We start from the raw sequence: 72089 nt of genomic DNA, 5'->3' as shown, positions 1-72089 counted from the left end.
GAAAAATACATGTGGTTCACTATGGTGTTTCAGAATACATGAGAAAATATTCTTTGTCTTTAAATTTGCATCTATTTTGAATTATGAGTGTGAGTGTACTTAAAATCAAGATTTGATCTCTTATTTCTACCTTAACTCCTTTTATCAGATGGTATACTTCAGAGGAGAATCTAAGAGGTGCCCTTCAAAAGTCTGGCACCTCTCAGATGTCACCTTATACAGTTTTGCTATTATACCCAGAGCAATGTTTCTCTTTCATTTAATTTGCATTTGGCCCTCTATCAGGCATTGATTTTCACTTCTGTTCCCAGTACAGCAGTAAGACTTGGAATGTCTTAAGTTGTGTCTGATATTTCATTTGGGAGTTCTATTCTTTCAGTGCTACTAAAATCCATTTTTCAGAGGACTAGAGTTAATTCGTCAGAGTAAGTCTCAGATCTCGAATGCTTTAATTTAGAGATGGAAAGTACTGTGATAGATAACGTAGCTTATGAAACGGGAAAGGGGTCACCCAATATTATTGATTAATAAAACGTCATCATCCTACTTCACAGAAATCTTCAAAAATTATATTTACATAAAACTGTAGAAAGTTATATCATAAAGGGACAAAGATTAAATTCTGAAAAGTTATTTTTCCTTTTAAGAATAGTTTTCTTGGGCTTCCCTGGTGGTGCAGAGGTTGAGAGTCCGCCTGCCGATGCAGGGGACACGGGTTCGTGCCCCGGTCCGGGAAGATCCCACGTGCCGCAGAACGGCTGGGCCCGTGAGCCATGGCCACTAAGCCTGCGCGTCCGGAGCCTGTGCTCCGCAGCGGGAGAGGCCACAACGGTGAGAGGCCCGCGTACCGAAAAAAAAAAAAAAGAATAGTTTTCTTAATTTGTAAGAGTTAATAGAAAGTCTAATACATTGAGTATTAGTCCATGAGACAATGAGTATTAGTCCATGTTTAATCTGTACAGAACTACACATATTATGAGTATTAGTCCATGTTTAATCTGTGCAGAGCTACACATATTATGAAAGCACACCTAATAAGTTTCCATAAGAATGTCCGTGGTATCCACACACAATGTATCCCATAGGAGATTGAGAAATGCTACAGCATATATCTCCATAACTTCTGCAAAAAGATGTATATGCTCATTTCTAAGGCAAAAACAAGGGACTACTCATTTTATGAGTCAGACTTTAAAGCAAGTCTTTTTCATTTCTATTATAGATCATTTAATTTATTCTGATTTATGTATACAGATGTCCACTTAAAAATGTATATTTCATAAAGACTCAGACTAGATTTATAAGAAAAAATTTAGAAGCAAAAATAGGTATTAGGAAGGACTATTACTCTACTCTTGAAGGCTGCTGAAAATAAGACAATAAAATAGGATTAGAAATAGAGTATTTTTAAATAGATGTTTTAGAATGGTGTTTCTATATGTACTTCTAAAATCACAATGCTACTCTCCTCCCACCTGCTTGCTAGAAACGTTTTAAAAGATTTATAAAACACAAGTAAACTTTAAAAAAACCTGAATAAAATGACATACAGTTCTGATTCCCATTAGAGTCCCTAATGATGCTCATTACAACTCAAACTACATTTTAATGCTGAAATATAATGCCTCTATTCATCATCAGAATGGAATACGGATGCTGACAATTGACGAAACTTAATAATAGAAGAGTTCACAAAATTCAAAACTCTCTGTATATATTTTCAGCTTGAAATGAAATGTGTGATGGATGTTGATCAGCTCCAAGAAAAGAGAAATGACACTTCTGAAAGAGGAAATAAAGATAAAGTGTTCTAAAAAAGTTAAGCGACATCACTCACTTTATCAAATAGGCATAAGACAGAGCGAAAACCTTTCCAACAAAATTAAAAAGGAATATGAGGAATTTCTTATTAGATTACTTTTCACTTTAAAGAGGTCATTATAAACCCGGTTTTAATAGTCTTAAATTCTCATTTTCTATCTCTTTTAGAAGGCGGCTTTGTTTATAATTTTGCGTCTCTGTGTTTCCATGTGTGTGGTTCTTTTCTTTTTTGAGAAAAAAGAGCTAATTTGTTTTTTTATAGGATGTTGAGTTTTGAGACAGGATGAAGACATGTGGGTCAGTATTAGCCTCAAGCCCAGAGAAATCAAAAGGTTAGTAAAGATCAGCTATTCCATAGGGATAATTTATTTGTATTCTCTGTTCTAACAATTGAAGAATTGTTTTGAGATCCTATAACTCGGGAGAAAGATATCACATTTTGATTCACAATTAAGAAGTGAAAATATTAAAGTTTTGCTGCTAAGTTATAATTGATAAATGTTCTTTAGAGACAATTTTGTAAATATAGAAGCTATTAAAAACAAAATAAATATCACTGGTGATCTCATGTGCAGTGATAATCCTTGCTGAGTTCTAGAAGGTCTTCCCACCTCCTTTTGGTTTGTGTTGGGCTGATCTTTCTAGTCTGTCCTGTAGTGTGTTTTCCTCAACATTACAGTGTGAGCATATTTTTTGTTAATATGCAAATTTCACAAAAGCCTTGTAAGTTATTTGATAAGATCCTACTGAAACTAATATTAACATTCAAAATATAAAAATCCAACCCTAAATTTGTTTTTGTCAGAGCAATGTGACTGATATGTCACAGAGTCTATAGGAACTTTGGTCTTCGGAGTTTTACCAAATGCCCTTGTGAAAATATCTTGGCTTTATCCTTTATTGTGGGGCAATTTCTTCATTATCCTCTCTATTTATTTTCCTGTGCAAATTTGACTGCATAAGTTTTTTATGGGATAATTTTGATTAAATTAAAAAATTTGATTAAAAACTCTTTCTCTAGGGAATTATTCATTTCATCTAAGTTTTCAAAACTATTTGTATAGGCCTGCAAAGTAGCCTCTTGTGATTTTTAAAAAATGTTCTCTGTTTAAATGGTCATTTTCCCTTTACCATCTATTTATTCTGTCTCTCTGTCTCTGTCTCTGTCCCTCTTTCTCTCTTTTCGTGATCAAATTAAATAGTGATTTGGTAAAAAAAAAGGAATAAAAAAGGATTCTAAAATACAGATTTGTTCTTTTTCCTTTCTCTAACTTATTAATTTCTGCTTTTTTATTATTTCCTTTCTTGTACATTCTTTCCATGTACTTTGCTGTTCTATTTCTTGTTTTTGGAGCTCAGAATTTAACTCACTTATTTTCATTCTTTCATTTTTAATAACAAAAATGCACAGAACTATAAATACTCCTCTGTTCATTGTTTAAAATCCCATAAATTCCATTGTTTCCATAGAATTCATTAATCTAATATTTCAGTCGTATTTTTTCTTTCATCCAAGAATTTTTAATAGAATCCATTTCCATTTTTGACTTCTTTTTTTCCAATTATTATTTTTTCACAGTTTCTCTGTATTTTGTAATTCTTCCAGTGACATATGAAAGTTATCAAAGACTAAGACCCTTCATATCTAATAATGTATGAGACCAACACCAGTATCATGGGAAGTCCAAATAGCTTGGCTCTTGAAGTAATTTTGAATGATTCCAATGATAAAATGCTTGACTTGCTTTGGAAGGGGGTTGCTATTTTTCTTTCCATTAAAAATGTTTTCTATATAAGCTGACTATTTGGGTTTAATATCTATTTTCTGTTTCTATTGTTCTTATATATGAAGTATTTATGAATTCCTAATATTCTGAAAACTCCAGAAGTAGTTCTCTATTTATATATTTTATTTGTATTTCATACTATATATTTATACTATATAATTTATATTTTAAGAACTTTCTCGCTGTCTGACCTAGGGATTTCAACTGCTGCCTTTCTCCTTTTAATCTGTCACCATGCATGTTACCTCTTGGAATTCCATCCCTGAAGAGTATCTTCTGTTTTACTCCAGACACTAGGGCACACACTATTTTAATCTCAATGATTTTACGGGTACTAAATTTGGGGAAACTTAAGTTATAAAATAACAAATCTTGATGTATAATCAAGCTTGAAGAAATGTTATAAATATCTTTTTTCCCTTTTTCCATATCTATATTACTTCAGTTTTTCCATGTTTTTATTAAAAGTCATTCTGAACCTAGGTGTTGGCTCACACTCATACCTGCCTCATTTCATGCAGTGAAAGGGGATTTTTTTTTTTTGGAGTATAATTGCTTTACAATGGTGTGTTAGTTTCTGCTTTATAACAAAGTGAATCAGCTATATATATACATATATCCCCATATCTCTTCCCTCTTGCGTCTCCTTCCCTCCCACCCTTCCTATCCTACCCCTGTAGGTGGTCACAAAGCACCGAGCTGATCTCCCTGTGCTATGTGGCTGCTTCCTACTAGCTATCTATTTTATATTTGGTAGTGTATATAGGTCCATGCCACTCTCTCACTTTGTCCCAGCTTACCCTTCCCCCTCCCCGTGTCCTCAAGTCCATTCTCTAGTAGGTCTGCGTCTTTATTCCCATCCTGCCCCTAGGTTCTACGTGACCTTTTTTTTTTTTTTTAGATTCCATATATATATGTTTTGAACTAATTCAGAAAGAGAAAAACAAATACCATATGCTAACACATATATATGGAAAGGGGATTTGATACTATTAAATAGGTAGACTCAAACCTACAGAGTGTAAAATAAGATCTGATTTTAAAATTCTATATTTGTTGACTACTTTCTTTGTTTTTTACTTTGGTCTATGAAGATACTATAGTTCTAAATATCCATTCTATATGATTTTCTTATGCAATAAATTCACTTACAATGCAAAGTAGTATAATATAGTAGTTGGAGGTACAAAACACTTCAGTTAAAGTGATGACTTTAAATTAGTTTAAAAATATTGATTAAATTTTACTCAGCTATAGAAACATATCATTATAGTTTTCTTAGACTAAGTATGATATATGATATTGTAATAAAAGATTTTTCCACCATTTTCCAAGTTACAAAAAGTAATTTAGATCACTGGAAAATACATAGGAGACATTTCAACATATAAATTACTATTAATAAATATTAGAGGCAGCGTTTTTTTAAAAAAAATAATGTTACCTGTAAATTAACGTAGCAGAGCTTGAAGTAACAGCCAAGAAGGTAAATGATCCTGTTAATCTCAGTAGGAAAATATGAAATATAAATTGCTTATGAGAAAATAGAACATTGTAATTTTTCTTCTGTATGTTCTTTTGTTTCCTAGGCACGAAAATGCTACCCTCTTAAAAAAAACTGCTAGGTAAAAGAATTGGGGAAATTATATATAACTATATACAATAAAACTATATATAAAAACTAAGTTAGCATTTTGCATTAGAATCACCATTATTTAAGAAAAATCCATTAAAATTCACAACCCATTAAAGTTTACTTCAAGGTAACATGTTTTTTCCAGAACAGATTGTTTTTCCAATTTTATCCATATTCTTGGTAAATTTATTTCAATAAACATGCTTCTACTTCTTTATCGTCTTTGCCTAATTACCTTCAGCTTTTAAGAGAGATCTGTAATATAGAGCTTGATAATATACTCCAGATGTCTTCCATCTGACGATATTATTCTGAATGTATAACAGACTTAACAGTTCTCTGTTACCTCTCAAAGAGAAGTTTCATAAAGTGATGTACTACTCCCTCTGGTATTATACAATAGCCATAGATTGTAAGGAACTGAAAAATATTCATAATAATATGTTATCTGCATACAAACAAATATGTTTTATATTTGTACCTATTTATTTATTTCTATGGTCATGTAAAACTCTTCTCTGTAAAAAATAACATGAAAATAAAATAATCATGTTCAGATAGTAGATAGAACATTATGCAGATCATAAACATGTTAAATTAGTTACACAAGGAGGCTGTTAGACTCAGGTGGCTCTAATGCTGTGGCAGCCCACATGAACAAACCAAAATCTATGATTGCTTCAAAGTTATGAAATTGAAACCTAAGGACAACCAATCACAAGCAGCCAGCTGGGCTTTAAGTTATAGCCAATCAATAATTTCCTTACTTTGCTTCAGCCTTTTCTCTATAAAATTCTCTCCTTGAGCTCCTGTTGGTAGAGCATTCCTAGCCACTTCAGTATGGTGATTAGAATAGATTTTTCTCAAACTCTTAAAATTTTCAATATGCCTCAGTTTATGTTTAAAAACTTCAATCCGTATATTCCCTAAACCTACTGCTAGTGGTTACATACTGCATCCTTGGCTGACTATAACTTTGATATCCAAATCACCAACTTCTAAGCACGTCAGTAGTTTGTCATCATTTTGATAGATCTTCAATTTTTGGGACTCATCCCTTCAATATTAATTTTATCTTAATTACCTTATTTCATTATGTGATATTTTCAGTAAATCATCATCACCTTCATCTTGCCAATCTTTGTGTTATGTACAGAGAATACAAAATGAAAAAGGCTCTTCTTAATCTAGTTGAGGTTGAAAAGTTCTACAGCAATGAATAAACCAGATGTGTTTGGGGAGCAGCAAAACAATGAATTTAAAAGTTGGGATCATATCTTTCCACTTCTAAAATCCCTGAAAAGCTAATGAAAGCATTCAAATCCTTACCATATCCTGGGCCACAAAGCACTATATGATTATCTCATTGTCTACCACCTCCATTGCTATCTCTCCTTCGGCCACACTGGTTTCCTTGTTCTTTCTTAAACACCCAAGCATAAACCCATATCAAGGTGTTTGCATTTGCTGTTTCCTCTAGGAGAGATTTTCTTCTTCCACATAACCCTTGGCCAGCTCCCAAACTTCAGTCAGGATTCTGCTTAAAATTTGCCCTTCCTCACAGAGAACTCCTTCCAGATCACCCTGTCTAAAACAGCACTCCTCTTCACTCTTCATCCTTTTATTCTACTTATTTTTATTCAGAGCATTTATTATTAATTGACATTATTTTACAGTGTTGTTTTTTTTTTTTTTTTTTTTTTTTTTTTGCGGTACGCGGGCCTCTCACTGTCGTGGCCTCTCCCATTGCGGAGCACAGGCTCCGGACGCGCAGGCTCAGCGGCCATGGCTCACAGGCCCAGCCGCTCTGCGGCATGTGGGATCTTCCCGGACTGGGGCACGAACCCGCGTCCCCTGCATCGGCAGGCGGACTCTCAACCACTGTGCCACCAGGGAAGCCCTATAGTGTTTTTTAATAGTCAGCCCTGTGAGAATGTAAGCTCCAAGAAGCCAAGGATTTTGTCAGTTTTCTCATTGTGTCCCCAGGGCCTAAAACTTTTCTTCGCAAAATGTCAGTATTCAATACATTTTCTGAATAAACAAATGAGTTATTCATTACTTATTTATTTTATTGACCTTCTTGGTATCAAATATAATAAAATAATTTGAAAAAATAGTTGGGTATCTTCAGAGTAAGTCAGAAGATCAAATTGGATTGAAGAGTAAACATATAGAAATGAGCTTCTTACATTGATGATTGGGGGCACGATATAGGTTTTCTATGGAAGTGGAAAATTACAAAATTTATTTTGTAAAAATTTTACTTTGATGTATAGTAATTAAGCACTTATGCCATAAGAACAACTCAGGCTTAAAATTTTCAACTTTCATTGAAGTAAAGATAAGCAAATTTAACGGTCAAACTATAGAGGCTAAATCATTCACAAAAATGCATGGAAGTCTCCGCATTATTTCTACACAATGTATACCCATATCATTTTCAGGTAATAAACCTCATTCTTGGTATTATACATTTTCAATGGTTTATTATTAAATCAGAGAATGAGGGGAAAATGTCCACCATCTTCTAAAGTAGTATCTTTATCAACTAAACAAAGATATTTGCAATTTTACCTGAGATCCTTTTGGTAAACACCTCATGTACTTCATTATATTTCTAAGTAGGGACGCTGCTTGGCCTCAAAGTTTTTAGAAACTAAAGAAATAAAAGCCAAGTCAATAGAAAATATATGAAGCATATTTTTGTCAAATTGAGCTTACATTTTTAATAACACATTTTAAATCACATTTGGTATCTAGCAATTTTAGTGAAGCTCTATATTCTTATGCAGATTATGTAAAAATGCTACTTGCATAACATTTTGAGAAGGAGATTTAGAAAGTGTTATCTTCTAAAGATCATTTAAATATAAGACTATGGAGCAATTATCCCTGGATGTTTAAAACATCAGATGGTGGAAAAATCACCTCATCTTGTTCAATGAGAGCAATCTGGAGGCATGCAGTGTGTATTATAATTGTTTTATTATATTTAGTTGAGGAGAAAAGGCTTGTCAGAATTTGATTACCTGCCCAAGCCTATATAAGTGGTTACCAAGAGAAAAAATACACCTTGGCAAATGCTGCCTATTAGTCAAGGAAGTGCTTACATTCAGTTTGTGTACGATGTTTGAAGACAATTTAAATTTAGAATTTTGGTGATTCTTGACATACTTTTTAAGATTCAAAGATTACATGAAAGAAGACTCAAAAGAAATTCATGTTGCCTGTACTAAACAGCTGAGCATCAGAAAGAAAGGGAAAAAACATAATTTTTATTCTCAAGCTGCTATATCTTTGAAATAACTTACAAACACCAAATGGAAATCACTTTTGCAATATTTTACTTTTTGCAGACCAATCAATTACATCAAAATAGCAAAAAAGGAAGAAAAAGGAGAAAAGAAAGGATGGAAGGAAGGAAGGAATGAAGAAACCCTACTTTCTGAAAATGTGTCCTTTTTTTAAAAAAATAGATCTTTATTGGAGTATAATTACTTCACAATACTGTGTTAATATATTCATAATTCAGCTTTGGATTCTGCTCCCTGTATTAGCCTCTCTAATAAAAGAATCTAGAATGATGGTGGAATGTATTCCCAGGGGTTAGAAAAGGTCGCTGCAACATTTATTCATTCAGCAAATACTTGGATGCGTACCTAGTGCCTGACATCTTTCTAAGGCCTGTAGAGACAGCAGAAAACGCTTACACAGCTTACATTCTAAAGGGATCAGGTACTTCATCCTACTCTCTCCTCTTATTTTTCCAACTTCATAACTTCTCTTATTTCCATTTGATCCTGTTGTTTCTTTTTATACCATTGTTCCTAACTGAGAAACCAATTCAGACTTAATATCTTTGTTTTGTCATCAGCAATCTTGATGAAAATAATCACTAGATTGACATCTTTTTAAGCTTCTGCCTGATAAGAAAAAGTTCAGAAGTGCATTTCATTATTCTAAATGGTGTTATATTTTCTTATCCTTTTTTGAGATCTGGAAAAAATACATGTGTTCATTAAATTCTGAGGCTCTTAACACTTTCAGCAGCCTTACATTCTCCATACTATTTAAACAGGAGGTTTAAGAACAGCAATCTAGGGCTTTCCTGGTGGCGCAGTGGTTGAGAGTCTGCCTGCTAATGCAGGGGACATGGGTTCGAGCCCTGGTCTGGGAAGATCTTACATGCTGCGGAGCAACTAGGCCCGTGAGGAACAGCTACTGAGCCTGCGCGTCAGGAGCCTGTGCTCCATAACAAGAGAGGCCACGACAGTGAGAGGCCCGCGCACCACGATGAAGAGTGGCCCCCACTTGCCACAACTAGAGAAAGCCCTTGCACAGAAACAAAGACCCAACACAGCCAAAAATAAAATTAAAAAATAAAATAAAATAAATTAGAAGAAGGCTCAACATTAAAAAAAAATAAAAAGAACAGCAATCTACTTGGAAGGGGAGGCTAGAGAATTTGCCTTTAACTGCATTTGCCTCCTATCAAGTGAATATGCATGGACATACAGTACTAGACCAATTTTATATAAATGTAATGTTTATTACAGAATTTACAGGCAAGCATAAAACTAGTATAATTTGCTGATGGATTACTGAGAGAAAGAAAGGAGAGGATGATTCCAAATTAAGGGGGTGGATGTCTAAAAGGCTGGAGTTGCCATTAACTGTGTTGGGGAAGATAGCATCAACACTGGAGAGAAGGAGCGAGAGATTAAGATTTTTGGCTTGGATTTTAACCATGTTAAGTTTGACTTACCTATTTAGAACTCAAAATAGAATTCTCTAGCAGGTAATTATATATACAAATCTGAAATTAATGGGAGATACCCAGGTTTTCGATAACAAGTAAGGCTTCATCAACACATAGGTGACATTTTTTTTTTTTTGCGGTACGCGGGCCTCTCATTGTTGTGGCCTCTCCCATTGCAGAGCACAGGCTCCGGACGTGCAGGCTCAGCGGCCATGGCTCACGGGCCCAGCCTCTCCGCGGCATGTGGGATCTTCCCGGACCGGGGCACGAACCTGTGTCCCCCGCATCGGCAGGTGGACTCTCAACCACTGCGCCACCAGGGAAGCCTCATAGGTGACATTTAAAGTTATGAAAGAGGATCACTGCATAGAGAACGTGATAGCAATGGTAGTCAGACCACTCAACTGTTTACAGGGTGGGGAATGGAAGAGAAACTAGCATACAGAGAATGAGACCAAGTGCTTACTGTGATAGGAGGAAAACCAGGAGGTTGTGACATTCTAAAACACCAAGTGAAGAACTGTTTAAAGGAGGAAAGTGTGGTTCACTGTGTCAAATACTGCTAAGTCAAGTAAGATGAAAACTGATCACTGGAGTTTGAAATGTGGAGTTTTTAGATAACCTTGCCAAGAATATTTATGTATGTCTATGGATAAAAGCTTGATTTAAGTGAGTTTAAAAAGAAGAAAAAGAAAATTAAAACCAGCAAGTATTAGACAACTCACTGTAGAATGTTGCACTAAATGGGGGTTGGGGAAAAACAGGGCAGCCATTTACACACAATCTGATTTTTCTCTGAAAATGAAGATCAATAAGAGTTGTTTGCCAGGCATAATATTCTTTAATAATTTAAAATATGTGTAGGATTAATATGTTGCATTTTTTACTACTGAACTCTCTATACCTTTTAATACAAATTTTTTTTTTCTAAAACAAATATGACTATTTCATTTGGGGCTTAAGTGCAACATTCAGAGGCAGGTAGACTCTTGTCTCAAAAAAAATCACTACGTGTTATAACCTCAGGCTAACCAAGAATGTGAATCTTGGAAAAAATATACTTAACCTTTCTATGCTTCATTTTTCTCATTTACAAAAAACTGCTGACAAAATTACTTGCTCAAAACTAATATGTAAATACTGGTTATTTGGTACCTGTACAATCTTTTAAGAATTCTTAATGATACAAAAACACCTATTTTTTCTCACCTGCTACTTTTTATTTCCTGTGAGTCTTTTTAATGCTTATTTTGAATGAAGAGTTTCCTATTCAAAACTTTTAAAAATCAATTACATAACTGGGATTTCAATTTCTAAGTCAACCCTGCAATTGTAAAGGAGTTGAATTTGGAAATAAGCTTGACATTCAAACCTCACAGTATTAGTTCCATTGCTGCTTACCACAGGGATATAATCCTCACAAAAATACTATTTGATCCCAGAAGGGGAAAAAAAAGATAATGGATTGCCCCTCCACACGAAACAGTAAAACAGAGTTCTGGGTTGCTGCCATTCAAATGAATGGGAATCGGCAGCAATTCTAACACCTATCCAGTTTCAATTTTGTAACATCTGCAGGCATCATTCTGGAAATGGTAAACATTTTAATGGTCAGACCCTGTCCACTTATGCATTACCATTTCCAGCATTATTCCCTATTTCTAACTGGAAAGAGAAACTAAAAGGTTACAGATTGCTGTGAATGAAATGAACAGCGAGGGCGATGCCATTTGCATTCATTTCTGAAGCAGCATACCGCTACTTTCCCATTCCTTTGTTGCCCTTCGGAGATCTCCCTTATTGTTTTGGAAAATTCAAGAGCCAGACACTACATTTTGACCACGTAGCTGGAACTCCAAGCATCAGCACATGAATTGATTTAAGAGCATCAAACAACTTTATAATTAAAGTCCATCTCTTCCTTTTAAATACAAATCCATTCTGATTGAATGAAGATGGAAGCAGTACAGTCTCTGAAAATTGAATTTTTATAAATAGAAAAACTTTTGAGTGTCCAGTGCACACCCACTAAAATTCAGAAACTAAATAGCACATTATTTACTTTATATAAATTTGAAATTTGATTAACCAAAACCCTTGCATTTTGTTTGGATCCCGTGTATTAAAAAGCTAAGTTGATTTTAGTCGGTAACCACCACTAGAAGTATCATATTTGGAAGGTAATTCAATGCATGAATATGATAATATAGCCTAGAAGTATATGCAATTATTGTGTCTGTTTTTGTAAAAGGGCTAAGAAAGGAGCTTTTTTATTTTTACTATTTCCAAATATACATTCAAACATATATCAAATTTTATGCTGGATTGTACAGGTCTAGGCACTTTGCTGATAGATCTCCCCTCATCTGGCTGACCAATTAAAGGCTAACCAAAGTCAAATATGAGACTTCTTATTGTAATGTCAGATTAGTAAGTTATGTAGTTCAAAGTGTTCACTGAAGGAAATTCCTTTACAATTTTAGAAAAAGATTACTCTGAGGGCTACCTATATTCTAACAAGTAATCATTTAAGGAAGGAATAAACATATGTATAGAGTCTTACTTGGGAGTTTATTTATAACTACAATGAAGACATAAAATATGACTTTTAGTGACACATTTCCTTTTTTCTGCCTTTTGTCTTCTCAAGGAAATATGTGTTTCCTGTCAAAAATAAATTTGTCCGAAGGAAATATTAGAAAACTAATAGCAGCTAACATATGAATCAGTTCTGGAATCTCTATAATTTGCAAGTCTAAAGACCTAAAGAAATAATTTTGTATTATACTTTTTATCATGATTAGTAAATTTGTTAACTGTAATTTAGTATTCCTGTTTATTTGTTAACATATTTATGGAATCCAAAATTGGGGTACCCAGGTATAAGCAGAGGCTGTTCAACATAAAAGTAAAATACTGTGCCTCAAATATGTTGAATCTTTACTTGCATTTTGAAGTGCTGCAATATAGTAAACTTTAGCATTAAAGAAAACTCAGAGCTGCTCCTACTGAAATTTTTAATTTTGGTAATTAACACAGTTCAGACCAGAATTTTTTCTTTTGCATAAGATGAGCTTGCTCAACGTTCTGCTTCCAAACATCACACACTCTGACTGATGAAAAACTTATTTTTTTAATGAGCTTTTCCTTTGGGTTTATTTGAGGTCATCGCAGGTATTTAACTTGAACAGGAAAAGTTGAAAATTGTAGAGAGGAAAGGAATTTTCTCTACCTTTCTGCAAAAAACAACAAAAAAGACAAAAAAACAAAACAAAAAACCTCTCATGAAGCACTGAACTGTCAAGTTCAGATTACAGGAAACATTTTTATTTTTATAAAACACTGGGAATTAACAACCAAATAAGTCAGAAAAAGGAAAAGCAGCAGTAGCCTCTTTCTGGCAGTTTTCAGCTATTTGAGGGTTTGATTGGTGGAATGCAATAGTGTAATTTATTCAGTATATGTGTGTATAAAGTATGAAGCAAGATCAATAGATCCTGTCCCAAACAAATATATGGTAAGGCTTCCATCTTAGCTAAAGATAAGTTATCCCTTCAATTCACATCTGACTTAGGGTATATACAAAAATATGTATGTTTCACTCAATCCATGCTTTATCTTAGAATATGTCAACATTTGGTGTCCAAACTAGATGTTTTTTCATTTTATAAAATTAAAAATATTCCACTTCTCCAAAGCTGAGTTTAAATTGTTTTTAAATGATCCAGCCCATACAAACCTAATTTCACTTGAAAGATTTTATTGTTCCTGCAAATACTAAGAAATGCCATCCCTCTCCACCTAACATATCCCTAGGTATTCAGAATTTTGCTCAAAATTTGACAGACTAAGTAGTTAAATAAAATAATTCCTAGGCAAATCAATAGTTCCCAAGCCTGTTATATGATTTTCTGCAAAACATATTTTGCAGGCATACCTCTTTTCATTGTGCTGTGCTTTATTGTACTTCGCAGACATTACATTCTTTACAAATTGAAGGTTTGTGGCAACCCTGAGTTGTCAGATGATGGTGAGCAATATTTAACAATAATGTTTTTTTAAATTAAGGTATGTACATTGCTTTTCTGGACATAATGCTATTGCACACTTAATAGATTACAGTATAGTGTAAACATACTTTTATATGTGCTGAGAAACCAAAAAAAATCATGTGATTCACATTATTGTGATATTGACTTAATTGCAGTGGTCTGGAGCTGAACCTGCTGTATCTCTGAGGTATGCCTGTATTTTACTTACATATAATGAAGTAAAATGATTTTCAAGATCAACAAAATGATGTTAATGATGTTATAAGTTGCTCCCTTAACTGAGAAGCTCATAAATGAAGTATGGAACAAAAGAAAATCCCAATTGTTTCTCAAGTTTTATAGAGCAATAATTATTTTCCTTGGCCGACTGTGAGAATCACCTGGTACTGATGACCAGCATGAACCCTAGAACAACTAAATAAAAATCTCTGGATATGTAGCCTGAGAATTAAAATATTTTAAAGGTTCCCAGGTAATTCTAATGTCCAGCCAGATTGGAAAACCAGTACCTCCAAGGAAAAGGAATGGCACAGATTTGTTTTGTGTTTCCTGTCACTTGTATGAAGGCGTGGTGTAATAGCCAATCATAGAAAAACTTGAATAATCAGTCAAGAAAATGAATTTGGACTTGTAAGTACTATATGTCCCATAGTATAGAATTTCCAAATAATTTAATTATCTAAAAATGGAAACAAAACATATATAAACCAAATTATCATGTCCTCAGAAAAGCCAAAGGCAGAATTCAACATTAATATATGTATGTATGTAGGTCTATATATGTTTGTGAGTACATGTATCTATATCTACATAGATATTGATATATGGAATATATAAAGATATAGATATGTAGATAAATAATGAGACATATAGAACATATATGAAATATTTTTGGAAATATACTGAAACATTAGGTTTTTATTTCTACATTTTTTCTTTCTACAATTGCATGTGGAAGGTTTATAATAAACCTTGGAAACTGGCCTGCACATTTGATATTCCTCTAATCTGGGACATTCAGTCAGGTCTGGACCAATATTTAGGTCTTTAAAGTTCCACTGCAACGTTAAAAATATAGATCATGCTTTATAATACGGTATAATATGTTCCATATCACATATCCCTCCAAATCAAATTTTCCTATAATATTTTTTGTAGTGATGGGTAATGTATTTGGATAGAGCTGTCAAAATACAGAAGACTGGGTGGTTTAAAACACAGAAATTAATTTTCTCACAGTTCTAGAGGCTAGAAGTTCAAGGTCAAGGAGTCTGCAAATTTGGTTGCTTCTGAGGCCTCTCTGGCCACCTTCTTGCTGTGTCCCCACATGGTTGCTCCTCTGTCTTTGCGTTATGTGTGTCCTAGTCTCCTCTTATAAAGACACCAGCCCATTTGGAATACTACATTCTTCCCCAGTGACCTCATTTGAACGTACTGTTTAAAGATTCCCAGTCTAAATACAGTCACATTCTGAGAAACTAAGGGTTAAGATACAGTATATGAATTCTGAGAAGACACAATTCAGTCCATGAGAGATAGATAAAGGAACATAGATAATCAGATAGATAACCAGATAGGTCAGTGGCCAAAAATATTCAGGAAAAAAAGTAATTGATATGTAAGACAATAGTTGCCCAATATTTTTAAAAATAATTTCATAAGTAAAGTGAAGATGTGGAAAAGCCCAAATCAGTTCAGAGACCAATGAAAAAATCATTTAGCTGTAGAGGAAAGTAATTGTAAAGAAATAATGGAGCATGTACCTTTAAAGGATGATTGAAATAAGATAATGGCACTCAGGGATAATATCAGTAGGGTGGATTTTACTTTGTACAAATAATTATAGAATATGACCATGTGATGGGGTTCTGGATGTGCTACCCCAAAATACAGCACCTTGGTATATTGAATTTCTTAAGTTGAAGGAGTTTGAGAAAATGGCAGAAGCAGGAAGATCACTCTGACTTCCCCCCACCTCACCCTTCTTCCCTGAAAACAGGAGATAAACCTCCCAGATGAAAGGAAATATACCTTCCCTGTTACCACGAAGGTAGGAGGCATCCTATCACCAGAGAAAGGGAATTTAGAGCCAAGACAGCTATAAACAAACTTAGTTTAACCCATATCTTTGTAATTGGTTCTTTCCCATTTATTTTCCTTAGCCCAAATTCCTTTGTCTTGTCAATTCTTCACAAATTTACTTAATTATTTTTTTTCTGTCTAAAAGGTACAAAATTTCCATCTCTGGTCACTTCGTAGAGTCTCATATTTTGTGGGACTCCTGTACATAAATTTGTTTTTTAATTGTGTAAATTAAGGTGGGGGAGCTCAGCCAAGAACCTAGAAGGGTAGAGAAAAAATTATTCTTCCTCCCCTATACATGTCTTGTCAGCATCAGGAAGAGAACTACTGGAGATTTCAGAATAAGAGGGTGGCATGCTCAATTTTGACGAGATTTTGTATAAGCCTTTGCTGGCTCTGTGCATGAGTAGAGATCAATTGGATGCTGTAAAAATGATAAGAACCCTAACCGCATAATTATCACTTAAAATCTTAGTATCATAAAATTGTAATTTAGGAAAGAATTTTGAAATTTATCTATTTCATCTAAAACAGGAATACCTGTTTAAAGTCTATAAAAGGTAGAGTGGCTCCACTGTTTTCAAAAGTTGCATTACATAATGTAAGACCAGCCACTATGATTTTTTTGTTGGTTTTGTTTTTAGGTATACTCATTATGTTTTAAGAAAATAATTCCTTACAGTGAGCTAAATTGACTTTCTTATATTTTTTATCTATTAGTCCTAATTCTACTACTTCCATGACTTTAATGATATGTTCCAATATCAAGGCAATTATTAGTAAAATTCAACAACTAAAATGGGGCATTTAGGGGGGGTGGAGAGGGTAGAATCAATTAATTTTGTTAGATGCACCAAATTTTAGATCCTGCCATTTGTTTGTCATTAGGTACATTTTGTCTCTGAGCTGCTTTCTGATCACTTTTTTTTTCCTATGCAATATTGATGCCACTTGTCTTGTCCAAGATCACCTGTACGTTCCATTTGGTTTAGTCAGATGCTTTGGGCACTGCTGTTTTCTATATTTGCCTGGATATCTAGCTTCTTTGAACCAGTTTCATTCAAGGCTAAACTGCAGTTTCTGCTTATTCCCATATAATCTTCATAAACTTGGATTCTAGTTACTCCTTCAATTTCACCAACTAGAATCAAAAAAGTTGTAACATCTAAAGCTTATTAGAAATTCAGAATCTCAGGTCCCACCTAAGACCTACAGAGTCAGTTTTCATTTTAACAAGACATGCAGGTGATTTGTGTGCACATTAAAGTTTGAGGAGCTCTCATCTTTGGAGGTCAGCACCCCCTTGAGGCATCTCTCCAAACCCTGTTGGTTAACCCCTCGGTACCTACTTGGTTACAATACATCTGTAACCACACACCAAAGACATCACACCCATTGTAAATTCCCAGTTCTCAAATATCTGAAAAAATGATCATGTCTCCTTTAATTATTTTCTTCTCTGGTCAAGCTTCTTTGGTTCCTTCAGCCATTTCTCTCACATAAGTGTTTCCAGACATCTTCAAACCTCAGTCATCTAGAACATCTATCAGATGATTTCTAACCTGTCAGTATCTACTGCAAACGCAGGTTTCTTTTCTGCCTATTGCACAGAGGAAAACAGTGAGAGGTAAATGAAAATGGGATTCAGGCATGACCAATTACGCATTACCAGTGCCCTCATGTCTCAATAAAGTTGAGAAATCAATTCAATTTTTAGCTTTCTCCAAGAAGTGTTGCCCAACATGATACAGAATGATGAATGCTGACCTCTTAAAATCACTAAGGTATAAAGTGTAACAAAAATTATTAATAGAGCCATGTGATTAAGTAGGTCTCTATCAATGAATCACAGTGACGGGATTATCCTAGACTTTACCTGCAGGAGTGAAAAATGAGGTCGTTAGTGAAAACCAAATGCAAATATCGTCAGATTCTGGAACATTTCTCTTTATACATTAAAAAAGACATTTCCAATTTGCAGAGATGTACATATTTCAATTTTAAAATATATCTGTATGGCAAAAAATTCTTTTTCCTTAAAAATAGTCCAGCATTTGAAATCCTGAAATTTAGTTTTTAAGCATTTGAAACATATATGGCTCTTTTGTAAAACAAGTGAAAATATCCTAAAATAAAACTTTAAAGTAAGAGGTATATTAATATGAAATTTTACAATTAATTTTTTTGTATCTGTATTATAATTGATTCATTGTAACAGGCCAACAAAACTAAAAGATTCTAGATTCCAAGTATGACTTTTTTCAAATGTTGATACTTTTAAATGGAAAGGCTTTGGATATTAAAAATTGAATTTACATTTTAAAGATATTTAGATATCTATGTGTCACACAGACACACACACACACACATCTTGAAAACCAAATAGGATAACTGAGTTGTTTGCTTCTAATGTATGATTCGACTTCATCACTAGCAAAGTATAGAGAAATGACAATACTAAATACTTGTCTAGTGGGTAAAATGATGTAATGTGTTAGAACCAGAAAGGTAGGCTATGGAAAGTCTTTAGTGTACTTTATTTTATAATCAATTTTGAGTCATAAGAAGTTACTGAGAAGAGAAATGATGTGACCTAGGTTTTGAAAAGTTAACTGTGAAGGAAAAAGTAGAGGTTTCTTTTGTAGGTTTGGGTTTCAGACTCAGGAAGACTTGTCAAGAGAGAGCTGTAATTATCCGGAAGAAAAATTTATTGTTCTTTATAGTTCCCTGGTTATAAATTTTTCTAGATAATGATTAGATTCTTCTCCAAAGTCATGTTATTCCTATCCTGTTGCTTTTTAAGGTACATTCATTAACTAAGTCAGGTTAGAGATAATGATCGGGTAAGAAATTATGAGATGTTGCTCTGCATTCTTAAAATTCTGTTTATGAACATGTTATTGTTGTTGTTTTGTTGGTTACTTGAACCAGTTGCATCAGAACTGATTTTTTCTTTCACTTGAGCATAAATCTGAGTAATTTTTTTAAAGTTTTTGATTCATAGGAACAAGAGGAAAATGTGATCTATGACTTTTATGTGGGTTTAATTAGTCTCACGTATTAAAAAATAAAATGAAATATTTAAATTTTTAAATATTTTGTTAATCCAAATAAATTACAAGGTCTTTGTTTTTAAGTTTGGTCTTGTAGTGAATTCAAGGGATTTGGGGGCTGATCAAGGTAAAAGGTAAGGCAAGAGGTGGCAACAGCATGTAATGGGCTTTATTTCAGTGCCACTTTGAAAGGTTGCTCATGAAAGGCAATCCTTAACAGCCTGTGACCTTCCAGAGGCAACAGTTTGGGCCACCAACAGGAAGGGGAAGAAGACAGGGAAACTCTGGGTTAAGGGGTGTCCAGAGTCACAGAGGGAACTTACACGTCCTGATGATGTTGCTTAACAGCACAAGGGAAACAAGGGAAATTTTCTGAGTCATAGAATTCTGAAGGCAGCAGTGGCATGGGGTCTTTCATGGTCCCAAGGTTTATCTTATCTATGGCTAGCAGATCTTGGGTGTAGTTAGTGGAGTATGCAAAGCAGGAAGGGTTTAAATGTCTAAACATCTGCTTACTTTAGCTATATTTAAAGCAATTGGATGTGTAAAATTTGAGTTTGGGAATTGAGCTAATGGTCCCAGCCTGCCTTGAAGAAATGAACAATATAAGGCCAATATACAGTCTTTAACCCACTTATATAACAGGCATATAGAGTGTTGGTAAAGATTTAGTATTACCTTTTTCAAGTGTAAGAAACTAGCTTAGTTTACTAAACTAAGTAGAAAAATTACCTACTAGGAAAACATCGTTTCTTGACAATAATATATTCATTTTGTGACAAATTTTTAAAAGCACATTCAAGTCCTGTACCCTTTGTTGAGCTTCACTGCAGTCTTACAAGTTAACTTTTTTCTTTTTATTTCCTTTTAACCTCACAGAGTTGAAAAGGTCTGCGTACAGTAAATACAAAATTCATAAACACATATGAATGATTTAGTAAAATTATTTTGGGAAGATTATTTTCCCATTATTTCTTCATATGTAAAATAAAGTAGGTAGATACTTAGTCTCTAAGGACCCTTCCAAAGTTAGGTACTATGATTAATATTTTAATATTTTCTTCACTAATATAAGAATCCTGCTACATTTACCTTATTAATTTGTTTAATAAACATTTTTATTCATAGATAATAAAATATTAAGTTTCAAGTTAGTTCAAGCTGGTTTAATCAAAGGAAATAATAGAAACATTTCTATAAAATGACAGGTAAAAACTGGATGCACATTGTACACTAAAGTGTGGACACTGCTACAGTTTGGAAAATGATACAGAGATAAGATCACTAATTGTATTGAGTATCTTCTGCTTGCCAAGCATTTTTCTACATTATTATCTTACAATAACCTTCTTCAGCAGATAGCACCTATGTAATTGCTGGGATGAGGAAACAAAATCTCTAATTAATCAACAATTTACTCAAGGTGATTTAGTTTATAAATGGCATGGTCTGGATTCAAGTATCTCTTCTTTAAAACCTCTTAATTTGATACTTTATTATGGATTCTCAATTCCAGATATTCAATTAATAAGATTTGTTACTTCATCATAAGTTTAAATATTCTTAACATTAAATGTTAACTAGTTTCTATTTAAATATAACCTCTAATGCTTTCTAAATGCTGCATAGACCCAAAACACATATATAATTTTATTCTACCTACTTTTGAAGCCACACATTATAATAGAAGAAATGTGATTCAGGGATTTATTACATTAAAGATTAAGTGAAGAGACTAATTTGCAAATTTCAAATAATAAAATAAAGACTATTTTCAAATATATTTCAGAATATTCAAGTCTAATTAAAAAAGTAAATGATAATTATTTTAATTTTAATTAGAAAAATAAACAAATGATATTATCCTTGTGCATATTTTTTATATCTTTTAATTATGAAACACAAGAAAAAGTAACATGTACACATGCAGACCAATGTATATGTATACAGACCTAGTCTCATATCTGTGATATTACTTTGTGGCTATTATAAAATTGTCCCATACTTTAGGTAACTAAAATTATGTGGCTGAAGTCAAAATAAAATTAGCATTACTTCTAATTTTGCATTGTGTTATGTTTAAGAAAGTTGAAAAACTTTCCTTATCTTGACAAGGAATTAGAAATTTATTCTACTGTAATTATTTCCTTTTTAAACAACCTAAATAAAAGTCTAACAAAGAGACATTAAAATGAGGTATTAGCAATAAACTATTAGCATTAAAACTGCCCACTATCCCTATTCAAAATGTTGCTGTAATAATTATGATGATCATATAATTTATTACCCAAACCAGGACACGTGTTAGAGGTAAAGGAGTGAGGTTATAGTTATTTTAGTTTAATGAACAAGGATCCTGCCAGGTAAACAGGGAAATATATTCACCCTAATTATTTTAGGATCCAATTTTTGTATAGGAAATGTTTCTTGTCCATATGCACACAAAAAGTACACTTTATTCCTTTGCAATTTTCTGCAAAGTCCACACAGAGAAGACAGACGTGAAGATTGCAGCTGTCCTACTTTTATAAAGTCAGCTATTTGTAAAAGTCTGTTTGCTCAAATATAATGAACTATTTATATGGACTCTCAAAATGTCTTATTTCAATAAAAACTGTATGAATCCCTCGGTGATTTTTTTTTCTTACAGTATGAGTCAGAAATGTGTTTCTCTTTTTTTTTTGGTTTATACAGGAGCTATTCATGAGAGATGTATGTAGTAAACCTTGCAATACATAGAGAAACATGCTCTGTTTCCCTGTTCTGATGTTTTCTTAGATACTTTTTAAATTTTGACTTTTGTATTATTCATTAGTCACACTTATCTAATCTCTTATACTAGATTTAAGAGGTAAAGGAACTATGTTTATTCTCCACAGGTTCTTCTAGTGTCCTTCATAAGACAGTCATTGGATAAACGTTTTCTCATTTGAAATAAATGGACTGATTCAAGCATTACTGCTCAGGTTCTATTAAGATTACAAGTTATAATCAATATACAGGTTTAAAATAAAATTCCTGTTTATAGCTTATTCTATTACTTAGTTTGCTTTGAAAATCTGCACTTTCTATACATATAATTTTTCCTTCATCTAGTCATTTTGAACTTAATATTGAAAGAAAAAAGGAATTGTAAAACAGGGTTAATTGTTAGCAAAAGATATTCAAATATAATTCCAGGTTTTTTTTGTTTTATTTTGTTTTTTTTGTGGTACGCAGGCCTCTCACTGTTGTGGCCTCTCCCATTGCGGAGCACAGGCTCCAGACGTGCAGGCTCAGTGGCCATGGTTCACGGGTCCAGCCGCTCTGCGGCATGTGGGATCTTCCCGGACCGGGGCACGAACCTGTGTCCCCTGCATCGGCAGGTGGACTCTCAACCACTGTGCCACCAGGGAAGCCCCTATAATTCCAGTTTTAACAAGTATATGTTGTATCTTGTGTCACAAGGGTCAATAAAGTTTTTCTGAAAAGAGTCAGATATTGTTTGTGGGTTTGTAAGCTATATACTCTTTGTTATAACTATTCAACTCTGTGGCTGTACCATGAAAGCAACCATAGAAAATATACAAATGAGTATGGCTGTGTTCCAGCAAATCTATGTTTATGACCCTGAAATTTATATTTCATATAATTTTAATTTTTTATGAAATAATATTCTTCTTTTCATTTTTTTTCAACAACTTACACATGTGAAAATGAGCTTAGCTTGCAGGATATATGAAAATAGGCAGCCAGCAGGATTTGACCTGTGGGCCATAGACATAACTCCTGTTTTATCAGGGAATGTCATTCATTTTTAGTCATACCCACATTCACAACCAAAAATACCTATGATTCTCATTGGCTGATTTTCAATTATGAAGGACAAATATCAATATTGTATTTTTATTTTATTCTTAGTCACCACATGAAAGTTGAGATTGAACACAACTGAATTATGTTAAATAAGGACATGGAATTATAAATATCTGACATCAGCATGCAAACATATGTGCATATACCTCAATGCAGGCTTGGTGGACAAAAATTGGAATACATATTATCATTAACTGAATTCAATCTAAAATGTAAATTTATCTTCCAACCCACAAAATTAATTTTATGAAAGACTTTTTGTTCTAGCCCATTTGAGAATGACATTAAAAAAACAACCTGCAAAGATTAGTTACCATATTATAACAGGATGTACTGATATTATTTTTTCCTTCTCAAAGATATTACTCATTTCATCCCACGAAAGGAAAAAGATACAATAATTACTTTTATGCACAGGAGAAACTGAAAATTTTAATGTAGATTCTTCTCTTAATATTACCTAAAATTTTCTTTTTCTCTTACTCATGTTTGACACTGGCAAAAACCTCTAGTCAAATTTAATAAAAATTCACAACAAAATGATTAAAACTGAACAGAAAATTGAATACTTAGGTCTATCGTTAACTACACTAGTCTAGCAAAGCTGGCACCTGACCACTTTAAGAATGGAAAAAGGAAGAATCCACAATTGACACCTATAAATATATCTAGTTAAATTCCCTTCAATAACATATAAACTGAGGCATTAGATAAATTTGCCCTTTTGTTTTGTGGGATCTTGATTATGAATGGCTTGAGATTTTAATCATGACTCCCATGTATGAATTTTGATGTTCATTGACTCCTATTGTTTTCTGAGGAAAAAATCAAAACGTGAGATTCAGAGAAAAAATAAGAGAAATGACAGATGCATCTAGGAAATGTAATATATGAATAACAGGAGGAGAAAAAGAAGTGAATGGAAGTGAGACAATAATTATTCCATCAAAAGAAAAATAACATTCCTAAGATGAATAATGGTCTGAATATATAAATGGATGACATTTTGTTGGGTGACATTGATGACAAAACAGCATAAACTTTGAGAAATTAAAAAGCAATCATAAAGACTCCCACTCAGAAAAACAAGCTACTTAAGTAAATTAGATTTCTCTTCAACAACGCTGGAACCTAAAAATAGAAAATGATATTTATAGCTACTGAAAGAAAAGAGCTGCCCCACTGAATCCTACACACATCAATGATGTCATTCATTAGACAAAGTGAAAAAAGTTAATTTGTTTATACAAAGAAAATATCACTCACTCTACTATCTGAAGAAAATACTGAAAAAGAATCTAGCAAACCAATAAAAGAACCAGAACAGGACCTCAAGAAAGGAGAACATACAGAGGAAATAAGTCAATGGTGAGCAATAAACTTCAGCATATAAAAAATTAAGTCCAAATTAATAGAGTATGAACTATATTCCAGAATAAGTACTCTTGGAAAAGAAAATTCTTGCTACAAAAGAAACAGTAAAAGCTGTTAACTAAAAATGCTATTGTAACTAAAGAAAATGTAGGATACTTTGATAGGGTAGAGTTTGTTTTAAGGAAGTAAAATTGTTCTAAAAACTCCTCATAATTTTAGCAGAGAAAGGCAGTGGGGAGCAGAGAACCCTAGGATGAATGAATGAATGAATGAATGAATAAATGTTTATTTATTTATACTACATATATATACTATTCATACCATATATACATACATGTAGTATAAATATATATACACTATGTATAAATATATCTATATGTATATAAATACATATACATATAGTATAAACATATCAAGGAGAGAAGAAAAAGTATCTGGAATAAGAAATACAGCCCAGTCAGTAATAAAGAAAAGTAGAAAACAAAGTAATGAGTAAAATATGCCATAATACAAATGTCAGAAAGGTAAAATTTAAGAATACAAGCACTAAACAGAATAAACAAGAACTTATTATATGAAAAATGTACAAAGTCATAAATAGAAACTATTCAAATAAAAATATTTTTAAAATATTTTATTTGAGAGATGACATTTAATCTGAGAGAGAGAGAGAAATTTATTTTAAGGAATTGGCCCATGCAACTGGTTGTGGGGTGTGGGAGGGTGTCACTAGGGCAGGCTGGCAGGCTGGAGCCCCAGGAAAGAGTTGATATTACAGTCTCCAGTCCAAAGGCATTCTGGAGGCAGAATTCTTTCTTCCTTGTGGGGCTTAGTCATTTTTCTTAAAGCCTTCAACTGATTGGATAAGGCCTGCTTACATTAGAGAGATTAACCTGTTTTACTCAAAGTTTCATATTTAAGTGTTAATCACACCAATATTTATAGCAATATCTAGCTAGACTATATTTGACCAAAAACTGGGTACCATGTCCTAGTCAAGCTGACACATAAAATCAAACATCACAGGAGATCAGATCAAGATGGCAGAGGAGTAGGGCATGGAGTTCTCCTTCTCCCACAGATACATCAAAAATACATCTACATGTGGAACATCTCTCACAAAACATCTACTGAATGCTGGCAGAAGACCTCAGACTTCCAAAAGGACAAGACAATCTCCACATAACTGGGTAGGGCAAAAGAAAAAAGAAAAAAAGAGAGAAAGGAATAGGGACGGGACCTGCACATCTGGGAGAGAGCTGTGAAAGAGGAAAGGTTTCTGCACACTAGAAAATCCTCTCACTGGCAGGGAGGTCAGTGAGGACAGAGGGGGAGCTTTGGAGCCTTGGAGGAGAGCATAGCAACAGGTGTGCAGAGGGTAAAGTGGAGAGAGACCTATAGAGAGGGTCAGTGCCGACAGGCACTCCCCAGCCTGAGATGCTTGTCTGCTTGTCCACTGGGGCCTGGGGTGGGTGGGGCTGGGTACTGAGGCTGGGGTTTCAGAGGTCAGACCCTGGGGAGAAGACTGGGGTTGACTGTGTGAAGACAGCCTGAGGGGCCTAGAATGTAGTGCACCACCACTGAGGGAGTCCGAGAAGAATCCTGGGCCTGCCAGAGAGGCAAGGCACCATTGTTGCAGGATGTACAAGGAGATGGGTGGGCCTGCCATAGGAGCTTCTATCTACGCATGCTCACTGGCAGCACTGCACCTCCTACATGAGCTCCCGGTGCAGGCACGAGCTGAGGCTGCCATCTAGGACTTCAGAGGCACATGCAGATTGCTACTGCTGCCACCACTGCTGAGGGTCCTTGAACAGGTGCAGGTCACTGCCCCCACCTTGCCAGGAGCCTGCACGACATATAGCTGCTGAGGGCCCTGCGATCCCAGGCCAACCACTGCCCTCACCTCCCTGGGGGCACATGACCTGACCCATCACCACCGCTGTGGAGGGACCTGAGACCAGGAGCCCACCACTGCCCCCAACTTCCTAGGAGACTGTGCAAGCTGTGCACCTGCGTAGCTGCACATCCCCTTCAAGAGGATAACAGCCAGCACGTGCTGAGGAAAGAGATGTCAAGCATCCAAACCAAAAACAGCCCTCAAACCAAAAAATTATTAAACCCACACAAGCTACACAGGGACACCCGCTTATAAATAGTCCTCCAAGACTACAGTAGATAATCGTTTGTCCTAAACTCATAGACTAAGAGAAGTATAAGCAAAATGAAGAAGTAGAGGAACCACTCTCAGTTAAAACACCAAGAAAATTCCCCTGAAGGAATAAACAATGAAACAGACCTCTTCACACCGAATTCCGAAAGGAGGTAATGAAAATACTGAAGGAATTAAGAAAGGCTATCGACAGAAATTCAGATTACTGTAAAAAGGAACTAGAAACTATAAGGAGGAGCCAAGAAAAAATAGAAAATTCATTTATAGACAAAAGCTGAGCTCAAGGCAATGAATAGCAAGATGAATAATGTAGAAGAAAGAATAAGTGACCTGAAAGATAGACCAATGGAAATGACCCAATCAAAACAGCAGACAGAAAGCCAAATGAAAAAAAAAAAAAGAAATGAAAGCAATATAAGAGAACTATGGGATAATATAAATCAAGCCAATCTATGCATAACAGGGATTCCAAAGGGAGAAGAAAGAGAAAAGGGGATGAAAAATGCATTTGAAGAAATGGCTGAAAATTTCCCAAACCTAAACAAGGAAACAGATATCCAGATACAGGAAGTACAGAGGGTCCCAAACAAGATGAACCCAAACAGACCTACACCAAGACATAATATAATAAATACGGCAAAAGTTAAAAGCGGATTCTAAAGGCAGCAAGAGAAAAACAAAGAGTTTATTACAAGGGAACCCCCATAAGGCTATCAGCTGATTTCTCTACAGAAACACTGCAGGCCAGAAGGGAGTGGCAAAATATATTCAAAATCTTGAAAGAGAAAAATCTGCAACCTAGAATACTCTACCCAGCAAGATTATCATTTAGAATAGGAGGAGAAATAAAGAATTTGTCAGATAAGCAAAAACTAAAAGAATACAGCAATACTATACCTATCTTAAAAGAAATATTGAAAAGTCATCTCTAAATAGAAAAGAAGCAAGAATAAATAGGAAGGAGGAAATAACAATTGGAAAGTAAATCACTTAAATTAGCCAGTATTCACATCAAAAGGGGGGAAAAAAAAACTATTTGTGAAAGCAATGATAAAAACAAGGAACAGCAAAAGGATAAATGTGAAGATGTAAAAAGGGACATCAAAATCATAAAATGTGGGGAAGGAGAGTAAGAAAATGCAGATTCTTTTTCTTTTTTTTAAGAATGTATTTGAGTTTATATGACTAAGTCTAAGGCAAGCAGGTGTAGGAAGATGTTAACATACTTGAAAAACAGGGCAACCACAGATCAAAAACATACAGTAGATTCACAAAAACTAAAAGAAGAGAAAACGAGCATAAAATAAAAGGAAATCATCAAACCACAAAAAGAACAAGAAAGGAACAAAGAAGAAACAAAGAATCAACTGGAAAACAAGGTAAGAAATGGCAATAAATACATATGTATCAATAATTACCTTAAATGTCAATGGACTGAATGCGCCAATCAAAAAACATAGAATGGCAGACTTGATAAAGAAAACAAGAGCCTACAATATGCTGCCTACAAGAGACCTACCTTAGGGCAAAGGACACACATGGATTGAAAGTGAGAGGATGGAAAAAGATATTTCATGCAAAGGGAAATGACAAGAAAGCAGAAGTTGCAATACTCATCTCAGACAAAATAGACTTTAAAGCAAAGGCTATAAAGAAAGATAAAGAAGGACACTATATAATGATAAAACAATCAGTACAAGAAGAGGATTTTATACTCATCAACATATATGCACCTAACATAGGAGAACCCAAATACACAAAACAAATTCTAGTAGACATAAAGGGAGAAATCAGTAGGAATACAATAATAGTAGGAGACTTTAACACCCCACTCACATCCATGGACAGATCTTCCAGACAGAGAATCAGTAAGGGAACAGAGGTCCTAAATGATACAATAGAACAGTTAGACTTAATTGACATTTTCAGGATACTACATCCCCAAAAAACCAGAATATACATTCTTTTCAAGTGCACATGAAACATTCTCTAGCACTAATCATATCTTAGGGCACAAAACTAACCTCAACAAATTTAAGAGTATAGAATTATTTCAAACATCTTCTCTAACCACAATGGTATGAAACTAGAAATCAAACACAGGAAAAGAAACAAGAAAAAAATGATTACATAGGGCTTCCCTGGTGGCACAGTGGTTGAGAGTCCACCTGCCAATGCAGGGGACACGGGTTTGTGCCCCGGTCTGGGAAGATCCCACATGCTGCGGAACGGCTGGGCCCATGAGCCATGGCCATTGAGCCTGCGCATCCGGAGCCTGTGCTCTGTAATGGGAGAGGCCACAACAGTGAGAGGCCCACATACTGAAAAAAAAAAAAAAAAGATTACATGGAGACTAAATAATATGCTACTAAAAAACCAATGGGTCAACGAGGAAATCAAAAAGGAAATTAAAAAATACCTTGAGACAAATGACAATGAAAACACAACCATACAAAATCTATGGGACACAGCAAAAGCAGTTCGTAGAAGGAAGTTCATAGCAATACACGCCTTTGTCAAAAAACAAGAAAAATCTCAAGAAAACAACCTAACCTACTAACTAAGAGAATTAAAAAAAGAAGAACAAACAAAATCTAAAGTCAGCAGAAGGAAGGAAATAATAAAGATCAGGGAGGAAATAAATAAAATAGAGATTTAAAAGAATAGAAAAAATCCACAAAACCAAGAGCTGGTTTTTTGAAAAGGTAAACAAAATTGACAAACCTCTGGCCAGTTTCACCAAAAAGAAAAGAGAGAGAACCCAAATAAACAAAATAAGAAATTAAAAAGGAGAGATCTCAACTGATATCACAGAAATACAACAAAAATACGAGAATATTATGAACAATTATATGCCAACAAATTTGACAACCTAGAAGAAATGAACAACTTTCTAGAAACTTACAGCCCACTAAAACTGAATCAAGAAGAAATAGATAATTTGAACAGACTGATCACTAGAAGTGAAATAGAATCTATAATAATAATAATAAAATAACTTCCTACAAACAAAAGTCCAGGGTCAGATGGCTTCATAGGTGAGTTCTACCAAACATAGAAAGAAGAATTTAAACTGATTTTTCTCAAAATCTTCCAAAAGACTGAAGAGGAAGGAATGCTCCCAAAGACATCCTATGAAGCCACCTTCACCCTGATACCAAAAACAAAGACATCACCAAAAAAGAAAATTACAGGCCAATATTTTTGCTGAATATAGATGCAAAAATTCTCAATAAAATATTATCAACCAAATCCAACAACACATAAAGAAGGTCATACACCACAACCAAGTGGGATTCATCCCAGGTTCTTAAGAATGGTTCCACATGTGCAAAACAATCAATGTAATATACCACATTATCAAAAGAAAAGTCAAAAACCACATGATCATCTCAATAGACTCAGAAAAAGCATTTGAGAAAATTCAACATCCATTCATGATAAAAATTCTTACCAAAGTGGGAATAAAGGGAACATATCTCAACATAATAAAAGCCATTTATGACAAACCCACAGCCAATATAATACTCAATGGTGAAAAGCTAAAAGCCTTCCCTCTAAAATCTGGAGCAAGACAAGGATGCCCACTCTCACCACTTCTCTTCAACATAGTATTGGCAGTCCTAGCCACAGCAATCAGACAAGAAAAAGAAATAAAATGTGTCCAGATTGGAAGGGAAGAGGTAAAATTGTCATATATGCAGATGATATGATACAGTGTAGAGAAAACCCTAAGGACTCCACACAAAAACTACTAGATCTAATAAATGAATTTAGCAAAGTAGCAGGATGCAAGATTAACATTCAAAAAATTGGTTGCATTCCTTTACACTAACAAAGAAATATCAGAAAGGGAATGTAAAAAAAAAAAACTTTTAAAATCACACCAAAAAAAAAAAACAACAACCTAGTAATAAACTTGACCAAGGAGATGAAAGACTTATATGCTAAGAACTATAAAACATTAATAAAGGAAATAAAAGAGGATCCAAAGAAATGGAAAGATATCCCATGTTCTTGGATTTGAAGAACTAATATTGTTAAAATGGCAATACTACTGAAAGCAATCTACAGATTTAATGAGATCCCTTTGAAAATACCCAGGACATTTTCCACAGAACTAGAACAAATAATCCAAAAATTTATATGGAACCACAAAACACCCAGAACTGCCAGAGCAATCCTGATGAAAAAACAACAGAGCAGGAGGCATAACTCTCCCAGATTTCAGACAATACTACAAAGCTACAGTAATCAAAACAGTGTGGTATTGGTACAAAAACAGGCATACAGATCAATGGAACAGAACAGAAAGCCCAGAAATAAACCAACACAGTTAGAGCCAAGAATATAAAATGGGAAAAAGTCTCTTTAGCAAGTGGTGCTGAGAAAGTTGGACAGCTGCATGTAAATCAATGAAGTTAGAACACCCCATCACACCATACATAAAACTAAAATCAAAATGGCTTAAAGACTTAAACATGACATGTTTGTACCTTGCAAAACATGACTAAAGACATGAAACCATAAAACTCCTAGAAGAGAGCATACGCAAAAAATTCTCTGATATCAATGTTTTCTTAGGTCAGTCTCCCAAGGCAATAGAAATAAAAACAAAAATAAACAAATGGGACTTAGTCAAACTCACACGCTTTTGCACAGCAAAGGAAACCATAAAAAAAACCAAAAAAACAAGAAAACAAACAAACAACCGAAAAGACAGCCTACAGAATGGGAGAAAATATTTGCAAATGATGCAACAGACAAGGGCTTAATCTCCAAAATATACAAAGGGCTAATATAACTCTACAACAAAAAAACAGACAACCCAATCAAAAAATGGGCAGAAGAGCTGAATAGACATTTCTCCAGAGAAGACATACAGATGGACAGTAGGCACATGAAAAGATGCTCAACATCACAAATTATTAGGGAAATGAAAATCTAAACTACAATCAGGTACCACCTCACACTGGTCAGATGGCCATCATTAAAAAGTCTACAAATAACAAATGCTGGAGAGAGTGTGGAGAAAATGGAACCCTCCTACACTGTTGGTGGGAATGTAAGTTGGTACAACCACTATGGAAAACAGTATGGAGGTTCCTCAGAAAACTAAAAATAGAATTACCATATGATCCAGCAATCCCACTCCTGGGCATATATCTGGACAAAACTATAATTCAAAAAGATACATGCACCCCTATGTTCATAGCAGCACTATTCACAATAGCCAAAACATGGAAACAGTATAAATGTCCATCAACAGATGAATGGATAAAGAAGTTGTGGTACATATATACAATGGAATACTATTCAGCCATAAAGAAGAACAAAATAATGTCATTTGCAGCAACATGGATGCAACTAGAGATTATTATGCTAAGTGAAGTTAAGTCAGAAAAAGTAAGACAAATGCCATACGATATCACTTATATGTGGAATCTAAAATATGACACAAATGAACCCATCTATGAAAAAGAAACAGATGCACAGACATAGAGAACAGACTTGTGGTTGCCAAGGGAGAGGGGAGGGAGGAGAGGGATGGACTGGGAGTTTGGGTTGGTAGATGCAAACTATTATATTTAGAATGGATAAACAACAAGGTCATACTGTATATCACAGGGAACTATATTCAATATCCTATGATAAACCATAATAGAAAAGAATATTTTTAAAAAATGTGTAGAACTGAGTCACTTTGCTGTACAGCAGACATTGGCACAGCATGGTAAATCAACTATACTTCAATAAAAAAGTCTAAAAAATAAATAAATAAAATTAACCATCACAGTCAAATGTTCAATTGATGTTTATAAATGTATATAATGCAAATATATGAGACATAAGGTTTTCTTTATTTATAGATGCTTGAGAATGACCAATGGATTTATTAATGGATTTATTAATTATTCATTTACTAGATGGTTCTAAATCTGAAAGGATTACATAAAAATTCTGCACAATATATTTATTTTTCTAATTCTTCTTACATTTAAAAAATATTTTGTTTCTATGTTTAAACATATAGGTGTATATGAATATATAAAATAAGAGAAAGTAGCATATATTAATATATAAATTTATGTATATGTATATTCTGTATACACACACATGTTATTAGTCTGCTTTTCTGGAGAACCCTAATACATTGACCACAAAGAAAAAGCGTGAAAAAAATTTTAAATCAAATATTTTACAACATAGTCACTTCATATGAAATGGCAACACAGCAAATATTTACTTAGAAGAAAATATAAAGATTAAAATATATGATTAGTAAAGAAGAAAAAATAGTTTCACAAGTTCTAAAATTTAGAAAAAAATTCAAATGTAACTAAGCTAAAAAATATATAAATATAAAAGCTAAAATAAATAAAATGAATAGAAATAAATGTGCAAAGTATTCATAGAGTCAGCGTCTTGTTTTTGAAAAATACTAGTCAAAACCTGGTTTGTGTTTTGTCTCATGACAGTTTTACCTTCTCTTGAAGAGTAACATAGCTTGATGATCATTTGAATCTTTTCTCCTTTTTCACTTCTGAATTCCACATGTTGTTATTCTACTAAATTTTCTCTGATTTTAGCTACTATAGAGAAATCTAGTGACCCATGTGAAATTAGCTACAGCTTATTCTTTTTTGCTAAGAGATCTGTTGTTACAAGCAGGGATGATTCCATCTAATAACTACTTGGATTAACCTGAACACCAGTGATTAAACAAAGGGTGGTCATGTGGCACATGGTTTAAGCTCTATGAAATTTTCATAGTAATTCTTTCTATAGGAATTTGGAATTGGAATTCAGAAAAGCAAATAAATTACTGGCAGTACCAATGAAGGAAGGGGTATAAATTAGGAGCTTTGCAGTGGCCATATGGCTTCAGAAACACTAAAAACCCCAGAAGTAAAAGAGAAAAAGGCATAGGGAGAAAGAGACAGAAAAAAAAAAAATGGCATTCCAGTTCCTATCTGTTCAAATTTTACTTGGATTCTATTGGCTATTTTAATTCATTTCTTAAAAAGTTATGTTTTGCTTAAGCAAAATTACAATGGATTTCTATAATTTGCAACTTAGAGACCCTGGGTTAAAACCACAGTATCCAGACCATGTTCTGTAACGTATATGCTTTAAGTACTTAAATTTAAGCTCCAGGTCCAGATTTAAGTACTTAGAATATGTATCTACATCAGAGAACTGTCTGTGCTCTCAGTAAATGCGGGTAGTATGGGAGTGTAGTAATATAATTAGAACCAAAAATATTATAATGCAGGATATAAAGGATATATTTTGGAAAATTAAAGAAGAGAGGTAACTCATTCAGTTAAAGGGATTACGAAAGACTCCTGAGCTGACACTTGAACAGTGTGTTTGAGCGTAAGTGGCATTTAACCCAGTGCAAAATGTAGGAGAAAGTCATGCTAGACAGCAGACACCTGTATAAAGGCCCAGAGGAGTAAAGAGAAGGTCATTCTCAAGCATCTATAAATAACCAAAAGTGTAGGGAGAAGAGGGAGGCATAATGGAAAAGGAATATAAATAAGACAGACAACAAATTATACTCAACCTTTTCCTGAGTGTGATGGGAAGCCACGGAAAGATTTAAAGCTGGGTGAAATGATAAATTGAAACTTTGACAAGAACACTCTTGAAGAACTTTGGAGGGTATGGAGTGGCCAGGAAAGCAACTGAAGAGATATGTGGAAGGTGTTCGACACTTACATTTGAAATAAGGTAAGTAGCTGAGCTAAGCAGAGGAAAATGGTAATAGGATGGAGAGGATGAACCCAGGAAATAACCAGGAGTGTCCTCCACGAGCACAGGTTGGGGACACTGTTAGAGGCTCTTTTCCCACTTATCACACAGGTAAGAATGTGAAACTCATTCACACTGTGTGAGGACAAATTAGACAGAATATAGCAAAGCACCTTGCAAAATTTTAAAAATCTATAAATATCTTTGGCATTAGTCTTATTATGCTCAGATGTATTATTAGAAACTAAACTGTCCTTTCAGTCACTCCAGTTATAGCTTATTGCTTTATATCTGGGACAGACCACTGCATACTTGTCTTAACTCTCACCCTCTGATCATTTCTCATTCCTACTCTCCCTTCTACTTCTCTTAACTCCTTTCTTTTATCATTGTGTCTTTGTATTTCCTCAACTTCTCTCTTTCTCTTGTTTCACAGAGAGAACTTTTTCAAAACGTTAATATAGATTAGGAATAGGGATTAACACTGAGTTCAATTGTATCATGTATTGTTTATTGAGTAGTTACGATGGGCCAGGCACTGTGGTGATGAGGGAAAATTGGTCCTGTCTTCACTAAGCTTATAGTCTACCAGGTAAGATAGTCAACTGACGAAGTGTTAGGGGGTGTATGTATGTGTGTGTGTGTATGTGCGTGTGTGTGTGTGTGTGTCTGGGTGTGTGTAGAGAGAGAGAGAGAGTGAGAGGCTTTGTATTTATATGGGATCATGGTACAGGAACCTAATATACAACTAGAAATGTCAGACTTCACAGGAGAAATAATGTTTAGGAGGAGAAGTAGCATATGAGGAAGGGTTATTTGGGTATCACTGGGAGTCAGGAGAATAAGAATTTTTCCAGAATAAGGTAAAGACCTCCTTGAATGTTCTGATGTTGAAGATAACACTGTAACTTTCAGGAACAAGGATGTTCAGTTGGCTTGGAAAACAGGTGGTAGAGAGAGCAATGCTGAGGAGTCACCACCATCAAGGATGTCAAAATGCGTATTATGTTACTACTTGAAGAATACTGCCTTAAGAATCACATAGTTATACCAAGATGTACTTTAAAGCGAAACTCCATCTAAGAAAGAACATCTAAATCAGAATATTTCTAATTATTATCATATCGGAGAATATAGGAAATATGAAACTTGTTTGAATTCAAAGGAGAATCCTGGTATTTTATAGAATTAAGTAAATATAATTTCTGTAAAAGAATAACATCCTCTGATTCAATTTTTAAAATATAATGTGCCAACTGAAAAACTGATTAAATGGCTTGGAATTGCTTGCATAGGGAAAGGAATATACTTGAAAAATAGACATAATGGTAGCATAATTTAATGCCATGAAACACTCCAAGATAGTGTTATTATCTTCTAATATAGAGGGTCCCCCACACGCAATAAAGGCAGAAAGGACAACTGACAGGCAGAAGCTGCACCAAGGACTGAAAAGCAGAAACACATCATCTCTACATGGCACGACCTCCATTATCAGCAGACCTGTCACTCACACCCACTGGGGAAGCTCCTGGTAGCATTCAAAGCAGTTGATGATTATAGGGCCAAGTGGAAGAGTCACGTTACATGTAAGTAAATTGCCTGTTATCCTATAATAGTAGAAACTTCTCAAGAAATTATGCAAAGGTCAAAAGAAAAGTAATAAAAAGTCCCTGACCAACAATGCTGTAAGACATAGACAGTATTAAGTTATAATTCTTTGATATTTTTCAAGGACTCAAAAATATACCAGAAAATTCACAAACCTCTTTGTTTAGAAATCGGCACTTGGAATCATTAAAATCCATCCTAGTGAAGGAGAAAAAAAACCTGTTCACCAACTGAAATTCAAGATTGTGTGGACTCATCTAAAGTATTTAGTTATGCACTTATTCATTCATTCATTCTTTCTTTCATTTATATCTATGTTCATTATAAAACAGCTATTTTGCCTTATTCAAACTACTAGTTGGTGCCCATCAATGTTCAGTCAGAACAGAATAATACTGTGATACTAATGGTTAAAAGAAAACGTAAAACAATTTTAAGATGTATGAACTTATTTTAGAATTAGGAGAGTCACATTTTAGTTTTACATTTAAGTCATCCATTCAGATTTCAATATTATTTCAAATCTTTTACTCATCCAGTAGTTCCTTCATCTGATATAGACATAATTGATAATTGTACTTTTAACACATGAATAAAATAAATGTATGCATCCACAATATCTGTATTTTTATAGTTTTTTGCATCCTTCCTATAATTATATTTCTATAACGTTTAGGTTACTATTGTCCTTCCTTTCTTCCCTCTCTGTTGTCTCTCTTTTCCTTCTAAAGATTCTGTACCCAATTATTCCAGTGTGTGTAGGGGTGTTTTCTCCACACCACCAAGCAATACTCGGACACCCACTGGGTGTCCTACAATTCAACTCAGTTCTGACACTATCAACCCACTAGTAGCATCAGATTCTGTAGGTTAAGGACTCAACCCTACAAGACTGTCCTCTATTTCATGTAGCAGTTGCAAGTCCAGGTTGTCACCTGTGCTTCTGATCAGAACGTTTTAAATCCTAGGTTTTCACAACCCCCTCCTTGGGTTCTATTAATTTGCTAGTGTGGCTCACAGGACTCAGGAAACCAATTTACTCACTAGATTACTTGTTTATTACATAGGCTATTAAAAGATACAAATCAACAGTCAGATGAAGAGATCCATAGGATGATGTCCCAAACAAAGCAACTTCTGCCCCTGTGTTTTGGCCCAGCACAGTGGCACATGGGAGTATTCTGGTTCACAAAACTGGAAACTCTTTGAACTCCATCCTTTTGGGTTTAAAATGAGGCTTCGTTACATAGGCACCATTGACTAAATCATTAGCTGTTGGTGGTCAATTCAAACTCCAGGGGGTGGTAATGAAAAGTTCTGACCAGGGCTTCCCTGGTGGTGCAGTGGTTAAGAATCTGTCTGCCAATGCAGGGGATACGGGTTCGAGCCCTGGTCTGGGAAGATCCCACATGCCGCGGAACAACTAAGCCTGAGCGCAACTAAGCCCGTGCGCCACAATTACTGAGCCTGCGCTCTAGAGCCCAACAGCCACAACTACTGAGCCTGCATGCCACAACTACTGAAATCCACACACCTAGAACCCATGCTCTGCAACAAGAGAAGCCACTGCAATGAGAAGCCCACGCACCACAACGAAGAGTAGCTCCGGCTCACTGTAACTAGAGAAAGCCCGCGTGCAGCAACAAAAACCCAATGCAGCCAAAAATAAATAAATAAAATAAATAAATTTATTTTAAAAAAGGGAGAGAAAAGTTCTGACCTTCTAACTGCAAGTTTGGTTCCCCTGCCAACCAGCCCCCATCTTTTGGTGTTTTCCAAGTCACCTGATTAACATAAACTCAGGTGTGGTTGAGAGGGATTTTTATGAATATTAAGACACTTTTATCACTCTTTTCACTTAAGAAATTCCAAGGGTTTTAGGAATTTTGTGCCAAAAATAGGGACAAAAAACAAATATAAATCACAATGTCACACCCTTCCTATCTTCTATTTCTCTTTCCTTCAACAATGTGTAAAACAATATTAATATGGCAATTTGTACATGCCAAGCATGGCCACAATGTTATCTCTCATCAAATTTTCTCTTCCAAAAATGTAATCTTGACACTTCTGCCATGCTGTTGGGAACCTATATACTCCTCCATGTGCCTGAGTAGGCTACTGACCTTGGAGGAAGTGACTGCTAAGTAAAAGAGGGAAAGGATGTCTTTGTCTTATTTTCAGGGACAACTCCTCTTTGGGATCACTGAGTCTGAGTACCTTGAGGCAACCATGCTGTGAAAAGCCTCAAAAGCACCCAGGAGAGATTATAGGAAAAACCCCTCATGCTACATTAAATTAAAAAAAAACAAACCCAGAAAGCCTCCATCTTCTCCCAGCCCACAGAGTTCCAGCTGTAGCAGCCATCTGACTGCAACTTTGTGAAAGGTCCCAATTCAGAAATGCCCAAACAAGCAGAAACCATGAGAGCTGATGAAATTATTGTTGCCTTAAGCTATTTGGGGTGATTCATTATGCAGCAATAGAGAAGCAGAGGAAACACTAATTTATGTTGATGTCCACAGATGCTGAGGTCACAAAAATGAGTGGACTCTTCTCTCATTGTCACAGTCTAGTTGGAAGAAAATAATTAAACCGTTTAAAATGACAATACATTGCAAGCAATGCAGCAACAGAGTTAAATACATTATGTTTGGGGAAACCCAAAAGACTGTTGGGAAAGGCAATGGGCCCTGAGAATCCCTGAACATTACTGTGGGGTATGCCAGGAACACATTTTACAGGGTTGTGTTTACAGCACCAACATGTTGTGCTAGCTGCTTATTCTGCCTTGCGTGACAAAGTTCTTTGTCTCTAAATCAGTAGTGTCCTGTCCTCTAAGTCATAGTGTCCTGTCTTCTGCCTGTACCCATGAAACAGTGACAGTCTGGCTCATTAGTTTGTAAGCAGGTTAAAAAACATTTCAGAAGTAATTACAGTTGAACTTTTTATAACTTCTCAGGCCTATGTAGGATAGCACACTCCATTTTCATAGTCATAGAGGCTGTCTATTTGACCAATAAGAAATTAAAATATAACAGCTTTAAAATATAATTGTCTAAATGATATTTTTAATGATAGTGGAAGATCATGATTGGAATTAGTGACAGCCTCAGACAAAACTTAGATTGCTAGATAAAATATTGATTTTATCTTGACCAAAAGTTTCAAACAAGGAGGTGAAAAGTCAATTTTCCCTTACTGCTGATATTTTAAAATTTGGTTTATTTGCAGTTGGATTTTGCGTGTTGGTGTTAAAATTCACAGAGGGCCTTCTCTTTGTTCTTTATTTTCTTAATTTCTACCTTCCATTTGAAAAGTGTATTCCCTAGTTTTCATCAATGGACTGACAAGTTTTCAATTAGGAATTGACAATTACCATCTGCTTTAAAAAAATGTGACTGTCTCTTTTTTTTTTTGAATTTAATTTAATTTATTTTTTTATACAGCAGGCTCTTATTAGCTATCTGTTTTATACATATTAGTGTATATATGTCAATCCCAATCTCCCAGTTCATCCCACCAACACCATTCCCCGCCCCGGCCCCAGTTTTCCCCCCTTGGTATCCATACGTTTGTTCTCTACATCTGTGTCTCTTTCTGCCTTGCAATGTTATTGTCTCTTGTGTGTCATACTATGATTCATCAACTTAAATGTAGAATGGGGTAAAATGGTTAAGGATGATTCTATCAAGTAAATTGCTTGTGTCTCAAGAACAATATGAAGATAGTTTCTTGTTTTACAGCATCTTTTTGCTAAAATGGTTTAAACTCCTCCCAATTAAGGTACTACATATAAATACAATTGTTGTTATCAATGATGAGTCTTAACATTATTAATCTATGTGGTGGCACTAATTTTTTTCTTCGAAGTATATGCTTGGATTTTCAAATATATAGTTAGGACATTTGACATGTTTTTCATAAGCAAGTATTGTCACATAATCACATGCAAGATATTGTTGTATTCCAAAACAGAAGGACTGGGTGATTTTACAGTATCATACTGCATTTTACAAATTAAACATAAGTGACACTGATTCTTTTCCCAATATCATAGAGCAAGTTAAAGAAGAGCTACATTTTATTTTATTTTATTTTTTTATTGAAGTATAGTTGATTTACAATATTGTGTTAGTTTCTCGTGTACAGCAAAGTGATTCGTTATACATATATATCTATTTTCTTTTTTTATTATTTTCCTTTATAGTTTATTATAAGATATTGAATATAGTTCCCTGTGCTATACAGTAAATCCTTGCTGTTTAAGGAAGAGCTACACTTAAAGCATGAATTTCCTGAATACAAACTAATATAATTATTTTTTTAGTAGAAATAGATGTTGTTCTTTCTTTTGCACATTGTTTTTACAGTGGCTTTGTATAATTATTCCCAATTATTTTTCCCCCCAGAAAAAGAACAATGGCTTTTGTAGTGTGGGAAGGAAAGTTACAAGAAGGAAAAGAGAATAATGTTTATTTGTTACAGAAGATTTAGCTGAGGTATATAGGACTGATTTACTCAAAATATTACACTTAGTTTAATTATATCTAAACTTTTTCTTTTTTTTTTTTTTTTTTTGCGGTACGCAGGCCTCTCACTGTTGTGGCCTCTCCCGTTGCGGAGCACAGGCTCCGGACGCGCAGGCTCAGTGTCCATGGCTCACAGGCCTAGCTGCTCCGTGGTATGTGGGATCTTCCCGGACCGTGGCACGAACCCGTGTCTCCTGCATTGGCAGGCGGACTCTCAACCACTGCGCCACCAGGGAAGCCCCATATCTAAACCTTTTATGTCTAAGTATAATAAAGAAAAGTCATTGCAAAACAAATCTTGCATTTACATATTAATGAATTGTACCTTGTAAACATACCCAGGAAACATCAACCTAATCAAAATATCAGACATCACTATGTAGCCAGAAACTACCCATGTGTCCTCTCCCTCCCATTATGTGCCCCCAAATATATTCACTATTCTGGTTTCTATCACCAGAGATTAGTTTTGTTTTTTATATACTTTAAAATGTTGAAAGGATGTCATGGAGTATGATCTTTGTGTTTCAACTCTTTCTCTTAATATTCATTATATTTGGGAGATACATCAATCCAGTTTTGCAGAAGTATTATGTAAGTGTTCATTGTTGCATATGCATTTCTGTTGTTATTGTATCTTGGAGTGGGATTTCTACAACATGGGGTATACATAAGCTCAGCATCAATTAACACTGACAAACATTTTCCCAAAGTATTATCACCAATTACCAGTTTATATTCACAGCAGCATTATGTGACAGATCCACTATCTCCATATCCTTGCCAACACTTGCTATTGTTTTCCTTCCTTCTTCCTTCCTTCCTTCCTTCCTACCTCTTTCTTTCTTTCTTTTTTTGTCTTTCATTTCAGCCATTCTAATGAGTTGTAGTGGTATTTCACTGTGGTTTTTATTTGAATTTGTCTCCAATATCGGTGATTTTTCATATTTATTTTAATATATGTATTTTATGTTTTTTTGTTTTTTTTTTTTTAAACATCTTTATTGGGGTATAATTGCTTTACAATGGTGTGTTAGTTTCTGCTTTATAACAAAGTGAATCAGCTATACATATACATATGTTCCCATATGTCTTCCCTCTTGCGTCTCCCTCCCTCCCACTCTCCCCATCCCACCCTTCCAGGCTGTCACAAAGCACCGAGCTAATATCCCTGTGCCTTGCGGCTGCTTCCCCCCAGCTATCTACCTTACTACGTTTGTTAGTGTGTATATGTCCATGACTCTCTCTCGCCCTGTCAAAACTCACCCCTCCCCCTCCCCATACCCTCAAGTACGTTCTCCAGTAGGTCTGCGTCTTTATTCCTATCTTACCCCTAGGTTCTTCATGACATTTTTTTCCCTTAAATTCCATATATATGTGTTAGCATACGGTATTTGTCTTTTTCTTTCTGACTTACTTCACTCTGTATGACAGACTCTAGGTCTATCCATCTCATTACAAATAGCTCAATTTCATTTCTTTTTAAGGCTGAGTAATATTCCATTGTGTATATGTGCCACATCTTCTTTATCCATTCATCCGATGATGGGCGCTTAGGTTGTTTCCATGTCCTGGCTATTGTAAATAGAGCTGCAATGAACATTTTGGTACATGACTCTTTTTGAATTTTGGTTTTCTCAGGGTATATGCCAAGTAGTGGGATTGCTGGGTCATATGGTAATTCTATCTGTAGTTTTTTAAGGAACCTCCATACTGTTCTCCACAGTGGCTGAACCAATTCACATTCCCACCAGCAGTGCAAGAGTGTCCCCTTTTCTCCACACCCTCTCCAGCATTTATTGTTTCTAGATTTTTTGATGATGGCCATTCTGACTGGTGTGAGATGATATCTCATTGTAGTTTTGATTTGCATTTCTCTAATGATTAATGATGTTGAGCATTCTTTCATGTGTTTGTTGGCATTCTGTATATCTTCTTTGGAGAAATGTCTATTTAGGTCTTCTGCCCATTTTTGGATGGGGTTGTTTGTTTTTTTGTTATTGAGCTGCATGAGCTGCTTGTAAATTTTGGAGATTAATCCTTTGTCAGTTGCTTCATTTGCAAATGTTTTCTCCCATTCTGAGGGTTGTCTTTTGGTCTTGGTTATGGTTTCCTTTGCTGTGCAAAAGCTTTGAAGTTTCATTAGGTCCCATTTGTTTATTTTTGTTTTTATTTCCATTACTCTAGGAGGTGGGTCAGAAAGGATCTTGCTGTGATTTATGTCATAGAGTGTTCTTCCTATGTTTTCTTCTAAGAGTTTGATAGTTTCTGGCCTTACATTTAGGTCTTTAATCCATTTTGAGCTTATTTTTGTGTATGGTGTTAGGGAGTGATCTAATCTCATACTTTTACATGTACCTGTCCAGTTTTCCCAGCACCATTTATTGAAGAGGCTGTCCTTTCTCCACTGTACATTCCTGCCTCCTTTATCAAAGATAAGGTGTCCATATGTGCGTGGGTTTATCTCTGGGCTTTCTATCCTGTTCCACTGATCTATCTTTCTGTTTTTGTGCCAGTACCATACTGTCTTGATTACTGTTGCTTTGTAATATAGTCTGAAGTCAGGGAGCCTTATTCCTCCAGCTCCTTTTTTCGTTCTCAAGATTGCTTTGGCTATTCGGGGTCTTTTGTGTTTCCATACAAATTGCGAAATTTTTTGTTCTAGTTCTGTGAAAAATGCCAGTGGTAGTTTGATAGGGATTGCATTGAATCTGTAGATTGCTTTGGGTAGTAGAGTCATTTTCACAATGTTGATTCTTCCCATCCAAGAACATGGTATATCTCTCCATCTATTTGTATCATCTTTAATTTCTTTCATCAGTGTCTTATAATTTTCTGCATACAGGTCTTTCGTACCCTTAGGTAGGTTTATTCCTAGATATTTTATTCTTTTTGTTGCAATGGTAAATGGGAGTGTTTTCTTGATTTCACTTTCAGATTTTTCATCATTAGTATATAGGAATGCCAGAGATTTCTGTGCATTAATTTTGTATCCTGCTACTTTACCAAATTCATTGATTAGCTCTAGTAGTTTTCTGGTAGCATCTTTAGGATTCTCTATGTATAGTATCATGTCATCTGCAAACAGTGACAGCTTTACTTCTTCTTTTCCGATTTGGATTCCTTTTATTTCCTTTTCTTCTCTGATTGCTGTGGCTAAAACTTCCAAAACTATGTTGAATAAGAGTGGTGAGAGTGGGCAACCTTGTCTTGTTCCTGATCTTAGTGGAAATGCTTTCAGTTTTTCACCATTGAGGATGATGTTTGCTGTGGGCTTGTCATATATGGCTTTTATTATGTTTAGGAAAGTTCCCTCTATACCTACTTTCTGGAGGGTTTTTATCATAAATGGGTGTTGAATTTTGTCGAAAGCTTTCTCTGCATCTATTGAGATGATCATATGGTTTTTCTCCTTCAATTTGTTAATATGGTTTATCACATTGATAGATTTGCGTATATTGAAGAATCCTTGCATTCCTGGAATAAACCCCACTTGATCATGGTGTATGATCCTTTTAATGTGCTGTTGGATTCTGTTTGCTAGTATTTTGTTGAGGATTTTTGCATCTATGTTCATCAGTGATATTGGCCTGTAGTTTTCTTTCTTTGTGACATCCTTGTCTGGTTTTGGTATCAAGGTGATGGTGGCTTCGTAGAAGGAATTTGGGAGTGTTCCTCCCTCTGCTATATTTTGGAAGAGTTTGAGAAGGATAGGTGTTAGCTCTTCTCTAAACGTTTGATAGAATTCACCTGTGAAGCCATCTGGTCCTGGGCTTTTGTTTGTTGGAAGGTTTTTAATCACAGTTTCAATTTCAGTGCTTGTGATTGGTCTGTTCATATTTTCTATTTCTTCCTGATTCAGTCTTGGCAGGTTGTGCATTTCTAAGAATTTGTCCATTTCTTCCAGATTGTCCATTTTATTGGCATAGAGTTGCTTGTAGTAATCTCTCATGATTTTTTTTATTTCTGCAGTGTCAGTTGTTACTTCTCCTTTTTCATTTCTAATTCTATTGATTTGAGTCTTCTCCCTTTTTTTCTTGATGAGTCTGGCTAGTGGTTTATCTATTTTGTTTATCTTCTCAAAGAACCAGCTTTTAGTTTTATTGATCTTTGCTATTGTTTCCTTCATTTCTTTTTCATTTATTTCTGATCTGATTTTTATGATTTCTTTCCTTCTGCTAGCTTTGGGGTTTTTTTGTTCTTCTTTCTCTAATTGCTTGAGGTGCAAGGTTAGGTTGTTTATTCGAGATGTTTCCTGCTTCTTAAGGTGGGCTTGTATTGCTATAAACTTCCCCCTTAGAACTGCTTTTGCTGCATCCCATAGGTTTTGGGTCGTTGTGTCTCCATTGTCATTTGTTTCTAGGTATTTTCTTATTTCCTCTTTGATTTCTTCAGTGATCACTTCATTATCAAGTAGTGTATTGTTTAGCCTCCATGTGTTTGTATTTTTTAAAGATCTTTTCCTGTAATTGATATCTAGTCTCATGGCGTTGTGGTCGGAAAAGATACTTGATACAATTTCAGTTTTCTTAAATTTACCAAGGCTTGATTTGTGACCCAAGATATGATCTATCCTGGAGAATGTTCCATGAGCACTTGAGAAAAATGTGTATTCTGTTGTTTTTGGATGGAGTGTCCTATAAATATCAATTAAGTCCATCTTGTTTAATGTATCATTTAAAGCTTGTGTTTCCTTATTTATTTTCATTTTGGATGATCTGTCCATGGGTGAAAGTGGGGTGTTAAAGTCCCCTACTATGAATGTGTTACTGTTGATCTCCCCTTTTATGGTTGTTAGTATTTGCCTTATGTATTGAGGTGCTCCTATGTTGGGTGCATAAATATTTACAATTGTTATATCTTCTTCTTGGATCGATCCCTTGATCATTATGTAGTGTCCTTCTTTGTCCCTTTTAATAGTCCTTATTTTAAAGTCTATTTTGTCTGATATGAGAATTGCTACTCCAGCTTTCTTTTGGTTTCCATTTGCATGGAATATCTTTTTCCATCCCCTTACTTTCAGTCTGTATGTGTCTCTAGTTCTGAAGTGGGTCTCTTGTAGACAGCATATATAAGGGTCTTGTTTTTGTATCCATTCAGCCAATCTGTGTCTTTTGGTGGGAGCATTTAGTCCATTTACATTTAAGGTAATTATCGATATGTATGTTCCTATTTCCATTTTATATATTGTTTTGGGTTCGCTACTATAGGTCATTTCCTTCTCTTGTGTTTCGTGTCTAGAGAAGTTCCTTTAGCATTTGTTGTAAAGCTGGTTTGGTGGTGCTGAACTCTCTCAGCTTTTGCTTGTCTGTAAAGGTTTTAATTTCTCCATCAAATGTGAATGAGATCCTTGCTGGGTAGAGTAGTCTTGGTTGCAGGCTATTCTCCTTCAGCACTTTCAGTATGTCCTGCCACTCCCTTCTGGCCTGTAGGGTTTCTGCTGAGAGATCAGCTGTTAACCTTATGGGGATTCCCTTGTGTGTTATTTGTTGTTTTTCCCTTGCTGCTTTTAATATGCTTTCTTTGTATTTAATTTTTGACAGTTTGATTAATATGTGTCTTGGCGTGTTTCTCCTTGTATTTATCCTGTATGGGACCCTCTGTGCTTCCTGGACTTGATTAACTATTTCCTTTCCCATATTAGGGAAGTTTTCAACTATAATCTCTTCAAATATTTTCTCAGTCCCTTTCTTTCTTTCTTCTTCTTCTGGAACCCCTATAATTCGAATGTTGGTGCGTTTCATGTTGTCCCAGAGGTCTCTGAGACTGTCCTCAGTTCTTTTCATTCTTTTTTCTTTATTCTGCTCTGCAGTAGTTATTTCCACTACTTTATCTTCCAGGTCACTTATCCGTTCTTCTGCCTCAGTTATTCTGCTATTGATCCTATCTAGAGTGATTTTAATTTCATTTATTGCATTGTTCATCGTTGCTTGTTTCATCTTTAGTTCTTGTAGGTCCTTGTTAACTGTTTCTTGCATTTTGTCCATTCTACTTCCAAGATTTCGGATCATCCTTACTATCATTATTCTGAATTCTTTTTCAGGTAGATTGCCTATTTCCTCTTCATTTGTTAGGTCTGGTGGGTTTTTATCTTGCTCCTTCATCTGCTGTGTGTTTTTCTGTCTTCTCATTTTGCTTATCTTACTGTGTTTGGGGTCTCCTTTTTGCAGGCTGCACTTTCGTAGTTCCCGTTGTTTTTGATGTCTGTCTCCAGTGGCTAAGGTTGTTTCAGTGGGTTGTGTAGGCTTCCTGGTGGAGGGGACTAGTGCCTGTGTTGTGCTGGATGAGGCTGGATCTTGTCTCTCTAGTGGGCAGGTTCACGTCTGGTGGTGTGTTTTGGGGTGTCTGTGGCCTTATTATGATTTTAGGCAGCCTCTCTGCTAATGGGTGGGGTTGTGTTCCTGTTTTGCTAGTTGTTTGGCATAGGTTGTCCAGCACTGTGGCTTGCTGGTCGTTGAGTGAAGCTGGGTGCTGGTGTTAAGATGGAGGTCTCTGGGATATTTCCACCGTTTAATATTATGTGGAGCTGGGAGGTCTCTTGTTGACCAGTGTCCTGAAGTTGGCTCTCCTACCTCAGAGGCAGAGCCCTGACTCCTGGCTGGAGCACCAAGAGCCTTTCATCCACACAGCTCAGAATAAAAGGGAGAAAAAGTAGGGAGAATTAGTAGAAGTATGAGTAAAGAAAGAAGGAAAGGAGGAAAGGAAGGAAGGAAGAAAGAAGCAAAGAAGGAAAGAAAGGAGGGAGGGAGGGAGGGAGGGAGGAAGGAAGGAAGGAGGGAAAGAAGGAAAAAAGACAGAAAGAAAGATGATACAGTAAAAATAAAATAAAGTATAATATAGTTATTGAATTAAAAAATATTTAGAAAAAAAAAAAAAAAAAGGGACGGATAGAACCTTAGGACAAATGTTGGAAGCAAAGCTATACAGAGAAAATCTTACACAGAAGCATACACATACACCTTCACAAAAAGAGGTAAAGGGGGAAAAATCACAAATCCTGCTCCCTGAGACCACCTCCTCAATTTGGGGTGATTCGTTGTCTAAAGGAGGGAAGGAAGGAAGGAAAGAAAGAAAGAACGAAGGTAAAGTATAATAAAGTTATTACAATTAAACTTAATTATTAAGAAAAAGAATTTTTAAAAAAAAGTCATGGACGGATAGAGCCCTAGGACAAATGGTGGAAGCAAGAGTATACAGACAGGATCTCACACAGAAGCATACACGTACACATTCACAAAAAGAGGAAAAGGGAAAAAAATCATAGATCTCGCTCCTAAATTCCACCTCTTCAATTTGGGATCATTCCTTGTCTATTCAGGTATTCCACAGATGCAGGGTATATCAAGTTGATTGTGGAGCTTTAATCCGCTGCTTCTGTGGCTGCTGGGAGAGATTTCCCTTTCTCTTCTTTGTTCTCACAGCTCACAGGAGCTCAGCTTTGGATTTGGCCCTGCCTCTGCGTGTAGGTCGCTGGAGGGCGTCTGTTTTTTCGCTCAGACAGGACGGGGTTAAAGGAGCAGCTGATTCGGGGCCTCCGGCTCACTCAGGCCGGGGGTTGGGGGATGGGGGAAGGAGGGGCACTGCGTGCGGGGCGGGCCTGCGGCGGCAGAGGCGGCGTGACGTTGCGGCAGAGGCCGGCGTGATGTTGCACCAGCCTGAGACCCGCCGTGCGTACTCCCGGGGAAGTTGTCCCTGGATCCCGGGAACCTGGCAGTGGCGGGCTGCACAGGCTCCGCGGAAGAGGGGTGTGGAGAGTGACCTGTGCTCGCACACAGGCCCCTCGGTGGCGGCAGCAGCAGCCTTAGCGTCTCCCGCCCGTCTCTGGGGTCCGCGGTTTTAGCCGCGGCTCACGCCCGTCTCCGGGGTTCGCGCTTTTAGCCGCGGCTCGCGCCCGTCTCTGGGGTTTGCGCTTTCAGCCGCGGCTCGCGCCCGTCTCGGGGGCTCGCGCCCTCAGCCGCGGCTCGCGCCCGTCTCTGGGGTTCGCGCTTTTAGCCGCGGCTCGCGCCCGTCTCTGGAGTTCCTTTAAGCAGCGCTCTTTAACCCCTCTCCTCGCGCACCAGGAGACAAAGAGGGAAGAAAAAGTCTCTTGCCTCTTCGGCCGGTGCAGGCTTTTCCCCGAACTCCCTCCCGGCTAGTCGTGGTGCACTAACCCCTTCAGGCTATGTTCAAGCCGCCAACCCCAGTCCTCTCCCTGAGCTCCGTCCAAAACCAAAACCCGAGCCTCAGCTCGCAGCCCCGCCCGCCCCGGTGGGTGAGCAGCAAGCCTCTCGGGTTGGTGAGTGCCGGTCGGCACCGATCGTCTGTGCAGGAATCTCCCCGCTTTGCCCTCCGCACCCGTCGCTGTGCACTACTCCGCGGTCCCGAAACTCCCCCCTCTGCCTCCCACAGTCTCCGCCCGCGGAGGGGCTTCCTAGTGTGTGGAAACTTTTCCTCCTTCACAGCTCCCTCCCACTGGTGCAGGTGCCGTCCTTATTCTTTTGTCTCTGGTTTTTCTTTTGCCCTACCCAGTTACGTGGGGAGTTTCTTGCCTTTTGGGAGGTCTGAGGTCTTCTGCCAGCCTTCAGTAGGAGTTCTGTAGGAGTTGTTCCACGTGTGGATGTATTTCTGGTGTATCCGTGGGGAGGAAGGCGATCTCCGCGTCTTACTCTTCCGCCATCTTCAAGGTCCCCAATATATGTATTTTAAATTATTAATATTATAAACAATATTCATTTGGCTTTAATAATTCAGTTATGTTTTGTAGTGGTCTTTATTATTTCCTTTTGTGGTGTGTCCAATAGAGATCATTTTATTTATGCCTTAAAAAGTAAATCATTTAATGCAGGGCTACTGGTGAGAAATTTTTTTTGTTTGTTTCTCTGAAAGCATCTTTCTATAATTTCATTTTTGAAGGATGCTTTTATCAGCAATAGACTTCTATATTGGTAATTATTTTCTTTCAGAATTTTAAACATGTCACTATATTGTTTTCTTTCTTCTACCATTTCTATAGTAAAGTCGGCTATCAGTCTGATTTTTGTGTCTTTGAAAGTCATGTGCCTTTATTTCCTTTAGGAGCTCTGAATGTTTCTCCCTATCATTGTTTTCAACTGTTTTACAATAACATGATTAGATGTGGGTTTTTTTGTATTTATCCTTTTTGTAATCTGTTGGGCTTCATGAATCTGGGGCTTGATGCATTTCATCATTTTTTCAGAAAATTTTTTCAAAATATTTCTTTCCTCTCTCCTTCAGAGACCCCACTTACATTTATTTTGAAATTTAAAAAAATCATTTCTGATGTTTCATATTATTTTTTGTGCTTTATTCCAATTCATTTTTTCTCTCTGTATTTTATTCTCTATATTTTCTATAGCCCTACTTCCAACCATTTTTTCTCAACAATTTCTAGCATTCTGTATGACAATTCTTTATAAACCTCAATTCTCTAATTAAATTCCCAAATGTGTCATCAGTTTCCTGAAAATACTGAGTAATTAATATGTACTTTGTATTATTAATTTGTAAATCTGTCTGATAACTAGTATCTGGATCACCTATGAGTCTGTTTATATTATCTGATTTTTATTGTTTTCTTTTTTCCCAATTTCATGTCTTTTGTCATAATTTGTAATTTTTTATTGAATGCTAAATATTTTAATGATAAATTATAGAGACTCTGAATGATGTTACCTTTCTTCAGAAGAAATTAATTTATTTTTCTTACCTCTAGTTAGAGCAGGAGCAGATCATATTGATCCAAACAGAGACTGAGATGGTTCAAAGATAAGTTTAAAACTGTATAAATATTGGTCTACTTGCAGTTATGATTTTCCTAGGACATAGTTTCTCACGGGTTTCAATTAAATATTTGGGTTGCTTCCAGGACCTATTTTCCAGGGTAGGCCCTATACTCCTTTTTGTGTATTTATTTTTCCCAGTTCATTTATGTTTGTTTTAAAAGACATTTTATTTAATATATGTTGTTGATTTATTAACATTAAGCTGCATGGTCCACAGCACTCTAACTCATGCCTGAACAAAGATTATCCAACACACATATCTTCTCCATAAGACATATCATAGTCATCTCTGACTTAAGAACACTCTCCAGCACCTCAGCACTAAGCTTGGAGACCATTTTAAATAGTAAATCACTAACAAAAAACACACAAAAATGAGAAAAATCTGGTACAAAACAAACCACAAAAAAGACATTTGTTTACAGTATGAGAGTTGAAACAATAAAGCATGGCATCACCTTGTTTGTTCTCAGGTGGGAACATGCCTGTGAGGCAACTCAAATGTTTACTACTCTGCACCTGTCCACATATGTCCATAAAAGTGCCGCAAGTATGGATTTGAGGATTGCAAATACATTTTAGTGAGTAGACAAATTCACAAATATGGAATTCATGAATAATGAAGATAGGCTGTATATAAATTCCTATTATTTATTTAAATGTTAAAAAGCCACACATTGCTGAGAGAGAGAGAAAAAAAATTCATATTGATATCTTTTGACTTGTGAAGAAGGCCTGACCAGCACTGTTTAAAATCTTTAATTTAGTTGAAATTTAAAGTTTCAATTTTCGAAAATGCTTAAGAGGAAGACATGGAAGAAATTCCAGATGGGAACGTACTTGATATTTGATAGTTCTTTAAAAAAAAAAAAGTGCCAGAAGAGGTGTCAGTGCCCTCCAGGCAAGAACTACCAGAAACACACCTGCAGTTGAAAAATATTGGGCTTATTGACTTATTGCAAGGCAGAAGAAAGTACACTAACGAGAATCATGTAATTTCTCTGTAAGAAGGTGTTTAAAAGGAATTCTATGATCTGCCCTTATGTTAGGTGATTTTGGGAGATACTTCAAAGATGTGATGCTTTGCTCTGGATTTCATGCAGTCAGGAAGCAGAGGGAATGTTATGGTAGCCTATCTTAATAAATTTTATCTAATGTAAAGAATGTAGTGAGGCTGAGGCTGTAATAAATGCAGAGGCAGCAGTCACTCATCCAAGAAGAAGACATATTTGGTTATATTTGAGGTTTAGACAATGTTCTTTTTCTTATCTAAGTTCAACCATAATTATGGAGTAATCTTACTTCTGTCTTGATCAGAGTGGGCTTGCTTGATCCTGTTATTTTGCAAAATTCACACATTCAAAGTGAGTACCAGCATCTAGCTGTGAGACCCAATTGTCCCTTGAGACACCAACACCTAACCGAGAATGCTAGAGTAGCTGCTGAAGGTGAAGGGGTGGCTTTTCTTTTTCTCAAGGGTTCAGAGTATTAAAAGCATTCCTAATAACCCATATTGCATCATCTCTGCTTTAATGTAATATATATGGTTGAAAATCACACGTCTTATTTCTTCTCTGTGCATATGGAAAATGGTAGTATAAAGAACAAAACCTGTATTAACCCTAATGTATTAAAGTATACTGCTGAGCAGAGAAACAAGGATTTTTAAAGAAATATTGCACAATTATAAAATAACCACAGATAGAGTCAGTTTACATGTTTTCTTTGCAAAAAATGGAGAATACTTAATAAAAATAAAACCTTGAAAGAAAAATCCAATTTTACATATGAACCTGGTTACTCCCTCCAGTTTCATGTGGTTGCTTGTCTGCTGCATATTTTCCCTTCAAAAATCAACAATATCCTCCTCATAAATGGTAATGTGAATTCTATCTTTTGTAGAAGTTTATAGTCAAAATTATTAGATGTGTATTTTGCTATAAACTGGTGGCCTGGCTTAAGAAGTTACTATACATGGATATTATAGTTTGGGGTTACAGTAGAACAATTTAAAAGGCCATTATTAGGGACTTCCCTGGAAGTCCAGTACTTAAGACTCCACAATTCCACTACAGGAATTATGGGTTCGATCCCTGGTTGGGAAACTAAGATCTCACATGCCATGCAGCCAAAAAAAAAAGAAAACAAACAAAAAAAGAGACCATTATTATATGAAGCAAAAAAAAAATCAAGGAGTGATATTGATATATCAGCAGCCAAAATGTTTCTACAAAAATTCAAATATAGAAGATGGTGGTGTGGGAAGATACCAAGTTAGCGTCTCTCCACAGCTAGGGCACCTGCTGGCCGCTGATGGGGAACTCTGACACCCAAGGAGAAGGGAGAAACCCCCAAGTGAACTGGTAGGACACGGGGGCACTGAGTGGGGAGGAGAAGTGGAGGCCAGACAGGATCGGCACCCCTGAGGCCAGAGAGATCAGGAAAGCCATGTGGGAGGAGCCCTCCGGGAGGAGTGGGAGAGGAGAGGAGGGCATTTGCCCTGCCCCCTGGGCCCAGGAAGCCTGCTGGGCTCCCAGGTGAGGTTCCCTTCCTTCTGAGACCAGGGGTGGGGGGCACGCCTGGGCCCCTTCTGTTCTGTTGAGCCTAAGCCCCACCCCACACAGCCCCCAGGATGGTTTCCAACCCTGTGGGTCCTGAGCATTGGCCCCGCCCACCACCAAAACCTCACCATTGCTTAGGTTCTGCCCTCCACAGCCAAGCCCTTTTCCCCCCCTTTTCTTTTTTTTCCTTTTCCCTCCTCTTTTTTACTGCTGTGGTACTGTTGTACCTTCTGGTTGTTGATTCATCTATATTTTTATATTCTTTCTAACGTATGTTAGTTTCCTAGTCTAATTTTATTTTTTACTTTGTTATTGTTCTCTTTTTTTTTTTGCCACCCTATGCAGCTTGCAGGATCTTGGTTCACAAGCTGGGGGTCAGGCCGAAGCTCCTTAGGTGGGAGCTGTGATTACGAACCACTGGACTAACAGAGAACCTCAGACCCCAGGGAATATTCATCAGAGTGAGGTCTCACAGAGGTCCTCATCTCAGCACCAAGACCCAGCTCTAATCAACAGCCAACACTCCAGTGTTGGAAGCCTCAGGCCAAACTACCAGTAAGACAAGAACACAGTCTCACTCATAAAAAAAAAGAAAAAAAATATGTCCAAGATGAAGGAGCAAGGTAAAAACCTACAAAACCAAATAAATGAAAAGGAAATAGGCAATCTACCTGAAAAACAATTCAAAGTAATAATAGTAAAGGTGATCCAGAATCTCGGAAATAAAATGGAGGAATGTATTGAGAAAATACAAGAAATGTTTAATAAAGATCTAGAGGAACTAATGAACAAACAAACATAGATGAACAACACAATAACTGAAATGAAAAATACACCAGAAGGAATCAATAAGAGAATAACTGAGGCAGAAGAACGAATAAGTGAGCTGGAAGACAAAATGGTGGAAATAACTGCTGAGGAGCAGAATAAAGAAAAAAGAATGAAAATAACTGAAGACAATCTCAGAGACCTCTAGGACAACACTAAATGCACCAACATACGAATTATAGGGGTCCCAGAAGAAGAAGAGAAAAAGAAATGGTCTGAGAAAATATTTGAAGAGATTATAGTGGAAAACTTCCCTAACATGGGAAAGGAAATAGTCACTGAAGTCCAGGAAGCACAGAGAGTCCCATACAGGATAAACCCTAGGAAAAACACACGAAGACACATATTAATCAAACTAACAAAAATTAAATTCAAAGAAAAAATATTAAAAACAGCAAGGGAAAAACAAAAAATAACATTCAAAGGAATCCCCATAAGGTTGTCAACTGATTTCTCACAGAAACTCTTCAGGCCAGAAACAGTGGCATGATATATTTAAAGTGATGAAAGGGAAAAACCTATAACCAATAACACTCTATCCATCAAGGCTCTCCTTCAGATTTGACAGAGAAATCAAAAGCTTTTCAGACAAGCAAAAGCTAAGAGAATTCAGCACCACCAAACCAACTTTCCAACAAATGCTAAAGAAACTTCTCTAGGTGGGAAACACAAGAGAAGAAAAAGACCCACAAAAACAACCCCAAAACAATTAAGAAAATGGTAATAAGAATATACATATCAATAATAACCTTGAATGTAAATGGATTAAATGCCCCAACCAAAACACCCAGACTGGCTGAATGGATACAAAAACAAGACCCATATATATGCTGTCTACAAGAGACCCATTTAGACCTAGGGACACATACAGACTGATAGAGAAGGAATGCTAAAAGATATTCCATGAAAATGGAAATCAAAAGAAAGCTGGAGTAGCAATACTCGTATCAGATAAAATAAACTTAAAAATAAAGACTGTTACAAGAGATAAGGAGGGACACTACATAATGATCAAAGGATCAATCCAAGAAGATATAACAGTTATAAATGTTTATGCACCCAACATAGGAGCACCTCAATACATAAGGCAAATGCTAACAGCCATAAAAGGGGAAATCAACAGTAACACAATAATAGTAGGGGACTTTAACACTCCACTTACACCAACAGAGAGGTCATCCAAACAGAAAATAAATAAGGAAACACAAGCTTTAAATGACACAATCGACCAGATAGATTTAATTGATATTTATAGAACATTCCACCCAAAAGTGGCAGAATACCCTTTCTTCTGAAGTGCACACAGAACATTCTCCGGATAGATCACATCTTGGGTCACAAATCAAGCCTCGGAAAATTTAAGACAATTGAAATCAAATCAAGCATCTTTTCTGACCACAGCACTATGAGATTGGAAATCAATTACAGGAAAAAAACTGTAAAAAACACACTAAACAGTGTGCTACTAAATAACCAGGAGATCACTGAAGAAATCAAAGAGGAAATAAAAAAAAATACATAGAAACAAATGACAAACAAAAACACAACAAACCAAAACCTATGGGACACAGTAAAAGCAGTTCTAAGAAACAAGGAAAATCTCAAATAAACAATCTAACCCTACACTTAAAACAACTAGAGAAAGAAGAACAAAGAAAACCCAAAGTCAGTAGAGGGAAAGAAATCATAAAGATTTGAGCAGAAATAAATGAAATAGAAACAGAGAAAACAATAGCAAAGATTAATAGAACTATAAGCTGGTTCTTTGAGAAGATAAACAAAATTGATAAACCCTTAGCCAGACTCATCGAGAAAAAAAGGGAGAGGATGCAAATGAACAAAATTAGAAATGAAAAAGGAGAATTCACAACTGACACCGCAGAAATACAAAGGATTGTAAGCGACTACTACAAACAACTATATGCCAATAAAATGGACAACCACAAAGAAATGAACAAATTCTTGGAAATGTACAATTTTCCAAGACTGAACCAGGAAGAATTAGAAAATATAAACAGACCTATCACAAGTAATGAAATTGAAATTGTAATTAAAAATCTTCCAACAAAGGAAAGTCCAGGACCAGGTTGCTTCACAGGTGAATTCTATCAAACATTTAGAGTAAGAGCTAACACCGATCCTGCTCAAACTCTTCCAAGAAATTGCAGAGGGAGAAGCACTCCCAAATTCATTCTACAAAGCCACGACCCCCCTGACACCAAAACCAGAAAAAGATATCACAAAAAAGAAAATTATAGACCAATATCACTGATGAACATATATGCAAAAATCCTCAACAAAATACTAGCAAACAGAATACAACAACACGTTAAAAGGATCATACACCATGATCAAGTGGGATTTATCCCAGGGATGCAAGGATTCTTCAATACATGCAAATCAATAAATGTGATACACCACATTAAGGAATAAAAAACATTCAATCATCTCAATAGATGCAGAAAAAGCTTCTGACAAAATTTAATACCCATTTATGATAAAAACTCTCCAGAAAATGGGCATAGAAGGAACCTACCTCAATATAATAAAGGCCATATATGACAAACCCACAGCAAGCATCATACTCAATGGTGAAAAACGGAAAGAATTTCCACTAAGATCAGGAACAAGACAAGGATGTCAACTCTCACCACTGTTATTCAACATAGTTTTGGAAGTCCTAGCCCGGCAATCAGAGAAGAAAAAGAAATAAAAGGAATACAAATTGGAAAATAAGAAATAAAACTGTCACTGTTTGCAGATGACATAATACTATATATAGAAAATCCTAAAGATGCTACCAGAACACTACTAGAACTAATCAATGAATTTGGTAAGGTTGCAGGATACAAAATTAATGCACAGAAATCTCTGGCATTCCTATACACCAACAATGAAAAATCAGAAAGAGATATTAAGGAAACACTCCCATTTCCAGAAATTAAAGAAATACACCATTGCAACAAAAAGAATAAAATACCTAGGAATAAACCTTCCTAAGGAGGCAAAAGACTTGTGCTCAGAAAACTATAAAACACTGATGAAAGAAATCAAAGATGACATAAACAGATGGAGAAATATACCATGTTCTTGGATTGGAAGAATCAATATTGTGAAAATGACTATACTACCCAAAATAATCTACAGACTCAATGCAATGCCTATCAAACTACCAATGGCATTCTTTATAGAATTAGAACAAAAAATTTTACAATTCATATGGAAACACAAAAGGCCCCGAATAGCCAAAGCAATCTTGAGAAAGAAAAACGGAGTTGGAGGAATCAGTCTCCCCGAATTCAAACTATATCCCAAAGCCACAATAATCAAGACAGTATGGTACTGGCACAAAAACAGAAATATAGATCAATGGTACAGAATAGAAAGCCCAGAGATAAACCCACACACATATAGGCACCTAATTTATGACAAAGGAGGCAAGAATATACAATGGAGAAAAGACAGCTTCTTCAATAAGTGGTGCTGGGAACTAGACAGCTACATGTAAAAGAATGAAATTAGAACACTACCTAACACCATACACATAAATAAACTCCAAATGGATTAAAGACCTAAATGTAAGACCAGACACTATAAAACTCTTAGAGAAAAACATAGGAAAAACAGTTTGACATAAACCACAGCAAGATCTTTTTTGACCCACCTCCTAGAGTAACAGAAATAATAAAAACAAAAATAAACAAATGGGACTTAATTAAACTTAAAAGCTTTTGCACAGCAAAAGAAACCACAAACAAGACAAAAAGACAACCCTCAGAATGGGAGAAAATATTTACAAATGAAAAAACAGACAAAGGATTAATCTCCAAAATATTCAAATAGCTCATGGAGCTCAATATCAAAAAAACAAATAAGCCAATTAAAAAATGGGCAGAAGACCTAAATAGACATTTCACCAAGGAAGACATACATATGGCCAAGAGGCACATGAAAAGATGCTCAACATCACTAATCATTAGAGAAATGCAAATCAAAACTACAATGAGATATCACCTCACACCAATCAGAATGGCCATTATCAAAAAATCTACAAACAATAAGTGCTGGAAAGGGTGTGGAGAAAAGGGAACCCTCTTGCACTGTTGGTGAGAATATTACTCAGGCATAAAAATAAACGAAATTGAGTTATTTGAAGTGAGGTGAATGGACCTAGAGTCTGTCATACAGAGTGAAGGAAGTCAGAAATAGAAGAACAAATACCATGTGCTAACACATATATATGGAATGTAAAAAAAAAAACCATGATACTGATGCACCTAGTTGCAGGGAAGGAATAAAGATATAGACATAGAGAATAGACTTGAGGACATGGGGTGGGAGGGGAACCTGGGGCAAAGTGAGAGTAGCATTGACATATATACACTACAGAATGTAAAATACTTAGCTAGTGGGAAGCAGCAGCATAGCACAGGGAGTTCAGCTCAGTGCTTTGCGATGACCTAGAGGGGTGGGATAGGGAGGATGGGAGGGAGGCTCAAGAGGGAGGGTATATGGGGACATATGTATGCATATGGCTGATTCACTTTGGTGTACAACAGAACTAACACAGTATAACGAAGCAATTAAACTCCAATAAAGATATATTTTAAAAATTCAAATATAGATGCCATTTGAAAATTCGCAAATATATTTCTAATATCATTGTTAAATCCTACTAGTCATGTCCAAAATATGTTTTTAAAATGTACTTCAATAAAATAAATAAATCTGGGATACTGCTCCCCCTAAATCAGAAAATCATAGGCTTTAAATTTAACAGTTAAATTGATGATGTCATTCATCTAAAAAATATTTAATTATAACAGTAATTTACACACACACACACACACACACACACACACAGAGAGAGAAGGGATAGACAGCAAAAAAGCGTAATGTGACATTTGCAAATTTTCAGCCCCATGTCATCTATCTACCTGCAGACAATACGTTTTCTCATGGACAACTTAGGTTATTTAGAGCAATACTAAAATATTCCTTCTACAACCAAGTTGGTGCATTTTGGGGTTGAATTCAGGTGTGCCCCACCCCCCGTCCCAGGGCTCACATGAGACTCCAACTTGAGCTTCTAATCTATTTCCTCTCTGTGACCCATGGGTCTCACAGGTCAAGTCCCAATGTCAGGTTCTGCAAAGAATGGATTTTTAGATCTTACCCTCAGCTGGTAGAGTTGACTTTCTCACCTATCACAGTCCTTTTGAATATGCCATGATTCTTACTACCAGATTAAGGGTCTGTATCTCTCTCTGACACTAAGAATTGCTGTCCTCCTCAAAGTTTAGTTTAGTAATGTTTTCTATGTCAAATTAAACAGATCTTGAGGCAGATGTATTTAGATGCTTTCTCTGAATTTCTGGTCATACAAATGATACTTTAGTTTTATATGAAAATTCCAATTTGCTGTATGTTTTTCCCTTAAGATTTTTAGCCTTTCTTTTGGTTGGGAATAGTCACTGACAGTTCAGAGATCTCAGTGTAATTATAAGTTGTATGTTTTATTAAGATTGTCAAAGTGAATTTTTAAAAAATAGTATATGCTTACTAATGAAAATGAGATGCTATTCTCAATTTTTAATGCAAATTCTACACTGAAAGAAAAAAACTACTTGCCTATTTGAGCCATTACACATATTTCATTGATAAATAATTTTAACAATATTAAAATTAATGAAAATTTAAATATAGACCTCAAATTATAATTAAGAGTTTTCACATATTAAAAGAGAGAGATTTAATTTTCCTTTCTTGTAGTCATCTGATTTTAATACTAACTACCTAGGTAACAGTGTGAGTTTAAATCTCATTCTTAACAGTTGAAGCCTGTAGTTTAGTGTTATTTTTCTGATAAAAGCTATTTAAAATAAATTAGTCTGATTTTCAATACATTAAAACAAATTAATCCTAATATAAAGGTCAGTTGCAAACAATCTGTTACATAAGAACCTGAATAATAAAGTAGATTATTTCAAAGCTAGTATATCATATATGATATATAATTGCAGATGTGTTCAAATCTAATGAGACTTTTTCACCTGAACAAACTAAAGTGATATTGAAAAGTATTGAATTTTCTTTATAAAATCATAAATGAAATCCTGGCATATTGTGATGTTTAGATAACTGCAACAGAGGCATTTTGACTAACTAAAGTATAAATGAGCTGTAGCATAAAAACTAAATTTATGTGTAACAATCTGGTCAACCAAAATAGCAACTGTATTTCCCTTTGGGAAAACAAACTGAAAAAGTGCTTTTTCCTCCTGCTCTGTCAATTCCCTGGCTAGGAAATGGATTGAGAGGGAGTTGAAAAGATTTGCTGAGGACCCAATATAGCAGAGTGGGATTAAATTCACAGGCAGAACCTGGTATACCAGATGTGGGGATCAAAAAAATCAATAGAAAAAGGAACTGTGTCTTAAATTTAATACTCTAACAATTAGAGAATATAGTGAATGAATGATAAAACATTTGCAAAAAAGAAAGTAGATCTGTAGAACCTCAATAGATTAGGCTAATCATTGGCAAAACACTGTGAATTAGAAAAGTAGAAATATAATTTTTTAACCTGGGAAATACACCAATGTCAGAAAAGAAACTTTGTTCTGTTGTCTTTTATCACTTTTTCGTTCATGATTTTCGGCCTTTTCACCAATTAAAGGTGTGAGTGGGCAAGGTTTCTGGTATTTTCTGATTTTTTTCTACTATCTGCTTCTTAAAATGCAGTCATATCCATAGGTCTTTGTCCACAGATACTCTGGTGGTAATTTTCTAAAATAATCTCCACTTTCTAGGCTTCATTTATCACTTCCAGTCAAACCCTTATCAAATTTGTATTTCAAAACCTGACCTTTAGTTCTTGTTCCCCAATGCCTGATAAGCATCTCCCAGAGGGTATCTTAAAGACACCTCAAACTTAATACATCGTCCACTAAGTTTTTTAATTTTTGAAAGTTTTTAGAGTTCTTAAAATAAAAATAAATATATAAGAAAGAGAAGAAGAATATCCATCTTTCCACCACCTGATTTAATCTCTACTAACAATGTGGTATAATTGCTACTAGTTTTAGTTTTTTCTATTGTAAAGCAAAACTACTCAATTGTTTTTGTAAAAATGGTATATACTTATTGTAAAAATTTCAAACACTACCAAAAATGCAGAAGGACAAAAGTGAAATATCAGACCAAATTCCATGACCCAAATTAGTAACAGAAAGTATCATTGCAGAAAACTTCCATTGATTCAAAATTTACCACAGTTTTTAACACGGCTACTCCTTTACCTGCCTCAATATTTAAATTCATCTTTTATTTGTGTAAATGTGGTGGTCAAGTAGGTAATCTCCCACTTCAACCCAAGGAAGAACTCAAGGGTGCTATGTTTACTGAGTTTGTTCATTCTATTCCTGAATGGCCTGTATTCTGGTGATAAACGTCTCAAGGCATTCTTGCTCTCAGATTTTGTAGATGTTCCTCCAATGTCTTTTGACATTCATTATGCTCTTTGCTTTTTTTTTTTTTAAAAAGAGAACTGAGACCAGTCTGATGCATTTCACTTATGTAATAATTTGCTTTTCTACCTGTATTACCAAATTATTTTTTCTTTCTTCAATTTTTGAAAAATAATTTTGCTGTATTGGAATATGTCTAAGTTTTATTAAATTCCTTAGAACATGGGACAATTTTTGATATTCAGTTCCTTCTTCATTTTCTTAAAATGCATTTGATTTTCCATTTTGTGTCTTTGCACTCTGAAAATGTATCCCTTTATTTGTTTGAAATGTTTTTTTTAATGTTTTTGCAACAATTGCCATCATCTTAAACCTTTCCACTATGACAGTGATTTGATTTTTAGTAGTACCTTGTCTCTTTCTTGTTCTTACTAACTGTAAAGTTCAAATTGGAGTTATGGGGGCTTCCCTGGTAGCGCAGTGGCTGAGAATCTGCCTGCCAATGCAGGGGACACGGGTTCAAGCCCTGGTCTGGGAAGATCCCACATGCCGCGGAGCAACTAGGCCCATGAGCCACAACTACTGAGCCTGCGCGTCTGGAGCTTGTGCTCCACAACAAGAGAGGCCGCGACAGTGAGAGGCCCGCGCATTGCGGTGAAGAGTGGCCCCCGCTCGCCACAACTAGAGAAAGCCCACGCACAGAAACGAAGACCCAACACAGCCAAAAATAAATAAAATTAAATTGGAGTTATGTCGATTCTGGTTATCCTAGGTCTGAAATACACTTTTTATCTCATTCTGTTGTTTAATCGTTTAGTGTTTGGGCCCTTATTTTACTAAATTATATTCTCATTATGCTGACTTATATACAAGAAACAATTGTGAAAAATTTTTTCTTCCTTGAACTGACTTCTTAGACTTTGGGATACTATGTTTCTTTCTATTATTTTGTCTAACAATTTTCCTTTTCATTTATTGGCATATGATATTTCCTTTATTGTATGCTATTATTTTTGTAGGCTTACTTTTTTAGTCCAGTTCTACCCAACACTCATTTGCTCTCATGACTGCATGAGAATTCTTGTCATTCTTCCCATTGTATGTGAGGACAGATTGTTTTGTTTTCCCCTGTGAGCTCTAGTGTCAGGGCTGAGTATGGCCTAGAGAGGATGCTGAGAGGGTGGAGAAATTGCAGCTGAGCAGATAAAGCTGGAGTCTATTTAAAAATAAATGGGCTATGCTCTTTTTTCTGAGAGTTTTAAAAATATCTGTACCGAACTTCACTCCCCATAAGTGTCAGGGACAGAGAAGGGAAAACAATTTTTATGTGATCGCAATGATTTACTCGGTTTAAGAATAACCCTGGAAGGTTTACTTTGTTCAGGAAGTCATCTCTGTCATGTGTTTTTCCTCAGCCTACCTACTTATTCCCAGCAGCTGTTTCCACTAATTCTCAAACAAAAAAAGAAAAACAAATGATTTGCTGTTCAGTTTGCTTCTCCTCAGATTTGAAAGTATTTATAAGGATTCTTAGGGTATTGTGAACTCAACTCTGTGGTACCAAGGGGTGGAGTACTGTGCTTGTCCTCTAAGAATCTTCTACTACTTTGAGATTCAGTGTTTAAAAGTAGAAGACATGAGAGCATACTTTGTCCTTTTCTTGGTAACCACTTGAAATGTTTTATTTAGTTTTGATTCTTCCTATGTTTAGCTTATTTTCGTTGGGTTTTAGGAAAGTCAAATTCTAAGACACAGTTTCAAACAAGCTTCCCAAACAGTTTGAATTCCCAAACTTTAATTATCACTATTTATTCCAAAACTTTTTCATTTGTGTTTTTATAGCTAATCTAAGGGTACCATGGTCTTTCCAGTCACAAAAGTTAAAAACTCTGTAGTTCTTTTTGATTCCTTTCCTCATTCTTCTGCAACATAAAATCAGCAATCAAGGTACATCAACTCTATGCCTGAAAATATGTCAATGACACTTTTCCTTTTTTGCCTCGAAATTACATGTTCTTAGTTCAATCCCACATTCCTTCTATAATAGACTATTAGGCAAACCACTTAATTGGAATTATAGCCACTAATCCCCATAACATTGCAAAATAACAGAAACAAGCTTTTACTGATACCAGCTATGCAAAATACATTTTACTGATCTCTCTTACCCTCAAATATTTTGGCGTTTTCATTTTATTATAAACATCTCCCAAATGACACAGCTAGCTAACCAGGGACAGAAGCAGGATTGGAACCCATGTCTAACAGAATCCATTCCTGTGCCCATTCTACTACTCTAGATATTTTTCTATTTTCTTCATCTAATTGCCAAGCTAATATATGTAGTGTATGCTTTCCACTTTCAGACAGTTAAGATGATAACAAATTCATTATAAAAATATAAATCTAGGGACTTCCCTGGTGCCAAAGTGGTTAAGAATCTGCCTGCCAATGCAGGGGACACAGGTTCGAGCCCTGGTCGGGGAAGATCCCACATGCTGTGAAGCAACTAAGCCCGTGTGCCACAACTACTGAAACCCACACACCTAGAGCCTGCCCTCCACAAGAGAAGCCACTGCAATGAGGAGCCCACGCACTGCAACAAAGAGCAGCCCCTGCTTGCTGCAACTAAAGAAAGCCCATGCACAGCAATGAAGACCCAACGCAGCCAAAAATAAATAAATAAATTTATTTAAAATATATATTATAAATCTAAAAGGGCATTATGGACAATTTTTTTAAAAAACACAGCCTTCCCTATTAGATGAAATCTCAATAAAAAATAATAATCTTGCTATATTTGCTTCCTGACTTTATTACCAAAGGCTACTGATAACAAATTGCATTAGAACATAAATAAGGAATAGCTACATTTGTTTATTAGAAAATTATTAATATTGAGAAGACCTAATTATTCAGGAATAAAAATAAAATAAAGGAAAGGGAAATTACCCCTTTTCCTACAACTAAATACTCCCATTGAAAATCAAATTAATGGGTCATCTAAGTGTCATAGTCCACGGAACACTTCCTCTGACCTGTTTCTTCCACTCCTTCCAGTGACTAATAATTCTATGAACCAATAAAATAGGCCATTTTCATTATAATTTTCTTAAGTATGGTCGAGGCATTTCAGGATTTTCATCTAATATTATTTTAATTTTGTATAAATGGTTTCTTATGAGTAAAGGATCTAAAATTCCATGCTTTAGAGTTGCATGTGTTTTCTAGTGGCCCAGTGGAATTTGAATTTATTGTACATTCTAATTTTTTTTTATTGACGTATGGTTGACCTACAGAACTGTGTTAGTTTCAGGTGTACAGCATAGTGATTCATGGGCTCTTTTTTGCAGATTATATTCCATTATACATTATTACAAGATATTGGATATGATTTCCTGTGCTATACAGTAAATCCTTGCTACGGGAAGTTTGTTTTCTATGTCTGTGTGTCTGTTTCTGTTTTGTATATAGATTCATTTGTATTATTTTTTAGATTCCACATATAAGTGGTATCATATAGTACTTGTCTTTCTCCATCTGACATTTCACTATTATACTCTCTAGGTCCATCCATGTTGCTGCAAATGACAATATTTCATTCTTTTTAATATTCCATTGTATATATACATACCACATCTTCTTAAGCCAGTTGTCTCTTGATGGGCACTTGGATTGCTTCCATGTCTTGACTATTATAAATAGTGCTGTTATGAACACTGGGGTGAATGTATGTTTTCCAATTTAAGTTTTCTTTTTTTCCAGATATACCCAGAAGTGGAGTTGCTGGATCATATAATAGTTATATTTTTAGCTTTTTTAAAGAACCTTGATACTCTTTTCCATAGTGGCTGCACAAATTTACATTCCCACCAGCAGTGTACTAGGGTTCCCTTATCTCCACACCCTCTCCAACATTTATTATTTGTAGACTTTTTGATAATAGCCATTCTGACTGGTGTGGGGTGATATCTCATTGTGGTTTTGATTTGCATTTCTCTAATAATAGTGATGTTGAGCACCTTTTCATGTGCCTGTTTCTATCTATATGTCTTCTTTGGAAAAATGTCTATTTAGGTCTTCTGCCCATTTTTGATTGGTTTGTTTTTTTGATATTGAGTTGTATGAGCTGTTTTTATATTTTGGATATTAACCCCTTGTTGGTTGCATCATTTGCAAATATTTTCTCCCATTCAGCAGGTTGTCTTTTCATTTTGTAGATGGTTTCCTTTACTGTGCCAAAGCTTGTATGTTTGATTAGGTCCCGTTTGTTTATTTTTGCTTTTATTTCTTTTGTCTTGGGAAACTGATCTAAGGAAATATTTTTGATTTATGTTAAAGACTATTTCGCCTATGTGCTCTTCTAAGAGTTTCATGGTGTCGTGTCTTACGTTTAGGTCTTTAAATCATTTTGAGTTTATTTTTGCATATGGTGTGAGGGAACATTCTAATTTCATTGATTTGCATGTGGCTGTCCAGCTTTCCCAACACCACTTGTTGAAGAGACTCTTTTCTCCATTGCATATTTTTGCCTCTTTTGTCTTAGATTAATTGGCCGTAAGTGCCTGGGTTTATTTCTGGGCTCTGTCTTCTGTTTCATTGATCTATGTGTCTGGTTTTGTGCCAATACCACTCTGTTTTGATTACTGTAGCTTTTTAATCAAATGGAGTTTCATTTCATTGTACATCCTAATTTTAAATTTTCTTTCTTTAAAATTATAAATCTACATGTCAGCCAGAGTTGGATGTCATATATGTGTTAGCAAAGTGTTCCATGACTCACTAGGTATACTAAATACATTTTTTGTTTTTTAAAATGAGTAGCAGTGACTTCTTGCCCTTTGAAGAGCTATAACTCTCTTGGAAGGCAAGTATTATGATAAACTTCTAAATCAGCTTTGTGGTAATAAACTAACTTTGCTGTAGATATTGACTTTCAATATCAAATTTCTATCACTGAACTACAAACTGACCATTATTAGATAGCTGAGGAAGGAAAATAAGAAAATAAGTTTTACTCAGTACCCAATATACGGCAAAAAATGTATTCTCAATTTTACATGTACAATCTCATTTAATTCTAAGAAATTAAAAAAATCCTGTAGAGTCATACAGTATTCCAACTTTAAAGCTGTGGCTGGCTGTAGAAGCTCTCTGAGACTATTAGAAACTAATGCAACTACTACATTATGAAGCGAGCATTGTAACTTAGCCCTAAAGGACTCCAAAGTACATGTTATCTCCACTACTCATTCCCATTAATGTGGTATAAACAAGCCTTAATCTCCCCACTAGACAGTCATCTCCTACAGATGTGCAAGAACTTTGCTGAACTCTAGAGTTTAGCAAAAACACACAGGGAAAGCACAACACAACACAAAGACACAAAAACACTCTTCTCAGAATGTTGTATCCATTCAACAAAAGTTTGCTAATTGCCAAATTTAGCTTTGAAAGTATGAATAATTGTTCCTTACTTTAGAACAGTGCCAGTCCCCTAACTTTGAAATAATATTTACTGCATCTCAGATATACTGAATAAGATGAGTGGTTCGTGATAACAGGATTTCCAAGCAGCTGATTTAAGGTGGGCAGAAGAAATCAAATAAATGTATACTGATCCATGACATGAAGCAATGAAGCATTGCTGCTGACTGCTAGCAATTGACAACAATCAATCAGTATGACAAGCAGCAATTAAAAACAAGGTAGCTATAATTGAGGAAATGTGTCAACCAGCTTATAAGTGAAGGGGCAGAGGCACAAATAGTGACAAGATCTAAAAACACTGGGTCTTTTCATTACTCAAAGGGCAGATTTCATAATTATACTCTGTAATGACCCTTCCAAGTAATGTCTTTTTTTATTGTCCAAGTATCATCCAAGTAAAAAATACAGATATATGTAGAGTTATACATAATTAGCGTGCAAAGCTGTGTTTACAAGTAACATCCTGTGGGCTTACCCTTCATTCTTTTAAAACAATACTAAAAACAAGGGTGCTATGGTATGAAAAGGTTCAAACAATTTTGTATAACATTTGTGCAGCATGAAAAATTGGATCTCTCAAGAATGCAGGATGCTTTTTATAAGGAACTGTGCATTTTCAGTCACAGTAATAGGAAAATTGTGAACTGCGTATGGTGATGCATTTGAAAAGGAAGTCTGTAACATGTTTTTATGCTGTGTCAGTTTTATTATTTAGTTTATAAGAAAGTTAAGAGAGGTAAAGATAATTTTAGTAGCAAATGTAATTATAGGTTATTTTAGTGTTTTTTCTGTAATTTAAAATATCTTTTGGAGACAAGTTCATGTGAAATTAAAATATTCATATATTAAAGAATCAGTTTTATGTGTTGTTCCTCTTTTACCATTTCACACAGGTAAGACAGGATGGTGTGAAGCACATTATGACTTTTAGCCACCTTGACTTTACTGTTTTTATATTGGGTTATATAATAATGAAGGGGAGAATTAATCTTAACCACATGTCAACTAGTTGCTTTATATAAGAGCAGATATATGCAGGAATTTTTAATAAAATTGAATATTTTCAAACTCTGATATGTACTGTTGATATATAATTTAGAAGGTCAAGACACTATCAGTATCTATGTGCTTTTACTTATTTGCAAAGATAATTATGTGCTGATTCAATATGCACATGTTTGGAGTAGTTTGACTGTGTTGAGCATCATTTTAGACAATGGAATGCACTTGCAAGTTATCTGAATGGCATTAGTAGATGATCTGTGGCCATTGATCATTGAAAAATAAGTCTTTAGAAAGAATTAGGTTAAGCCAAGATACGACCCAGATTTTCCATATCTGATTCATGACATTCTGCCCATTATGCTTCACTGTATGATAATTTGTTCCTTCATAAATATTTGAAAAATCTTTGCATAGTAAAACAAACAACCACAGATTTGAAATTAGGACATGTGGATTTTATTCTTTAAGAAGAGAATTAGAATGAAGCCATTAACTTCATCCATCATGGGCGCAGGAAATGCACCAATGGAAAACCACATTGTACCATGACTGCACAGTAATGTTTTGAGTTATAAAATTTTCCTGAAAATGGGAGCTAATGAAACTACTCAAACTGTGGATGATCCAAGACATGCAGCCCCAAAAGAATCAGTACCCCTAAATAATGGGCAGAGGATACAAACTATTCCTTGTGGCTTTTTTCAACTGCTGCTGCTTGAAAACAGAGATGGTACGCAAAATGTATTCTCAGTAATAAAGTTACCAAAAATTGAAAGGCTAAACTGGGAGTAAAAGTAAAAAAAAAAAAAACAAAAAATTCCTGTGCTTTTATTTGCTTCTACCTTGATTGGCAATAATTTTCCAAAATGAAAAGATGAGAAAAAAAAAAAAAGAAAGATATATGTACATTTTTCCAACTTGCCACTCTTCCATTAGAAAAAATATTTGAAAAATAATCATTTCATTAATCAAGTAAAAGGTAATGACATTAAATCTTGCTCAAATAATATACCCTATAGACAGTTAAATCTTAAATATCTGGTGAATTTGGTGGTGGGTAATCAAACAGTTATTGATAAGTTATTGTTAAATTTTTTACAAGTTTTCTAATCAATGTTTAGACCCTGACTAAAAACAGTTAGGCCTTATTTATCTTCCTCTTTCTAAATTCACTGACACATGCTCAATTTTCACTTTTATTTTTCCTATGTTTCCTTATTTTTGTAAATACCAGCAACTAGGTGATGGAGAAGTTGAGAGCCTTTACTTTAAATCACGTAAAGGCCATGTCAAAAGGTCAATCAGAAATGAGAAATACAGACACATTCTGAAACACTGAACACTGTACTGCTAACCTGCTCTGATAGACACATCAGAAAATATCTTATAAATGAAAATGGCGTTCCAGAACAAAAGACTGTCACTTCTTTCTTTGAAAATAGCTGTCTAGCTTATCTGTCTTTCCTCACCCTCACAATTACCTTCATAACAGTAGAAGATACACAATATGAATTGAAAGGCATATTTCATGTTTATGCAAAAGAAAAAAGTGAATTATAAAAATGAATATAATGATGTAAATGAGTAAAAAATGCTTATATGCAGCATGAAGCTCTCAGAAATACGAAGTGAACTAAGTAGTCCGAAGTTTTCCAAAGATGTGTAGTTCTTATCCAGAAGCAAAAACAGATCATTTATTTTGGAAACACTATACAGTTTTAAGAAAAAATGACAGCCACAAACCCAGATTTACTAATCTTTCAAAAATATCTCCTTTGGTTAGTCATTTGCATGGGTGCAAGTGAGAGAAATAAGGACTGTCAGCCAGCATAAGGTAATGAAGGGGAAGGGGCACATTTTATCCAGGGAAGAGATGTCTGAGCATCATGCTCCATGTGAACAGTGTGAATATTATTCAAAAAAATATCTATTACTTTGTGTGATACTTAATTTTACAGGGTGCCTTGATATTTGGTGAAACATTATTCTGTGTGGGTCTTTTAGATGAGATTAATCTTTGAATAGGTAAACTAAGTGAAGCATACTGCTCTCCCTAAGGTGTGTGGGCCTTATCCAATCAGTTGAAGGCCTGAATAGAATAACTGGCTGACCTTCCTATGAGTGATAGAAAACTCCTCCTACCTGACTGCCTTGAGCTAAGACATTGTTTTCTTTCCTGCTTTTTGTCTTAAACTGTAGCATCAGCTCTTGGGTCTCAAATCTGCCAAGTCCATAACTGCATGAGCCAACTCCTTATAATACACATGCATGCGATATATATATTGAGAGAGAGAGATGGAGAGATATACATATAGAGAGATATAGATGTATATACTGAGAGACATCACTGATATTGATATATAGAGAGATCATTGATGGCAAGTGATCATTGGTATGATTAACAAATACATAAACTGCCAGCTACTTAAAAAGGAAGTGAGTTAGTCTCCCTAATATGGACACTCAAACATACCTCTTACTGCATCATAAAGAGTTCTTTCAGCAGGCAGTTTTGATGCAGACCTTGGAAACTTACCAATGTAGAGACAGTAATATGAAGAAGTGGCAAGTTATCACACAGCTTTTGCAATAGCTCTTCTCTAACCATATTTATTTATAGCTGGTTCACCTTCTCTTATCCCAACCTTGTGGAGCCTTGGGTAAAGGGCTTTGTTTACTCTAGTCAATGGCTCTCTATTACAAGTCTAGACAATTTTTATTGGAGTAGCTCAAGGACTTTCTTACTCTGAGTAGGAGTCAGGCTAACCATAAAAGACCACAGATGTCCTGGTACTTCAAAAAACTACACATAAATGGGGCTTCCTGGTGGCGCAGTGGTTGAGAGTCCGCCTGCTGATGCAAGGGACACGGGTTTGTGCCCCGATCCGGGAAGATCCCACATGCCGCAGAGTGGCTGGGCCCGTGAGCCAGGGCGGCTGGGCCTGCGCGTCCAGAGCCTGTGCTCTGCAACGGGAGAGGCCACAACAGTGAGAGGCCCGCATACGGCAAAAAAAAAAAATACTACACATAAATGAATGAGATTCATGAAGTTTACTTCCCCTAAAAGGCAAACTATAAAAATTTAGATTTGTATGACAAATAATATTATACTAAAGCATATATGGCATTGAGACTATGTCTCGTAACTGAAAATAACTACAAAACATCTCATAGAAATCTATAGAAGCAACAAATAAATATCAAATTACTTTAACAATACAACCCAGCAATCCCCCTACTGGGCATATACCCTGAGAAAACCATAATTCAACAAGAGTCATGTACCAAAATGTTCACTGCAGCTCTATTTACAATAGCCAGGACATGGAAGCAACCTAAGTGTCCATCAACAGATGAATGGATAAAGAAGATGTGGAACATATATACAATGGAATATTACTCAGCCATAAAAAGAAATGAAATTGAGTTATTTGTAGTGAGGTGGATGGACCTAGGGTCTATGGAATCTAAAAATAAAGTCATGAAGAACCTAGGGGCAAGATGGGAATAAAGACACAGACCTACTAGAGAATGGACTTGAGGCTACGGGGAGGGGGAAGGGTAAGCTGGGACAAAGTGAGAGAGTGGCACGGACATATATACATCACCAAATGTAAAATAGATAGCTAATGGGAAGCAGCCGCATAGCACAGGGAGATCAGCTCGGTGCTCTGTGACCACCTAGAGGGGTGGGATAGGGAGGGGGGGAGGGAGGGAGACACAAGAGGAAGAGATATGGGGACATATGTATATGTATAACTGATTCATTTTGTTATAAAGCAGAAACTAACAAACATTGTAAAGCAATTATACTCCAATAAAGATGTTAAAAAAAAATATTGAATGACCTACCACAGGGACATGACACTGGAAAATACTAATAGTTGACCCCTTCATATTTAAGAAATAAAAACCTTTATTTTATGGATATTGACATACTAATTCTAAAGTTTATATAGAAAGGCATAAGATCCAGAATAGTTAATACAATATTGAAGGAGAAGAATGAAGTTGGAGGACAGACACTACCCAACTTCAAGACTTACTGTAAAGATAAAGCAATTAAGGCAGTGTAGTATAGGCAAAGGAATAGACAAATAGAACAATAGAACAGAATATGGAGTTCAGAAATAGACCCACATAAATATAATCAACTGACCTTTGACAAAAGAGCAAAGGCAATACAATGGAGCAAAGACAGTCTCTTCAACAAATTATACTGGAATAAATAGACACCCAAATGCAAGAGAAAAATAAAATGACTCTTGATATAGACCTAACACACTTAACAAAAATTAATTGAAAATGGATCATAGACTTAAATGTAAAATGCAAATCTATAAAACCCCTAGAAGATAACATAGGAGAAAACTTCGATGGCCTTAGGTATGGTGATGACTTTTTAGATACAACATCAAAGACACAATCCATGAAAGAAATAATTGGTAAGCTGGACTTCCC

Source organism: Phocoena sinus, chromosome 5 (genome assembly GCF_008692025.1).
Source record: "Phocoena sinus isolate mPhoSin1 chromosome 5, mPhoSin1.pri, whole genome shotgun sequence".
In the NCBI taxonomy this organism is placed as follows: Eukaryota; Metazoa; Chordata; class Mammalia; order Artiodactyla; family Phocoenidae; genus Phocoena; species Phocoena sinus.
The sequence above is the reverse complement of the archived record's forward strand: the minus strand, read 5'-3'. Positions refer to the sequence as shown.